The sequence below is a fragment of the Talpa europaea genome (genome assembly GCF_964194135.1).
Source record: "Talpa europaea genome assembly, chromosome: 8".
NCBI lineage: Eukaryota > Metazoa > Chordata > Mammalia > Eulipotyphla > Talpidae > Talpa > Talpa europaea.
In genome coordinates, this window is record NC_140075.1 from 122,002,020 (window position 1) to 122,062,967 (window position 60,948).

Sequence of the window (60,948 nt, forward strand, 5' to 3'; positions counted from 1 at the left end):
TGCGCCTCCGGCTGGCGCCCTGACCTGCTGGCGCTGCCTCCTGCGGCTGTGACGGGCACCCCAGCGGGGGGCCTGCACAGACCCTGGCAGGTCTGGGGGGCCCCAGCTGCCTGTCTGGAGAAGTGCACGGTAAGCCCAGAGATGGGCGGGGCAGCTGGGGCCCCACTCCCATCAGCACAGTCCCTCCTGGCACACATGCCAGGGTCCACCGTGGGGCCCGTTGGCAAAAGGCCCCCACAGGCCCCAGCCCCCCACCCTTTAGACCCTCCCTTGTCCCAGAGGGACCCCACACCGAGGCCAGGCCCCGGCCCTGAGCTGTGGGACGCCTGGGGCTGGGGAGGTGCCACCCCACGGGCCCCGCGCACAGCCTCTGAGCCCGAGCCCCTGGGGATCCTCCCCACCCTGGGAAGATGCATCCCCCCAAAAACTCCCAGGAAGGCGCTCTTGGGGGTCGGTCGGGTGTGGGGCAGGGAGGGTCAGGAAGGGCCTGAGCGCAGCCTCCCCGGGACCCCTGCCCGCACCCACCGGCTGCAGCCGCCGGGATGGCTGCGGCCCCGCAGGGAGCGGCCTGGGGGGGGGTGGCCCCCCGCAGTCAGGCGCTGGGAGGAACAGCGGGAGTCCTCGCTCGCCTGGACCAGCTCAGACAGCGTCCACGGTGGCCTGGGCCGGAGTGCCCTCTCGAGGGTCATTCTGTCCCCGTTACTGAGCTGGGGGACTCAGACTTCCTAGCAAACACCAGCGGCCGCAGTGGGGCAATGGCCGTGGGGTTCACTCTGGGCTGAGGCTGGTACCCCCCGACATGCCCCAGCCTCAGAGCAGCTCTCTGGGGCCTCCTCGGCTTCAGGACCCCGGGCGCCAGGAGGGGCGTCCAGCAGCGAGGGCCGGTTCCCAGGCGCAGCGGCCCGTCTGGATGCGGCAAGGCGGGGCCCTGAGGGGCGGGGGGCGCAGCCCGGCCCCGATGCCGAAGCCGCAGACACACCTGGCTGGAGCGCGGCCAGGCGGGGAGAAGCACAAGCGCCCCCCGAGACGGAGACGCTTTATTTCCACTTGGAGGAACAGACACACTGGCGGAGGCTGCCTCGCGGCGGGACAATCACAGGCGTGTCCACAGCCAAGTGCAGGGGAGGAGCAGAGCCGCGGGGCCCAGCCCACTGTCCTCGTGCCCCTTCCTGGGGGCTGGGGGGCTGGGGGGCCTGGCGCCAGCGACGGCCCCTGCAGGGGACACCCACATGCAGGCCAGGGGCCCCAGGACCCCGACCGGCTCCGAGAGCCGGAAGCGTGGCAGCCCGGGGCTCCAGACCCCGCGCCCGAATGGGGGGCCCCGCCGAGCTCCCAGGGACCGGGAGGGCCCCTGGTCGACACGCAGAAGCCAGGACCGGGCGAGGCCAGGTGTGCTGCAGGCCTGGGGTGCCCCCTGCCCCCCAGGATGCAGAGCACTGCCGGACGTGGGCCGGGCCCTGGGCAGAGCGGGCTGAGGGACCGGCTCGGCCAAGCAGCGCCCACAGCGCCCGCTCGCGGGGCGGAGGCGGCGAGTGCCCGCCCATCACGGGCAGCTCAGACTGCGGGCTCGCACTGCGGGCACACTCGCACACGCTCACACTCATGTGCATGCCCGCACACACCACACCCCCGCACACGCACCCAGTCAGGGCCCCCCCACAGTGCAGGTCTGGGGCTCGGGGGCCGCCGCCGTGCGGGCGCCCGCGGCCTGGGCCTTCCCATGAGCTCGCCGGCCCCGGCGCTGGCGCTGGCGCAGAGGACGCGGCCTCCAGGGACCTGCTCGGGCTGCAGCCGGGAGGCAGTGGCTACCACCCCGGGTGAGCTGACCGCGGGGCCGGGGCTGGTCAGCGGGGCCCAGGGGCTGGCGTGGCCAGGCCCAGCAGCACAGGCGCCCGCAGGGGCCAGGGGCACACACAGAGCTCTGTGCACCCTGGAGGCCGCCCACAGCCCCACACCGGCGGGAATCGGGGTGCCGGGGCGGGGTCCCCTCTCCGCACGGGGCTGGGGCAGCCGGGCAGACTGCCCGCCCTAGATGACTGCGCTCTTCTCCTCCTGGAAGGAGGCGCGGGGGCCCGGCCCGGCCAGCAGCAGCTCCTTCTCGTGCAGCAGGCTGTCCAGCAGGTCCTCGCGGCGGTAGCTGTGGCAGACGCGCAGGAAGGCCAGCGCGGTGAGGGCCAGCCAGGCCAGCCATGAGGCCCAGAGGCCGAACTGCAGGAGGGCGAGGCGGGGTCAGGGGCGCCGGACCCAGGCCACCCAGCCGGTCCCGCAGGAAGAGCGGGGTGCGGGGAGGGGGCCGAGGGTGGGGCTCAGCGCCGGGGTGTACCTGCCGGCCCTGGCCCCCACCCCGAGCACCCCGGCTTGGGTCGGGGTCCCTGGAGGAGCAGCCAGATGGCCGTTCGCCCCCAGGCTGGCCTCGGCCCCCACAAACTACCCCGATCTGCTGTTTCCAAACAGCTAGAAGAGAAACAGCCGGAGGGTCCGGCCTGAGTCCCACAGTCCCCGCCGGCCGCCCTCCTCCCGGAACTGGGGCCGGGCCGTGCCTCCCCCAGCCCGCCCAGCGCGCCCCCGCCTCCGGTCCCTCGCCGGTCCTTCCACCCTGCCCCCGCCGGGGTCCCGCCACCCGCAGTGCTGGCCGCCTGGGGTCCGCTTGGGCCTGGGAGGAGGCCCAGGGCCAGTCTGACGGGCAGAGGTGGAAGTGGAGGGGCTGCCCCTCACCCCCGCCAGGTCCCCACCTGCCTGCGCTCCAGGAAGCCACCCCGGAGGGCGGGGTTGCCTCAAACCCTCAGACGCGGCCCCGGCCCCCCTGGTCAGGCACTGACAGCGACGCCCTGCACTTGCCCAGGGGACCCGCTCAGCCAGGACCAACGTCCAGCCGCGCCTGCAGCACCGCCTTCTCGCCCTCCACACCCGCCTTCCGGGCACCTCACCCCTCCCAACCCCTCTGGGTCTCCAAGGTGCAGCTCTTGCCCCTCCTCCAGGCAGCACCCAGCTGCCCGCGCAGCGTCCACTCAGCCTCCCTCGCCTGCGGCACCTCCCTTCGCTGCCAGCCGGTGTCCCTCAGGGGCTGAGCAGCGAGCGGCCCTGCCCCACAGTGCCGCCTCCCTTCCCACCTGGGACCTGCCTAGCTGGCAACCCTGCGTACCCAGGTAGCCCCCCTCCTGGGCAGCCCCCCCACTTGGGCAGCCCCCCACCTGGGCAGCACCCACCTGGGCAGCACCCACCTGGGCAATGGCAAACTGGTCGTAGAAGGCAGAGTTGTCCACGTTCAGCTCCAAGTCGACACCCTGGAGCTCTTTGCAGCTGCAACAAGAGGGGCGGATGCAGCGGCCGTGTCACCAGGCCCAGGGTCGGGGCATCACCCAATGGCACAGGCGCTGCCCACAGTGAGAGGTGGGGCGCTCCACACCTCAGCTGGGGCGTGGGAGCCTGGCCCCTGCCCTCCTGGACACCCTGGCCCAGCCACCGCGGACGGACCTGCAGGCCGCGCCTGGCACACCTGACCCCACCCACACCCGCGCTCCACAGCTCCTCTGCCCGCCCCCCAGGCCCCCGGGGCCACACCCGCCCGCCACCCCGCGCCCCGGCCAAGCCCCGGGTGCCACTGCGCTGCGAGGCCCACCTGTGGGGCACCGAGCCCTTCTCCGTGATGGCGTCACACCACATGGCGAAGCCCACGCTCACGAGGGTGCTGGCGATGAAGACCAGGAAGAGCACGCAGGCGCTGGCCAGGAGGCTCAGGAAGGCGTAGAGGAAGGAGCTGCGGGGCGGGCGAGGGCCGCTGAGGCCACGGGACCCGGCATGGCCCTGGGCTGGACAGCAGGGGCCGCTCCCTGCCCGCAGTGGCCTCAGCCCCCTCCAGGCGCAGGCTGCCCTCCCCCCGCCCCCAGCCCAGCACAGGGACCTGTCGCCCCAGCTCAGGGGCCGTGGCGATGCTGGAGCCCAAGGTTGCTTGGTCCCGGCAGGTCCCCCTTCCCGGACACCACCCACACGGTCACCACCAAGGCCATTCCCCCACAGGGTCCCCAGCACAGCCGGCCAGACCTCTCAGGCCTGGGACGACCCTGCTGGGCCATCCCCATGGCGACCACGAGGCTGCGTGAGCACGTGGGGCCAGGGATTGGCTCCGCAGATGGCTGGTCCTTGCTGGGCCTCGGGTGGCCGCCCTGGGGTGCGCCTGAGGCCGCAGGTGGAGCCGGAGCTGGGAGGGCCAGACCCAGGGGGGGTGCCCCGCCAGGTGGGGGCAGCACTGACACAGGACTCGGGCGGCGGCACCAGAGCCCCGGGCCACACTGGCCGGGTGGGGCTGCGAGGACACCCACGCAGGGCCACCCCGGCACCTGCCCGCGCCCCCCCCCCCAGCTCCTGCTGGACTCTCTGAGGCCCGGCCCCTCCCGCCACGGTGCCCTGGCTGACCTCCCACCTCCTGACAGCCGTGGGGAGACTGGGGCTGCTGAGCAATGATGCCGGGGCGGGGGCAGGCAGGGGCAGGCCCAGGGAGAGGGCCTGGACCCGGGGTGGATGTGGGCTGTGCGGACCTGGGCAAAGGCTGCTGTGGCCCACACAGGGTGTGGACAGGGCCCGCCAGGGAGCCAAGGGCTGGAGTGGCCCCCAGGGGCTGCCCTCAGCCTCTGCATAGCATCACCCTCCTTGGATGGGGAGGGCCCCCAGTGCGCTCATGGGTGCCAGCTGTGCCCTGGCGTGGAGCGGGTGCTGCCTGCAGGAGGGAGGGCTGCGGGTGGCGGGAGATGACAGGGCACATTTGCAGGCCGGCGGAGGGGGTGGGGTCGCGGGCTCGGGAGGCAGGGCCGAGGGCACCGTGCCTGGAGGGGGTGCGCGCGGGCTGGAGTTCCAGGGCCGAGCCCCGGGAGGGCCTCGCACGGCTCCCTGGGGCGGACGGCTTGCCGGTGGGCACGACCCGAGGGCCCACTTACCCCTCGTGGCCGCGGCAGAGGAGGAAGAGCGAGCGCCAGGCGTGCGCGGCGGCCAGCAGCAGCGAGAGGAGGCTGGCGAGCAGGCTGAAGCGGCAGGCGGCCGGCGGGCCCCACTCCTGCACCGTGAAGCGCTCGCGCGCCTGCACCGAGAGGTTGGCGCTCAGCCACATGCCCTCGGTGAAGAGCAGGCAGCGGCCGCGGAAGTCGTGGCCGTTCTCGGACAGCGGCACGAGCGCCACGAAGCTGAAGAGGAAGGCCAGGAGGTGGCCGGCGCCCTGCGCCAGCAGCAGATTGTGGGGCGCCATGGCCGGCGGGCGCGGGGCCGGGCGCGGGGCCGGGGGGGCGGCCCGGCCGGGGCGCGGGGAGGCCGCGGGCAGCAGCCGGCGCGGGGAGGCCGCGCGCGCAGGCCGGGCCGGGGCGCGCGGGAGGCTGCGCAGTGGCGGCGCCGGCGGGTCCTGCGCGCCCCGCCCGGGACGCGCGCGCAGCGGCCGAGCGCGCAGCACGGCGGGCAGCACCGCGGCCAGCTCCGGCCAGCGGGGCGGGCGCCGAGGCCCACCCAGGCACGCGGGGGCGCGGGCCGCGGGGCGGACACCCGGCATGGAAGCCGGGCGGGAGGCGAACTACCGCTCCGTGCCGGCCCGGCCGGCCCGCGCGCCTGCCCCAGCCCTGACGGAGGTCAGGAGGCTGATGTGCGCGGGGCCGGCCGGGGCGCGGGGCGGGGCGGGGAGGGGCCGGGCCCGCGGGGCGGGGTCGTGAGCGCGGGCTCGGCGGCGCCTGGGAAGCTGCGGCACAAAGAGGCCCGGCTGATGTTTCCCAGCCAAACAAGGGCTGCCCCAGGCCCTCGTTACCCCACCCTGGCTGGGCCGGAGGCTGCTGACGCATCAATTAATAGAATTAATGCCTTTCCCAGGTCCCTGTAGGAGTCGGCCACGTAAGCAACGCCAATGAGGGGCTTACAGCTGCATCAGCCCTTTTGTCACAAGCATAAAAAATCTCATTTCATTGCAAAGCAACAGACGCTCACTTTTAAGCCAAGCACTACAGCACGTGTGAATGGAGAGCCTCCCCCACAGCCCCCCGGGGTGGCCACTCAAGACAACCCGGCGCCTGCTTTCCTAGACATGGCGCCCGTGGCCGCACCGGGTCTGGGGCTGAGCTCGCACCGGCTGTGGGCTCCACAGCTCACGGCAGCGATGGCTCCTCTCCGGCCAGGCTGCTGGCCTGAGAGCCGAGGGCCCACGGCACGTCCGTGGGCAGCTGGTGGCCTTTGCCATCCCGAGCGCACGGGCAGGTGGGCACAGCCGTTCCCTGCAAGAGCGGTTCTCGCGGATGGACGGCTGGGCCCTGGGGCAAGCATTGCCAGAAGTCGCCAAACTGGGCCTGACGACGGCCGAGCCACAGCCCCTTCTCCAAAGCCCAGAAACACACCTGCTCTCCATGGAAACACAGCCCGGGCACCGCCACCTCGAAGGCCCGTCACCGAGGTCTGTGCGCTTTGCAGCCATGGCCTCGGCTTCCGTGAGGGCACTTTACCGCGGTCTCTGCCGGCACACACGGAGCCTGGCCTTGTCACCCCCCACCCCGCAGAGGGCACTCAGGCCCCTCGACCGCCGAGCACCCAACTCCTCCGAGGGGTCACGGGCGGGGAGCCCACCTCCAGCTCCCCGGCAGCGGCTGCCCAGCTCACCCGCGGGCGCCGCCATGGGGGCTCAGCCAGGACGAAGGAGGCCACGACAGCCGAGGGGCGGGCTGCGAGGTGGCCAGATGCCCGCCGTGTAAGAGCTCAAGACTGGGGGGTTCCTGAGGATGAGTTCTGTTTAGCCTTCACCGGGCAGGTATTCCCACGATTGAAATAGCTCCAACCGGGCCTCCCCGGTGGCTCAAGGGGTTGAGTACAGCGCTGTGAAGCTGCCCGCAGCCTCTGCAGCAGGAGTTCGATCCCCGGCCGGCCAGAGAGCTATCCACAGGGCACAGCAGACCTCTCCTGTCTCCCCGCTGCTCCCCTCAGCAGTTATTTCAGGGGATCCACCTGTTCTGCTCCCCGCTCTGTCTCTGGGAGTCCTCTTACCTCCGCTCCTCTGGTCTGCACCCCAGCTCTTGTGTGCATAAATAAATGAATCTTAAAAAAAAACTCCAACCTACAAGAAAGTGGAAAACCCCCAAATTCATGTTCGAACGTCAGCACCGTACGAGAATGACGCACAGAGAGAGAAGAGATTTCATTTTAAAATGTGGATGGAAAAGTCAAAGAAAATACGGCGTGTCGAGGGCGGCCTGATGTCCCAAGGAACAAGAAAACGTGGACACGCGGGGCCGGCCTCGAGCACGAGAACGTCCGAGCTCAGGCCCGGCGGCAGCACCGCGAGCAGCAGTCAGGGGAGAAAACTCATTTTTTTGCCCTTTGCAGCTCCAGCCGCGACTTCCCATTGTCTGTTTTTCGATCTGTGAAGAACAAGAAGAAAATGTGCAAAGAGACACGCAAGACAAGCGCGGGGCCCGCGCCAGCCGGATCCTGAGCCCGAGCCTGAGCCCAGGCGGCGCTCCCGGGGCGGGCGGCTGCTTCTCCGAGCTCCCCCCTGATGAAGCCCCGCGCGTCCCAGGACACGGGCTGCCGCGTCCGCATGTCGGGGGCGTGAGAGGACGCGGCGGGGACGGGGGCGGGACACACGCCGGAGTCCGCGCTTGGCCCCACACGCCAGTGCCGGGTCAGGGCTCCGGGGGCAGCGGAGGGGCGGCTGAACCGACACAGCTGCAGCCGAGGCGCCAGCCGATCCCGGGGCCGGGAGCAGGGAGGTCCCTGCGGGGGGCCGGGCCCGGGAGCCCAGGCCGCCCCCAGCACGTGGGCCCCGCAGCTGCGCTGGGCCCTGGGGAGACGCAGGGCCGCGGGGGTCCAGCGCCCAGCTCGTCCTGGCCCCGGGCCAGCGGGCGCCTGGAGCAGGCGCGGTGCCCTGATGCACGCGTGGACTCCGCACACCCAGCTCCGAGACAACGGATGGCCGCGGCTGGGCAAGCGGGAGGCGCTCGGCTCACCCCTGCGATCAGGGATAAGACGGGCCGGACAGCTCCTCCGCGGCCAGGCCGGAGGGGCCAGAGCTGCCTTGCGGGGAGAGCTGGAGGCCGTGGGGGGCCGGGGAGGGGCGGGGGCGGGAGCGCAAGGGCCAGAGAGGGGCACGGCAGGATTCAGGGCACCCGCAGGCCGAGCCTCTATGGGTCTCAGGAGGACAAGGGAGACGCGGGAGCGTGGACAGAGCAGGTGGCCGTGGGCGCTGGCCACTGGGCACCGAGCTCACGGGCGAGTCCTCCCAGACAGGCTGATGCCCAGGCGGCCGCGGGGTGGGGTAGACGCGGGGGCCGTGGGCAGTGCTGGGCCCTGCTGTCCAGCCGCTCGCTCACGGCCTCTCCAGGGCGACGCCCTGTCCCGCGTCTCTTCGCGGCGAGTCCTCGGGCTCCTGCTTTCTAAGGCGACTACGGTTGAGCAGAGGAGGCGGCCGCAGGGCCCACTGTGGCCTCTGCCCACGCCCACCCGGGGTCTGCTGCCTGTCCCACCATCCACCGCCTGAGTGCCCGTCACCCCAGGTGAGCGCACGGCCCAGCGGGCAGGGAGAGGGTCTTCGGTGTCTCCAGGGTGAGCTGCGGGCTGGAGGACGGCGGGGCCCGGCTCTCCACACGGGAGGGGCTCCCCCGCCAAGGACGGTCCACGTAAGCCCTGGTGGTTCCAAGACCACTGAAGCGGGAAACGCGAAACCACGGGGACGGCGGGAGGGCCAGGAGGGCAGGTGCGGCGAAGGCGCAGGACGCAGGCCCCCCTCCGGCGCCCCACAGGCCAGGGAACCCGCTCATGCCGTGGGGCCGGGTCCAGCGCCCAGGCCAGCGGGGGGACCCAGCACACAGCCCCTCGGCCGACGGACCTTAGCCCCGGCTGAGCTCCGGATCCCGTGCTCCCTAGCGCCCCCCAGGCCCAGGACTGGCCTCCCGGGGGAGCACCCCCACCCCTCGGCGGCTGGGCCTGGGAGGTTCTGGATGGTGTCACACTAATGAGAAAATATATATATTTTTAAAGATTGATTTATTTATTTATGCATACAAGAGCTGGGGTATAGGCCAGAGGTGCGGGGGGGGGGGGGTGAGAGGATTCACCAGAGACAGAGTGGGGAGCAGAACAGGCAGATCCACTGAAAACACTGCTGAGGGGAGCAGCGGGGGGCAGGAGAGGTCTGCCGCGCCATGTGGGTAGCTCCCTGGCCGGCGGGTATCTTGTGCTGCAGAGGCTGCGGACAGCTTCATAGGTTGCGTCTTAACCCCTTGCGCCCCCAGGGAGGCCCTGATGAGAAAATATATTATTGAGCAAATGAATACAATAAAGACCCCAGCAGGACTTCCAGCCCAGGTGCAAGGAACCCGCCAACGCAGGCGTCACCGGCAAGTGCGCTTCCTTACAGCTCCTCCCTCTCAGGACCCATGGCCGCGGCCTCAGCACCCTTATCCACAAGGCCGGGCAGCCGGCCAAGCTGGTCCCTCTCCAAGGCCATCCCCAATGCCTGCGTCTTCCCGCCTTGCCTGGCCCCCTTGTCTGGGGACTGTGCCGCAGATGCTGGTGCCTGAAGCACCGCTCCTTCTTCCCGGGCCGGGGACAAGGCTAGAATTTATTTCCACGACACCAGTCACCACGGGCCGCGGCTTCAAGACCCGCACACGGGCATGTCCCGCCCCCAGAAGGCAGGCTGGGGCTGTCGGCAGCACCCCGCCCACCCCCCACCCCCACCCCCCCACCCCGCCCCTGGGCCTGCCAGTCTCCAGCCCCCACCGGGCCTCCCCGCTCCAGACTCACCCTGCGGGGCTTTTTATATGCAAATTAATAAGAAGCGCCTTCCTTTGAATTCCTGAATAATTGAACAGTCTCCCTCCCGCCCCTGTCCGCCCCCCCCCCCCCCCCGCAAATCCTGGAAGGGGGCACAGGTCAGCTGCCACCTGGAGAGCAGGGGTGGTAGGTCACAAGCCATGGGGTGGGGGGAGGGCCGCGAAATGCTGCCAGCCCTGGGGTGCCCCTGCCTGCAGCTGCCACATGGACCACCCGCCGGGAAAGGCCAGAGCAGCCCCCCAGACGCCCCTCCCACCTCACCTCAGGACGGAGCAGGAGGCAGGAGAGAAGGCCCAGCAGGGCTGCCCAGTGGGGGGAGCCCAGACCCGATGGAATGCCACCTTCCCCTTGTGCCCACCCCCACACCCGGCACCCTCCACCCCCACCCCTTCACACCACCCCTCCACCACCTACTTCCTCACACCTGACACCCCACCCCTACACGCCTACACCTACACCCCATACCTTACACCCCACCCCTCCACCCCCACCCTGATACCCCACACCTTCCACCTGCCTCCCTGCACCCGACACCCCCTCCACCTGCCCCCAGTGCTGCATCCCCTCGTCTCTGTCCATCTCCTTCCCTCCATCAGCTGCCCCCATGTCCTCTCTACGCTCGGCCTTTGTAGCGAGGACCAGGCCGCCCCAGACACCGGTTTCCCTGGACACCGGGGCTCCTGCCTGGGGTGCCAACTTGGGGACCATGCCTGGGGTGCTGACTGGGGCTCCAAGGCCATCCTGAGGAGTCCCTGGCTCACCAGCCACCCAGCCTCAGCCCGGACACTTGGGAGGGGAGGAGGCGGGGCCAGCAGGGTGGGACCCGGCCAGGGAAGGAGGCACTGGGCTGGGGTCCAACATCTACAAAAGAAGACGGAGGAGGGGAGCCCGGAGGAGGGGAGACCAGCTGCAGCCCCACTGTCCCCCCAGGGCCCAGCAGCGCCCACCCGCCCCTCTGAAGGCCGAACCCGAGGTGTCACCAACCCGCTCTCGGCCCAAGAGCCCCGGCTGGGCCCTGGGGTGTCAGGGCTGGCCAGCAGGGCCCTCTGGGGATGGGGGTGTGGCCAGCAGGCACCAGCGGGCACTCAGATGCCCAGGGGAGACCCTCCACTGCCAGCCCCTGGGGGGGCCCTTCCCCGCCTCCACCACCCCAGCTTCAAACAGGTTCTCGCAGGGGAAGCAATCTCCTCTTGAATGTTTAATTGCGAATTAATATTTATGAGGCCCTCGAAGGCCGGTCGGGGATTGATAAATATTAACGAGGAACGAGGCCCCCGGCCTGTCCTAACACCTCCGTGTGTGCAGCCGCCACGGTTCAGGGGTCCCCCTCCTGGGGCAGGTGGGCTGCTGGGGAGCTCTGCCCGCCGGCCACCCGCCCACCTCCCAGCCGTCCCCAGCCCCTGCGGGCACCTGCCCGAGGTGTCACCTCCCCCAGGGAGCCCTCCAGGCCTGTGCTGGCCCCAGTCGCGCGCCCCCGCCCGCGCAGGGTCCGCGCTCACACCCCAAGTGCACCGAGTGTCTGAGCGCGGTGGAGCTCGGGCGCCCTCGCGCGGCCAGCGAGGACATGACCTGTCCCTCCGTGCGGACAAGTCTAGGACAGTTTCTACGTTAAAGGCAAAATACGTTTTAGAATTAAAAAATAAAATAATATGGGCCTCCCCTGGTGGCGCAGCGGTTGAGCGCTGGGTTGCGAAGCTGCCCGTGGCCTCTGCAGCGCCGGTTCGATCCCCGGCTGCTCCCCGGCCACCGGAGGAGGGTCCCGCATGGCGCGCAGACCTCTCCTGCCGCCCGCTGCTCCCCTCAGCAGTGTCCTTCGGTCCTTCTGCCTGCTCTGCTCCCCGCTCTGGCTCTGGTGAATTCTCTCACCCTCCCGCGCTGCTGACTGTGCCCAGCACTTGTATAAGTAAGTAAATAAATAAATAAATAAAATAATAACAAAGAACATTTTCCTGATCTGAACAAAGTCTTGACTCTCCTTTGGCCACCTGGACGCGGGCAGCAAGAACCATGATTTTGAGGCGCGCCCCCAGCTGAGCGCTCTGAGCTTGGGGGGGAGGGGCAGGGGGACGGGGGGCCGCTGGGGGCAGCCCTGGGTGGCCAGACGAGCGCTGTCCAGTGCAACCCTGCGGGGAAGGGACCCCACGGCAAGGACCCTGAGAAGATGCTGGGTCCTCCCAGCCGTCACCCAGCAGGGGGTGCATCCAGCCCAGAGGGTAACCCCAGAATCCGGAGGCCCAAGGCCCCCAAACAGAAGGGGAGGCAGGGACTGCAGGGCCAGGCGGGGCCTTGGGATGGGGAGCTCGTGCGGAGCCTGCTGAGCTCCGTGGGACTGCACGGACACGCCCTGGGGACCCACGGATTGGGGGGTGCTCCGCAGAGCCTGGGCGGTGGGAAGGGGCCCGGAGGGGCTGGGAGGGGCCCCGGGCCACAGCGCGTCCTGACCCAGGAGCCGGTGGAAGAGGCTCGCTGGGGGACACCAGGCCCCACCGTCCTCGGATGCCAGCCCAGGGGGCCGCCCGGGATTGCCCCACCTGCTGGCCCCCGGGGCCTGGGGAGCCACCCTGCCCCGCCTGGCCTCAGCACAGCGTGGACACAGGGCGCTGGCACCAGGGCTCCCAACCCCAGGCTGAGGCCAGGGTTCGTCCTCACCATAGGCAGGACCCCAGGCCCCGGCCACGCCGACAAGGCACACCTGGAAGCAAAGCATTAAATGGAGGAGGGGGCATTCCCCTGAGATAACGGGGTGACTCACCACCCTCCCCGGGCACTCTGGCCCCCGAGACCTTGCACAGGCCGCGCCCCTGCGCAGACTCTGCCCCAGCGCTGGCACCGCTGAAGAGGGAGGGTCTGCAGGCAGCGGCCCCTCCCGGCTTCTCAGGAGAGAAGGCGCTGAGCTGCCCGCGCGCCCGGAATATGAGTCTCAGGTAAGTCGGGGTACTCCCGAGGCGGGCAGGGGGCGCTGTCCTTGGGTGCCCGCCTCTGTGGCTCTTCATGAGACCTGACCCTTCCCTCTGCCAGCCACAAGGGTGGGGGGAGTGGCCCTCTGCATCTGGGGGCACCGGCTCCTCGGACGGTGGTCTCAGAGAAAAAAGACCCCCCCCCGGGGGCTTTATGGTTTGCTGGTCTTCCAGGGTCTTTTTACCAGCATTAGAGGCTGGGATGGCAGGACTTTTCTCTACAGGCCTTAAGGAACTAAAGCCCACACAGTCTTGCAGGAAATTAAATTCAGAAATTAGCTGCTCAGCTTGGCAAAGACCCCGGCAGAACCCCCAACAGGCCAGGCTGGCACGCTGGGGCTCCACATCACAGTTATTGACCTTTTGCTCCAAAACATATGGAGAAAAGCTGCTTGAAGCCAGAGAAGCAGCACCTAAGTGACAGCGGCAGCAGAAGAACCCCCGGCCCCCCCCCCGCCGCCCCCCCCCCCCCCCCGCAATCCCAGATCAAAGCCCGGCTCAGCGTGGGGAAGGAACTGGGACTGGACAATGGGCCGCGGGAAACGGATGTGGGGCCAGACTCTGCACTCAGGAAAGAAGGAAAGCGCGTCCTTTTCAAATACCAAAACCCAAGCAAAACAGAGCAAGCGGGAGACCCCGCCGAGCCTCCAGTCCAGCAGCGCCCCCAGACCACGCGGTGAACACGGACCATCACAGACCTCGAGTCCCGGAAGCAACCCCCGCTTGCACAGCCCAGCGCCCCACCCTGACCCGCCTCCAGCGGCAGGAGCACCGCGAGACCCCCCGGGACCGAGGAGGTGGAGCCCCGAGGTGCCCCAGCGCCTGGCTTCATCCACACTGGGTGAGACGAGGCGCCCGGTCTCCGGAGGCTCGCAGGCGGACCGTCAATGCACGGTCTTAATAAAGTGGGGAACAGCCCTTCCGCGTGCTCCACCGCGGGCCAAGGAGCTTCTCGAGGACCGCGCAGAGCCGAAGTCACCCCGACAGCGGCTGGCAGTGGGGAACCCGACCTCGTTCCTCTCCCTCCACCCCCCACCCTCCGAGGGACACCTGAGGGACACACTTGTTGCTGTGACGTCTGGGTTCTCTTGGGGTGAAACCCACTTTACATGCAGAGCGGACTCCAGGCCTCCACAGCCCCGCTGCACCCCCAGCCCCGGGTGGGCCCTGCGGTCAGCCCGCGGGACGAAGCTGGCGCCCGGCCTGCCCCTCCCGTAGCGCCCCTCGCAGGCTCCGTTAGGAGGGTGTGCAACACGGCGCAGCGGGCAGCACCGTAGCGCGGACATGGGCACCTCAAGCAGCCACACCCGCAGGCCCCCGCGGCCCTCCCGCCACCCCTCAGGCTTCTAATTTCTAAACACATTCAGGAGACGCTTCCGTCACCTGCCTGCTCCCTTAGCTCTTCGGCAGACAGACCGCAGAGGGGCCGTGTCTGCGCGCAGCTGTTTGGAGGGAGAAAGTCCAGTGAACGTAATGAAGTCACCGCGAGGAGCCTCGACGGCGGCTGAGCGAGGGAAGCCCGCCCAGGCCACCGCAGGTGCCGCCCCCGCTGTGGAGCCCCCAGAACAGGGAACTCCGCGGACAGCAGCGCAGCGGGTGCCCGGAGCTGGGGCAGAACCGGCAGGGGAGGACAGGCGACCTCAGTGTCCCCAGACAAGCTCAAACAGGGCGGTCAGGGCAGCGGAGCGGCAGGCTGGATGGGGGGACGGAGCGGCCGCCCCCTGCCCAGGCCCCAAGAGGCCAAACGCCAAAACCAAGGGCTGCGGCGGCGGCGCAGCGCCGTGGGGGCCTGTGGACGAGCCAACACAGGGCGGGCTCGCGGGGGACAGGCCACCGCCTGGGGGTCCCCCCGAGGATCCCGGGGCCGCGGGCTCCAGGGACGGCCTCCCGGGTGTCTCCCAGCAGGAGGCTCGAGCCCGCGTGGCCCGCGGGGCCGCCTCCCCCGGGAGCCTTGGTGATGGGCACGCTGGCCGGCAGGCGTCTGGGCAGCCCCGGCCGGCAGGGACGCCCGCTGGCGCAGTCAGTGGAGCGCAGCGCTGTGGAGCTGTCCGCAGCCTCTGCAGCGCGGGTTTGATCCCCGGCCGGCCAGGGAGCTGCCCACAGGGCGCCGCAGACCTCTCCTGTCTCCCCGCTGCCCCCCTCAGCAGTGGGTTTCAGTCAGTCTGCCTGTTCTGCTCCCCGCTCTGTCTCTGGTGGATCCTCTCACCCCCTACACCTCTGGCCTGTACCGCAGTTCTTGTATAAATAAATCTTTTTTAAAAAGGGGGGGCTCTGCAACGTACCTGCCTCCACACTCGGCAGAGCCTCAGGGAGAGACCCGCGCTACGGCCACCCCCTCCCCCCACTGAGGGGCTGAGCCCGGGCACAAGGCCCGCGTGGCCCACCCTCACCAAGCCCCGGCGTCACAGCAGAGGGTGCTCCTGCCACCCCAGTGAGGACCTGCCCAGGGCCACCCCAACATCATCTCCGCCTGCCCTGGCTCCAGGTGGGGGAAAGAGGGGTGTCCTGCCCTTCTCCCCGGTGGGGTCTGGGAAGGTGGCTCTAAACAACGTGAGGGTCTGTCACCCGGACGCGGCCATCGGCGGGCAGCAGCAGCGCTGGGCTCTGCCTGCACCCCAGAGCCCCTTCGTGTACCTGCACTTCCCGGAGGTGGGGCGGACCAGTCAGCTGTGAGCCGTGAGCCGCCTGGGGCCAAATGGCCCCGTTGCTGTCGGACCCGCCGTGTCAGCGGTGAGAGCGGCAGGACGGGGGTGTCCGCTCACCCTGCTGCCCACAGGCGGTTGAGGCGGTTGCTCCTCAGCTGCTCTCAGAGCTGCCACTTGTAGGGGACCCATCAGGTGCGGCGGCGCTAAGTGGCCCCATCAGACTGTGGGTGACAGAGGCCATAAGCCAGGGCTGGAGGGAGCTAGGGAGGCCCCCGGAAGGAGACAATGACCGGAGCCCCCGAAGAGAGAAGAGGACAAGGGAGGCCCCGAGGACAGGAGACGCCGCCGCCGGCAGCCCCAGAGAAAGGAAAAGCAGCAGCCGGCAGCGGGCTCTTCGGCTCCCTGCTTGCAGGACACGCCCCAGGGTGCTGCTCCCGGGGCCGAGGCCTCCTGCCCTTGTGTGCGGGTGGTCCAGTGGCCGCCCGCTCACCGGCGCGTCCTTTGTTAGTCTGCAGCGCTTGCTTTGGCTGTCGGCCTTCTGGGGCTTTCCGGCGGTTCTCGGGGCCCGGCAGGTGGGCGGCCCAGTGCCTGACTCCAGCAAGGCCCAGCTCAGACACCCCTTGCAGGGAGCCAGGACCCCCAGGTCAGGCCAGGGCTCCCCTCCGCAGGGTGTGCGAGGGCCACCTCCCCGAGGGCAGCAGGCATGGCCCCCGTGACCTCACCCCGGCCGCCCAGCCCAGTCCAGCTCCTCCCAAACCCACTATGTCCCCTTGGGCCTGTTTCTCCCTGAGGAGTGGGGGTGAGGGTGGCCTCTGGGGGGGCAGACAACCCTGCTGGAGGTGTCCCGCGTCCCAGCCAGTCGGGGCTCAGGCTTCTCCTGTCTACCCCTCACCAGCACAGATGCTACCCCTGGCACTGCCCATCGGAGCAAAGGGCTGGCCTGGGGCCACAGCGGGGCCGCCGGGAGCGGGGGCCTCAACCCCAATGGACCCCTGAGCCACCCTCCAGCCCCTGAGCTGGGGGGTGAGGAAGCCCCAGCAAGCTCGGGCAGAGCTCCCGGGGTGACTGCCTGCTACACCCACTTTCACCAACTCGTCCAAAATCGTTCAGTGTTGCTCAACAAATTTCCCAAAATCAAAATTGCGAATGAAGCCAGAGGCCCCTGGAAATTCTGGGGGAAACTGCACTGTCCTTGTGGAAAGAAAGTACCAGAACAGGTTGTGCTTACCTGGGACTGACACTGAGCAGCTGGCACGGCAGGTGGGGGGCAGCGGGGAGCCCCCGTGACGTGAGGCTCCTGGAAGTTAAATCACATTCCCAAAACGTGAACTTTTATTTAAACGCTAACATTATTTTAGCTTTTTACTTGAATATGATTAAAACCAAAGTTATTCGATTTGCCTGAACCAGGAGACACCAGCGTGAGCACAGGGGCAGCAAAGGGGCCCTCACCCCGGCGAGTGCCGTGCGTGCGGGCAGCGCCCTCGGAGCCAGGCGCCGCGGGAGCCGGGTCCACCCGGGCAGTGGACGCTGCCCACTCAGGACCGTGTTTGTCAACAGACATTCAAGCTGTTGGAATTTAATAAGGTAAATAATAATCAAGTAATTAATAATAAAGTAAAATCCTTATTAAAATAATGTCTCAAAACCTCACTTTAAGTCTAAAATCGACCTTCTCTCGACTCCTAGAAATGACCTTCGGGGTGGCCATTTGCACGTGACAGGCTTTGTCTACAGGGCCCCCCCGGGGGGCAGGAGGCCAGGGCGGCCCTGGGCAGCCGCCTGCAGCAGCTCACCCCTGCCGTTTGAACGAGAAATTCAGAGCCCAGAGGAGGAGACAGGGCCGAACCGTGTGGGCGCAGAAGGGGCGGCCTTGGCCCGGGAGGGAGCTGGTGGCTGGTCCACAGCCTCAGGACCCGCAGCTTCCTGTGTGACAGCTGCCCAAGGGCCTTGATAAGCGGGGGCTCAGGAAAAGCTGTATTTTGGGGACCCCTCTGACCACAGCATGGAAGTTTACCAGAAAGGCTTGATTGCCCTAAACCAGCCCGGGCACCCCGATAGAGAGGTTTCCATCCCGACAGGCCCCATCGTCTGACCCCCCGCAGAACCAGATCCTGGAGGTGCCCCTGGTCTAAAGCACCCCCCAGGGCTGCGGCCAGACTCCAAGGGTCATCCTGGGGTGGGGGTGCCCTGGCATCGCCACACGGCCCTCATGGGATGGGGCAGCTCGAAGCGGAGCTGGGGGGGGGGGCGAGATGTGGCCCCAGGCCCTGGGCTCACGCCAAGGACAAGCAGCACCTCCGGGTCCGCTCAGAAGCTCGTGTGCCACCCCCACATGAACCCCACCTCACCACACAGATCCCCCAACCCGTGCTTTCCCTGTCCTGGCTCCCAAGCTCGCCTGCTGGGCCGATGCTGCTGGCCACAGCGCCCTGAGCCGCCTCACTGTCCTGTCCAAGCCCAAGGCCCCAGGCGGGCCGCGTGGTGCCCGCATTCCGTCTGAGCCTCCTCTGCCGGCCGGGCGCCGGAGCCGCGGGCTGTGTGCACCAGCATCATCCTCCCAGCAACCCTGCCCCCGACTCCAGTGGGGAAACTGAGGCACACAGTAAATCAACTCGCGGAGGCCACATAGCTGCGACGGCAGAGGTAGGACTTGACCTCAGTCCTCACCCGGCTCCTGCTCCCCACCTGAGGCCCAGGTGCCGGAAGGTTTGGATTTTCTGGCCCCGGGCACCCCGGGGAAGCCTGGGAGCGTTTCTCAGAACCTTCTGTCCATGCAGAGAACAAAAGGCAACAAATTGCGGAAGGAGCTGCCCGGGACACACCGCCCCCCCCCTCCCCCCCGTAGGACGCCGACTCTGCGCAGCAACGAGCAAGCTTCTGCCGAAGTGACTCCAGCAGGGGCGGACTCCAGGAGACACAGCCACCCAGGGACGGGCGGGGGGCTCACTGCGGGCGCCATCCAGGAGCCTGGGGCTCCGGTTGGCCTGGTAAAATCTAGACTGTGCCCTCCCAGCCCGCCACACCCTCCATCCACAGCTCTAATTCTCTTTCAGGATTTTTGTTTTTTTTTTTTTAAGATTTATTTATACAAGCACTGGGTACTGTCAGAAGCGCGGGAGGGTGAGAGAATTCACCAGAGCCAGAGCGGGGAGCAGAGCAGGCAGAAGGACCGAAGGACACTGCTGAGGGGAGCAGCGGGCTCTGCAGGAGAGGTCTGCGCGCCATGTGGGACCCTCGCCCGGCGGCCGGGGATCAAACTGGCGCTGCAGAGGCTGCGGGCAACTTTGCAGCCCAGAGCTCAACTGCTGCGCCACCGGGGAGGCCAGAATTTGCTTTTATCTTTGCTGTTTGCAACAAAAATGTGCTGGGTGGCCTGACTTCTTCCCTCTGCACCCCAGAGCCCCAAGTTCTTCCAACGTGGGCTCTGGAAGATGCCCCTCCTCTGCCTGCCCTGCCCAGCATGTCCCCTCAACTGCTCCTGCACCCCAACCTGTCCTACTTCCTGCACCCCAGCACTTTCTCTTCCCCTTCCCCCTCCCCCCCCCCCACACACACCGGTGCTTCTGCTGTGCTGTTGATTTCAGCAAACATGTCCCATCCGGACAGGCCCGCTGCTTCCTTCTCGCTGCCCGCCCACAGCTTCCTGCACCCACCCCCCCCACCCCCTCACCCCCCCACCCTCGGCCAGTGACAACCTGCGGGCTGACAGGGCAGGGGGCGGGGAGGAAACCACCCCCCTGTGTACCCCTTTCGCTGCCCCTGTAATCACACTGCCCTTGGAGCTGGCGCCCTTAGAGCCCCGCCCCCAGCCCAGGTGTGCCACTCACGCAGGCCCCCCATCCTCCAGGTATTCACCATCAGGCCCCCCAGCGCCTCTGTGTCAACACGGTCAAGGCCGCAGGTGACATAGTCAGAGGCCAGTGGCGCAAAAACCTGATTAATCCACTGCCCTTACCCCTCCCTGGCACACCCCATTCCAGATGCTGATCGCTGGGGATTCCCGCTGGGGTCTTGTCTGGCTTTTATGGTTCCCGAAATCATCCTTGCAGAGGCCTGAGAGACAGGCCCAAGGGCCCCCCAAAACTCAGCTTCCTCTCATCTGCTGTCCGAAACGTCACCGCAAAGTGACATCGCAGCCGCAGTGGGCAGCGACGGGCCCCAGGGACCCCGCCCGGCTGGTGAGGGTCACACGCCGCGGCAGAAATGCAGGGGAGGGGAGAGGGGCCTGGGGCCCGGCACCCACACGCGCACCGCGCACAGGCAGCGTGCGCACGCACCCCGCACCGGGCAGGTGTGTGGTGCACACCTGGGCACTGCGCACACGCGAGCTCGCACCGCACTCACACCCGCACACGTGCTGGCGTGCTCCGGGGCCTCCCGACCGTCTCCCCTTCCTTTGTTCCCCCTCAGATTCATGGAGTAGGGGGAGCCCCGGGTGGGGGCCCGGGGCGGGAGGCCAAGTGCCATCCCTGCTCAGGAGGCCGGGGTCCGCTGGCCCAGAAGTAAACGAGGGGAAGAGCCGCAAGCAGGCGGCGCCATTGCTCCCTCTGACCAGAGAAGCAACCCCCAGCCTCCAGCCCGTCGGGGTGCACTCCAGCCCCGTCCCTCCGGCCCCGCCCGGGACCCGCCCAGGACCCGCCCCTCCCCGCGGGCCCCGCCTCTCCCAAGGCCCCGCCCCTTCCCACAGGCCCCCGCCCCTTCCACAGACCCCGCCTCTCCAAAGGCCCCGCCCCCACAAGCCCCGCCCCTTCCACGGGCCCCGCCTCCCCCATTGGCTCCGCCCCAGGCCTGGCCCCGCCCTCCCCGGCCGCCGCCGGCCTCGGGGGCGGGGAGCCTCGGGCTGCGCGTGGACCTGAGCGGCTGACCGGGGCGCGGCCCGGCCTCGGGTCCCGTGGGGACGCGAGGGGGGCGGGGGGCGAGCGGCGGTGCTGGCGTGGAGCGCGGGGGTGACCCAGCCCCCGAGGGCGGGGGCCGTGGCGGGGGGAGCCGCCGCCCGCGGGGACGCAGCGCGGGGGGCTCCGCCTCGGCGGGGGCGCGGGCCCGGGGCCTGCAGAGCTGCCGGCAGCGGGCGGGCGGCGCCGCTCGAGGCCGGTCCCGGCCAGGGGCCCCGAGGGGACGGGCAGCCGGGCGCCCCCGGAGTCGGGCCAGTGCGGCCCCTCCGGCCGACGGGGCCCCGCGGCGCCCGCAAGGCAGGCCCGGCCTGGGGGGGGCCGGGGCGCCCCGCCCGCCCGGCCTGGCCCGCGGCTCCCCCTCCACAGCGCGGTCGCGCCGAGGTCGCTGGCCGGGGCAGCCGCCCGCGTCCCCCCGGAGGCGGCGGAGCCCCCGCGGCTGGCCAGGCCCTTCTCGAGCAAGTGGCGGGGCTCCCTGCCGCAGCCCCGCCCGGGCGCCCAGCCTGCGCGGCCCCTGGGGTGGAGCCCCCCGAGGTCCTGAGCGGCTCCCGGGCCCAGCTGGGAAACGGACGCCGCCCACCGACGCCGCCGGAGAGGGGGCGGAACCTGCCCCCCCTTCAGAAGCCAGGCTGGCCAGGCGGCCTGGGGTGGGGGCTGAGGGGAGGGCGCCGGCTCTGCACTGGGGGACACCGGGGACTCGCCCCTCGGCGGGAGACTGCTGCACCCCACCCTGCAGTGACCCTCAGGGCTAATGGCTGTTGCCATGGTCCCTGAGGTCCGGCGTGGGCAAGGAACCAGCGCGCAGGGGGAGAACAGCAAACTCCCTGAGATGCAGAGAAGCCGAATGCCTGTCAAGAAATAATGACCACCAGAAGCTGCCACAAAGATGGTTAAAAGAAATGCTGACCACCTGGAACCTTATCTCGCTTTCTCAAGGCCCACAAACTTTATTCTGCTACAACTGTCTCTCTAAAATCTTTCCTTTTTCTGGTCATTGATTGCTAATTAAAAAGCATACGTAATTTAATAATTAGGCTACTGCAAAGGAAACATTACTAAACACTGTGTTATAATAGAATTGTTGGTTTAATAATCTTTCTATTATGTGCTTAACTTTAGTACCTTTGATATTAACTGCATTATAAAATAAATTCACCCATGACAATTAATTATGAGTAAAAATGATAGTTAGTGCAACTAGAAAATAATTATATAAAACAGTAGAAAGAATTTATAGCCTGTCCAATTAGGAATGAGGCTAGGTCCAGATGTAACTTCGGACATAAATCACTGCCCTGTCAATTAAGCTAAGTCTATGAGCAAACTGATCTCTTTGATGTTCACAGTTCCTATGCTTTTAGAAAAACATATATATACTGACCACTAGCTTAATAAAGACGCACTCAGATTTTCACTCTCTTGAAGTGTGTCTGTGTGTCATTTATTCATCGAATCCCTGACCACCCTGCGCAATCTCTCAACCCTGAGACGGCCTCATCGTCCATCGCTGTGCTGGTCCGCGGCAGGAGACCAGGGCTCCCGGCTCACAGCCAAGCCCTGAAGTGAGCGGCCCCAAAGCAGGCAAACGGGAGCCGGGCTGCACCTCACGACCCCCCCGCCTGCCCTCATGTGTCCTCCTGGCCTGGGGGCCGGTCGGCGCCCGGCCCAGTGTCCCCAGGGCTCGCGCTGGCCGGACCCACCTGCCCCATCTCACCGACGCCTGTGCCGAGAGCAGCCACGGCCACTGGACAGGACGCAGGACGCTGTCCAGCCTTGGAGAGCGGCCAGACCAGATGGGGTCCCAGGGGGGCCCTGCAGGGCCGTTGCACCGCTCAGCGCGGTGGAGCAGCCAGGCCCAGAGTTGGGGGTGGTCACAGCAGCGGGAAGCGAGGGGAAGTGGCGCAGGCCGTGCTCCCCAGGCTGTCCACAGGTCCGGCCATGGGGGAAGTTTCTGACAAGTCAGGAAGCGCCACAGCTGGCTCCGGCTGCTTCCTTCCATTTGTCTGAGGCAGTTCTTGCCACGGGGGAATTCTCTGCAGGCTTCAGCACCACACCGGAGTGCCGGCTCCAGGGCCCGGCTCGGGAGCGCAGCCTCAGGGGTCTGAGAAATGTGCCTTCCAGCTCGACTGACGGGGAAACGGTTTCCCACATTCTCCACGTCCTCCAGCGTGTGGTTCAGTGACCACGAGTAGCGCCGAGTTCCCTGACAAACCCCACTTGATAGACCTGAGGGGACGGAGCCCGGCACACGTCCCCACTAGGGAAGGCCTGAGGCGCCCCGAGGCGAAATGGTCCGAGAGAAGCTCCCCCCATGCTGTTCCCGTGGCCCCGGGACCCCGGGTTCTGTAGAGGAACTAGGAGGCCGCCCTCGACCTCCCGGTGCCCGCGGAGCCTGGTGTCGCCCCCGGGCGAGACTGCGAACATCACCTCTTCCTACTCTCTGAATAACCTGCATCACCTCGGGAAATGGGTGGCCAAGTTGATGCACCCACGTGACCAAGCTCATCAGAGACTGGGAAAATTAAAAAAAAGGACTGTGCACTATTAATGATCTTTAATAATTTCTGAAACAATGTAAAAGTAAAATCAATCATGATCGCATGATGTAATGATCAAATAACAGTTTCTGATGTATAAATAAAGCTCCGCTGAGACCCTCAGTGGGAGATGTCCGCACCCTGATCAAGTGTCGGTGTCTCCTCACTCCCTCATCTGCCTCATCTCCCCGCCCCTCATCCCTCCACTTCGCGGTCGAGGCCCTCTCGTCCTTGCGGACTCCCGGCCTCAGCCTCGGGTCGGAGCTGGACTCCAGCAGGGAAGCTCTGAGGGGGGTGCGCCTCCGAGAGCAGCCCCCGCACTGCAACGCCCCGCTCGCCCGGGCGGAGCTGCTCAGCCCTCAGAGAACCCCTGTCCTGAGCCCGGGAGCGCCCCCGCGGGAGCACCCAGCCGGGGCCTGCGGAGGCGCGGGCGCCCAGGCAGCCTGAAGACCGGCCTGTGTCCGCAAAGCCCAGAACTCTGCAGCCAGCACGCGCACCCCGAGGCCTCAGAAAGCAGGGGGCTCGTCTGCCAGGGGCAGGCGCGGGGCCGGGCGGGAGAGGGCCCCTCTGGGCAGGAGCAGAGGCCCCCAGAGGCGGGCGGAAACGGGGGGACGAAGGACAAGGAAAGCATAAAATGGGGGGCATGAATGAGCACAGCCTGAGCGGCCTCCCTGTGAGAGCCGCGCGGTTGGAAGCCTGCGAGTGTCGGCGGCTCGGCCACAGCCGGGGGGGGGGGGGGGGGGGGGGGGGGGGGGGGGGGCTTCAGCGGGCTCCCCACGCGCTCGCCCGGCGGCCCCTCTCCCGTGGCTTGCAGACTTCCTTGTGAAGCTTTCTGCCCACGGTGTTGCCCTAATAAGCCTTTTTCGAAATAATACAACTGTTGTTCTGTGCTCCTGGCCTCGCTCGGCCGCGCTGAGGGGTCTCTGAGGCCCGGCGGGCACAGAGTCCAAGTGCAGGAGGCGATATCGCCAAGTCATGGTTGTCAAGGGCCCCCCGGGCCCCTTTCGGGAGCCCACGTGGTGGCGAGGCCGAGAGACACAGCAGCCGGCACCGCCCTCTACAGCCACAGGCAGGGCCGCCCGAAGGAGCCGGGCCTGCCCTCAGGGACCGTGGCCAGCGGGAGGCGGAGAGCCGCCCCTGCGCTCCGAGGCACCCCAGCGTGAGCGCAGGGACAGCGCCGTGTCCAGAGACTCGCACGTCAGACACGGGGCCCTTGGCCTGTGGCCTCATGCTGGAGCCGCGGACCCCAGAGTGGGAGCCCTGAGCCCTCAGCGCGAGGGGAAGAGAGCCCCTCGGGAAGGGTGCGGGCGGGGCTGATGGCTGCAGCCCAGACACAGACCAGCCGCCAGCCCCGCGCTCCAGACGAGCAGCGAGTAAGTCTCGCGTCGAGCCCACAACACGTCAGACAACTTCCATCCAACGGTGCGTAGGACACACTCGCATGGGCTGTTGACCTGAAGTTCAGATTAGCGGGGTGCCCTGTGCTGTTCACTGAAGCTGACACCCCTACCTGAGCGTGGTGCTCGGTCACTGCTACCTGGTCTAACCAGGGTCACGGTCATGCCGGCCGATGCTCGGCACCGGGGAGGCTCTCCACGACGCTGGCTAAATCAGGGCATGTGGATGGAGGGAGGCAGGGATGGGGGTGGCGGGGTGGGGGGTGGATGGATGCTGGTATCTGTAACGTCTTTAACGCTGGGTAGCAGCCTTCCGTCCCCCACGACAGGGCCAGCCTGGGAGCAAAGCAGATGTCTGCCAACAGGAAGGCCCCCAGCTCTGACCCGTCTCCAGGACTGCCTCGCTCAGCTTCCGTATCTATAAAATGGGGTGCTCTGTTGCCCCCAGATGAGAGGAAACCCAGTGTGCTGAGGCCTGGCCTATGGTCCCCTCACCTCCCCCACGGCCAAGGCCAAGTGTGCCTGAGTCTGCCGGGCACCCTTCGGAGGCTCAGCCCTGGTGTCCAGGAGGCACACCTGCCCGCTAGGTGTGGGAGCCGTGGGGGGCTCTGCAGCCAGGCCCAGCACCAGGGGTATGGGGGCCCTCCCCAGCTAGCCCACCCCGATGACTACCTGCTGATCAGCTCCCTCTTGTGGGGAACCGCCCCCTTAAACCAAGGCCATGAGGTGGTCTCCCCTCAACCTCACAGCCCGACCCCCAGCGGGCACAGGACCTGCTGTCCAGAGGCATCCGCAGGATGCTCCCGGCCTGCCTGGCAGCTGCAGCACCCTCTCCCTCCAAGGCCTGCAGGTGCTGTGGAGGGCGTGGCGCCAGCAGGGAGGGCAGCCCTGGCCAAGCAGAGCTGACCAGGCAGCTGGGGCTGTCGGTCAGTGCCTCTCCTGGCCGCCCAGGGTCTGACCCATGACCAAGCCCTCGGTGACATGTGTGTCCAGGGAGGGCTGACAGCAGAAGGGGAGGGGCTGGACCCCGAAGCTTCAGGACCCCCAGTGCCCCACAGAGACACATCCCTGGGGCCCAGGGATGAGGGAACCCGCCTGGGCTTCGGCACCACGGCCACACGGCAGGGTCCTGAGTGCCCCCTAGCCGGAGCCCCTGCTGGGGCCTGCTTGGCTAGACGGGGCGTCAGGCCTGTGGGCCCCCAGGGCTGGGGCGACAGGTGCTCTGGGAAGGACCCCCAGCCTCAGCCAGCACAGGGACAGGCGGAAAGACTGGGCCGAGGAGGCCCCGCAGCCTGCCCTTCCGCCCTCTCCCGCTGCTCCCGCCTCTCCCTCTTCCTCAGGAGCCAGATGGCTGTGGATCTGCTTCCCCCACCTTCCGGAGCATGACTCAGCCCGGCTGCCTGCGCCCCACACGCCAGCCTGCAGCCCACCCCCTGCCCAGGGCCTGGCTCCAGTGCCCCGGGCCCCGTGCACAGGCGCCCCGGCCCACCCTCACCAGACCTGGGCCCTCCGCCCTGGGCGCCGATCACACCCGCACAGGGAGCACGGCCGGGACTATGCCTGCTCCTGCACCCTCCCATTCTCCCCTCCAGCAGCCCTGGGGGCCAGGGGGGCCACTCCCGCTCCACTGGTCAGCTGCTGCGGGCCAGGGTGCCCCCCAGGGCCAGGCAGAGTGCAGGTTCAGAGCGGGGTGCGGCCAGGCTGGCTGGCTACGCTGCTAGGGCGGCACCCCCGGGGCACAGTGCCCACTGCTGCAGAGAGGAGTGGGCATCGGGCCCTGGCCCCCCCAACCCCTGCCCCCAGTGCACCCACCCCCACGTGCCCCACCCCCACCGCCCCACCCCCACGTGCCGCCCCTGAGCCTGGGGCTCCGGGAGGCGGTGGTGACTCAGGCCTGAGTCAGGAGCTTTGGGAGGAGACGGGCCACCTCTCCACAAGCAGCCGGCGGGGGGCAGCCGGAAGGGTCAGCAGGGACCCTGGCCAGACCTGGCCCCTGACCCCTGACTGCTGTGGGAGCAGCCCCGTCCCGGGCCCACGCCCCCAGCCACAGCCTGCCCCTGGGGACCACGGACCCAAGTCCCCCGCCCCGGAGCAAACCTCCCAGGCCAGGGCCGTGCTGGGCACCCAACTCACAGGCGGACTCCACGGGGGTGACCCGGAGCGGGCGCCAGACCAGCCCGCAGGCCCGGAGCACGGGCAGGGAGGGGCAACTCGCTGCACCCCTGGGCAGGCTGGAGTTTGGTTCCTGATGTCCACTGCACGTGCAAAGAATGAGTGGAGCCGTCTGCATCGCAGGGCAAGCCCGGGCAGCGCAGCGAGCGCCAGAGCAAGGCCAGACTCGAGGCACCAGCGGCCTAGCCCCGGGCCAGCAGTTCTAAGGCAGGCCCAGGTGACGGGGCCCCGGGCGGGCAGGCTGCCGGACCACGGCTGACCACGCTGCTGGCTACGTGCAGTGGGAAGAGGGCAGAGTCCCCCTGGAGGGGTCGGTGGGGAAGGCGTGGGACAGCAGGGGCCTGGCCGGCATGGGCAGCCAGTGCGTGAAGAATGACCATATTTGGGTTTTAGCTTTTTTTTTTTTTTTAAAGATTTATTTATTTATTTATACGAGCACTGGGTACAGTCAGAAGCGCGGGAGGGTGAGAGGATTCACCAGAGTCAGAGGGGGGCGCAGAGCAGGCAGAAGGACCGAAGGACACTGCTGAGGGGAGCAGCGGGCGGCAGGAGAGGTCTGCGCGCCATGCGGGACCCTTGCCGGTGGCGCAGCCCAGCGCTCAACCGCTGCGCACCGGGGAGGCCCGGGTTTTAGCTATTTTTGACCCTTAAACCTCCCCACCGCTCCACAGGAGACTGTGGTGCTGCAACTCTGAGTGGGCCAGGCCCCGCGGCCCGCCCAGCGCCAAGGGCCAGGCGGCAAGGAGAGGGGTGAAGGAGAGGGCCGCCTGGGTGTGGTGGTTCTGGGAGAAGCCGGCCAACCCTCTGCGGCCACGGGGACTCCACCGCTGCCCAGCCCTGCCCTGCCCAGCCCAGCCCCTGTGGGGAGACGCCTGGGGCCACATCAGGTGCTCCCGAGCCCCAGGGGCTGTCCCCAGAAGCTCCAGACCTGAGCCCCCCAGTTCAGCTCTGCAGAGTCAGTGGCAGCACCTGGGGCACGGCCTGGGGGTGCAGGGCCAGGGCTGGGGCCAGAAGACCTGGGCAGCAGCCAGGCAGTGGCAGGAACACAGGGCCGGACCCTGGCCGCAGAGGTGGGGAGTCAGCCTCTCCCTGCATCCCCCGACCCCCCACACTGCTGCTTCCTCAGAGCCCACTTTGGTGGTGAGGCCCTCGGGCTACTGGGAGCCCAGCAGCTGGGGAACCTGCTCGGCCGAGCAGCAGGAGGGCCGGGCCAGACCCCTGGACCTGGAAAGTGGAAACTGCCTTCGATGGCCTCTCTGGAGGATGTGCGCGTCCAGGGGGAGCAAACGTGCCACTCGACCCCCCAGGGAGGCGTGACCGCACTGCCGCCAGGCCTGGAGACTGCAGCCGGGGCTTGCTGGGGGCCAGGCTGGCCTTGGGCTCTGCAGAGGGAGGCCCCGGCTGCAGACCCACCCCCACCCCGCGGCCCCCCTCCCTCAGAGACGGGCTGGGCCACCTGTGGCCAGGCCAGGCGCTGACGACGGGGGGGCTCTGGGGTGTCCTCTGCCTTGGAGCTGAGGCCTCCCAAACCACATCTGTGCCGCCGGAGCAGGAGGCAGGCAGGGAGAGGGGGTGCTGGGTGTGGGCAGCCTCTCAGCAGTGCCCCCAGCCCAGCTGGAGGTGGGGGGCAGAGTGGCCACCCAAGGGCGCAGAGGTTGGGGGGGTGCAGGGCGGGGCCCAGCTCCGGCCAGGAGGAGCCGCTCCTGAGGGCGAGGGAGGCAGAAGGGAGCTGAGGGTGGCCGGTGTGGGTGACGGCTAGACGCTGGGAGACGGGCAGTGGGTGGGGGGCATGGGGGTGTGGGTGGCAAGCGGGTGCGTGGGGAGCAGGCAGGGGCAGAGTGTGGGGAGCGGGTGGGCCTGCCTCCCCTGACTTCACGCTCCGGCAGCCTCCGAGGCCGTCTGAGGACACCCCAGCAGGATGCAAAAGAAAAACGTTTCTGAAGGAAAGAGGTTAAGGGCTTCTGGGTGCTGAGCCGAGAGGACTGCGGCGGAGAGGCCAGGCGGGGGTCCCTGCTGGGTCCCGGCTCCCAGCAGACGGCACAGAGCGGGGGCACCCCCTGACCGCCCCACCGCCCGCCGAGGGCTCCGGCTGTGGCCCCAGTGGCCACTGCGGGGTGGGGGAGGGGGTGTGCTCGCCGGCCCCCAGGGCTGGGGCAGGCCTGTGTCACCCCCAGCTCTGGGGACAGACCCGGCCCCGCAGGGCACCTGCCAGACGGGCCGTGACCGCAAAGAGCAGTTCTGGAGGCCGGGAGCCAAGGACCCTGGCTGGGGGCCGAGGGGCTCTCTGAGGTGGGGGGTCCTCTCACCTTCAGGGACAGGAAACCAGCTCAAGGGGGCCGGACACTCGGGGGTGGGACCCCGGGGCGCGCAGGGACGGCGGTCCCGCCACCTGGAGCGATGGGGCCAGGATGGGGCTCTGCGTGCCTCAGAAAATCAGCGGTTGTGCTGGGACGAGGCCCGGAGCGGAGGCCCCGCTGCCGGGGGTGGTGGATCAGAGCCTCTGCCTGAGGGCAAGCTACTCCGAGCCCAGCCGCCAGCCCCACGCTCCCCAGCCCCAAGCCCCCCAGACCCCGACTGCCAGCCCCAAGCCCTCTGGGCCCCCAGACACTAGCCCTGAGCCTCCCAGGTACCCCAGGCCCCCAGCGCTGAGACCCCAGACCTCCAGCTGCCGGCCTCAAGTCCCCCAGCCCCCCAGCCCCTCCAGCCACCAGCATGGAGCCCCCACAGACAAGGACACTCTGCCCAGGCTTCAGCCCCCCTCACAGCTGGCAGCCGGGGGGTGACTGACCCAACCCTTGGGGTGCAGCACAGATGTGCCTCCTCTGAGTGTCAGCCTCCCTCCTGCCGCCCGAGGGTGCCCCAGACAGCCTGGCCAGGCGGCGGAGACACAAGCCCGGCCTGAAGGCTCAGGGCGGCAGGTCCCGGGCCTCGGGGCCGGAGGCCGACGTCCTTCCAGCCAGGGGAGGGCGGAGACAATGCCCCACCTTCCCCTGCTTCCCAGCACCCCCAGATCAACCAGCACAGGCGCTGACACGCGCCCCGCGGTCCTGAGGCAGCAGTGGCCAGAGGCCTTCCTGCCCCACTGTGAGGAGCAGCCCCGAGACCCCCGAAAGCAGGGCGGGGGGGCAGGAAGGCCCCAGGAGGAAGCCCCCCCGGGCGCAGGGCGGACAACAGGGGCAGGGCGGCTGCGGGGCGTCCAGGCGGCCACACCCGGAGCCTCTCTCCGCTGCGGTGCCGCGACCCTAAGGCCAGCCTAAGGCCAGCAACGGAAAGACGCGCTGCCCGGGCGCAGGTGCTGGCCCTGGGCAGGAGCCGGGCAGGGCTGGGGGCCCCGAGGGTCTCGGTCCAGCACCTCGGCCCTGCCCAGGCCCGGAGCCCGGGCGCCGCCCGCTGCTCTCCAGGGACGTGTCCAGACAAGGCCGCCGGGCGGGGCGCCACGCCCGTCCTCATCCTTCCCCGGGCGGCCTCAGGGGCTCGGGGCTCCCTCCGCAGGCCCCGCCGTGGACCCCGGCGGGGTCTCCCCCGCCAGACCCGCGCTGCCGGCCTCCACCGCCCCGGGGTGGGCAACGGGGGCATCGGGGCGCCCCGGGCCGCGGCCTGCACCGCCCAGCAGGATCCAGGCCGCCCAGGGGCCACCCGGACCCCACTTCTGGGGCGCTCAGGGCCGAGGGGTCAGGGCCGAGGGGTCAGGGCCGAGGGGTCAGGGCCGAGGGGCTGCTCGAGGGGCTGCTCGAGGGGCGGCCGACCCGCCGGGGGCGGAGCGGCGCCAGGAAGGGCGGCGGCCCCGGGAAGGGCCGGGCCCGCCTGCCGGGGAGGGCGGGGAGGGCGGGGAGGGCGGGGAGGGCCAGCGCGCGGGACCTCGAGGCGAGGCCGGGGTCCGAGGATCCGCGCAGCGCCCCGCCCCGCGCAGGGTCCCGGAGCCGCGGATCCCGACGGCGCCGGCTCCTCCCTCCCGCCTCCCACGTGGCCCGCGGCGCCGCCCCGTCCCCGCGCAGACCCGGCGCCGAGCCCGCCGCCCGCCGCCCGCCCGAGCCCCGCCGCCCGCCGCCCGAGCCCCGCCGCCCGCCCGCCCGAGCCCCGCCCGCCCGAGCCCCGCCGCCGCCCGAGCCCGCCGCGGTGAGTCCCGCCCGCGCCCGCGCCCGCCGGGGACACTGGGCTGGGGCGCCCCGGGGCGCCGGCCCCTGCGCCCCACCCGCCCGCCGCCCGGACGCCCCGCCCGCGCCCTCCGCGAGCCGCCGCGGGAAGATGAGCTGCAACTCGGGGGCGCCCGGCCGGCGAGGCTGGGGCCGCGGCCGCCCCCGCGGGCGGAGGGCGGGTCCCCGGCCTTGGGGAGCAGCCCCCGCGCTGCGCCGCTGCCCGGGGACGAGGCGTTCCTGCGCTCCCCAAGACCCATCTCGGGAGCCCCCTGCCGTGAGGGACCCCGGGGTGGCCTCACCTCAGGAGGCCCAGGGCCCGCAGTGACTGCCCTGCCCGGGCCGCGGCCCCGTCACCCGCCCCGTCGGCTGCGCGGCCGCACCCTGCTCCGCCCCGGCCGGACACACCAGGCGGCAGAGCCACAGCACCTGACCCGGCGGCCAGGACCGGGAGCAGGCCAGGGGTCAGGACCGGCAGCAGGGCCAGGGGTCAGGACCGGCAGCAGGGCCAGGGGTCAGGACCGGCAGCAGGGCCAGGGGTCAGGACCGGCAGCAGGGCCAGGGGTCAGGACCGGCAGCAGGGCCAGGGGTCAGGACCGGCAGCAGGGCCAGGGGTCAGGACCGGGAACAGGCCATGGGTCAGGACCGGGAACAGGGCCAGGGGTCAGCGCCCTGGAGGAGGGACGGTCCCTCCCCCCTACCCCACCCCCTGGGCCTCTGGGCACCCATGGACCGGACCCTGGATTCTCTGCACCTGGTTTCCCCACATGCACAGAGGGGCGCAGGGTGCCCTCCGAAGCCTCAGGGCGGCGGACACCTGCACGGGGCCAGCCCCAGCCCCAGCCCCCGCCCGCGCTGGGTGGTGCCTCGGGCCCTGCGGCCACCGCCCTGCCCCCTGACCTAGTGCCTGCCCTGGGGGGGACGGCCTTGGGGCCAGGCGGGGCTGGCCTCCCGCTCCCTCCTCCCCGCAGGCTGCGTGTCAGCTGCACAGCGAAGGGTTAACCCAGGTGAGCCCCCACTTCGTGGAGGTGCTGACGGCTGTCTAGCTAATTGCACACACTTCACATTCGGGACCAGGAAGCTCCGCTCCTGCCTTAAATAGACTCCGTGGGCTCCCCAAGTACGACTGCTCCCAGGTTGGGAGGGCTGGGAGCCGCCCGGCCAGCGGCACCCCACACGGGCCGGCCTCCTTCAGGAGCTCGGCCTGGCCTTCGAGGACACCCAGAGAGGACCCAAGGCCAAGGGGCCAGCATGAGGGCGGCCCACCTGCGCCTGCCCACCTCTGTCCACGGTGGGGTCGAATAGTTGCCGGTGGGCATTGTGGATCGGAGAGGCCCCTGGCCCACAACAGTGGACACAGGGGTGAGTTGGGGACACAGACCAGGAGGGCTGGGGGTCAAGTCCAGGCAGGAAGTGGTCCCTGGGGCTGTCCCCAGGGGTCACGGCAGGGCCCAGCCTGGGGGACACCACCTGCTAGGGAGACCCCATTTCAGCCCTGGCGCAGGCCTGTGGGGTGTGAGCGTGGGTGCAGCCCTGTTCTCTTGGGCACCGCTGCCCAGGCCACGGTGAGGGGGGTTGCCCGGCTTGGGCTCAGATAGCCACTCCTGAGCCTCGAGGGCCCACTGCAGCTGCCCAGCACTATGCCAGGGTGACCGCCGCGCCAGGCAGCCGGCCAGGGAGGGCCTGACCCTGCCAGGGAGGGGGGCAACTGCTGCCCCCTGCAGCAGCCCCGCTGGTGCCGAGAAACAGGAAGTGGGGTGGGGGGTGTTCGGGTCCCTTCTGCTGGGAACTGGCCGCTTCCTGGCCTCTCCCATGCCCTGAGCGTCATCTGGGCTCCCTTGGACGCACCAGCCGCCCTGCGACAGCCCGGGGCTGCCCTCCTTTAAGGCTGGGGGTGGCCGACACAGGCCCCTCCCAGAGCTGCCTGGGACAGAGTGCCCAGGGCCCAGGCCTGGCCTCTCTGAGCTGTCCCCCAGCCCCTCCCCTGCAGCCTTCCCAGCTGCTCCTGGGCCTGGCGGGGCTGCTCACTGCCGCCCCTGTCCCTCCTTGCTGCACCCTTCTGCATCCCAGGGCCCCAGTGGGCCGGAGGATGGGAGCTGGACAGGAGGATCGGCCCTCAGGGAAGGCGGGGCGCCGTGGGAGGCTGGGACATGGGGGCCACAGTGCAGCCAGGTGGGAGGCCAGCAGGGGCACATGTGGGGAGGAGGCGGGTTCTCTGAGTTTTGCAGATGGCGCCGCTGAGACGGACGTCAAGGCCTGGCACATGGGGGGACAGCCGGGCCTAGTCCCAGCTGCACCCACGGCCTACGGCCCCTCTGCGCCGCCTCTGCTGCTCTGCCCCTACCTGCCCCGCCCACGCGCAGCCCCCCACAGTCCTCCACCGGCGGGGCGGCGGCTCTCATCCCTTACCTCGGCCTGGCCTCCAGGTGCGCGTGGACAAGGACTGGCTGCCGCCTGGACCCTGGCCGGCCGGGTGTGGGGCCTCAGCTCCCCACCTGGGCCAGGGACGTGGCCTCAGCGAGCAGCCTGCCTCCCCCACCATCCCTGCCCCCATGTCCCTGCCTGCCCCGGCGCAGCCCGGCACTACCCACTGCCGCCTGCGCTGCTGGAGGCCACGTCTGCTCTTCACCCACCACCCGCGGGGGGTGGGCACTGCCTGCCCCGCCCAGACGCAGTGGCTACTCCTGGGAGCCCTGGGGTGGGGCCCAGAGGTCGCGGGGAGGAGGCGAGAGCTGCCCATGCGGTCTTGGCGGCCAGTGGCGGCCAGGGCTCCAGGTCCCCAGGGAGCAGCCAGACTCCTGAGCAAGGTGGGCGGCCTGTCTGGTGGCGGAGCTGGCTCGCCCACCCACTGGGCTCCGGGGCCAGGGGGCTGGGGACACTGCGGGAGGCAGAGGCACATGCCACCCCAGTTCCGGCAACCAGCCAAGGGGGTGGGGGCGGGGCATGGGGTCCTGGCAGCGGGGGCCGGGCAGGGGGTGGGGGAGGGCTGCACCTCAGCAGCCCTGGTGTTCGCAAGAATGTGCTTGTCCTGGTTTGAGGACAGGGCCAGGCCCGGGAGGGCCCGTGCATGACCCCAGGGGCACAGCTGGTCAGCCCCCGCGCCTGGCTGGCCTGGCAGCAGCCCCTGGCAGTGCTGGGCTGTGCCAGCTTCACCCCCCACGCCTGTCAATTGGCTGCTCTGTTCTGCTCCTGGCCAGCTGCCTCCGGCTGGACGAAGGACAGGGCCGGGCAGGACCCTCAGGCCAGGCCATGGGCTTCCCTCATGGGGCCCAGCTCCTGGAGCCCTAGACCAGCGCACAGCCCTGGGGTCGCGTCTCGGGCCAGCCCCTTTCTCTCCCTGTCCCGCAGCGGTGTCGTGCAGCAGGGCGCAGGTCTGGGGGCCGGGCAGGCGGGGGGCATTCTGGTGGCGAGCGGGGCCCCGGCAGGCGAGAGCCGTGATGGCCTGTGCAGAGGGGGCCGCTGTCAGCCTGGGGCCCGCGGTCCTGCCAGGGAGGCGGCCCCTACCCCACCCGCCACGGCCCAGCTCCAGGCAGCACCCTGGGAGCTCCGGGGGTGGCCAGTCCTCGGGGCTCCCCATCGACCGTGCTCTGTGGGGCCAGGGAGACCGAGGCCGGGAGATGAACTGAGGAGAAATGAGAGCCCAGCCTGTGAATCCTCAGGTGGCAGCGAAAGCTGCTTCCTGCTCGGCGCTGCCGCCCTTCCTGCTGCCCTTCCGGCCCCCGCAGAGCCCGCTGAGCCTCTGGGGGAGGGCAGACCCCATTCCCAGAACCCAGCGCGTGGCGAGGGGCTTCCCCCCAGTGAGGGCACTTCCTGTTGCCCTGAGTCCCCACCTCCCCATCCTCTCTGAATTCCCTGGGGGGGGGATGCGCGGCCTGGGCAACCTCACGCCACCTGCCTGCCACCTGCCTGTGGATCCTGCGCATGTGGTGGGCCTGGCCTGGCCCCATCTCCACCCTGGGGCTCCGCCCGTGCGAGGCCGGGCTGCCACCCTGCCCTTCCCACCCGCAACCTGGGGTCCCCGCCCTCGGCGCCCCTGTGGTCTCCCGCTCTCTGGTACTTTCTCTTCCCCAATTGTAAAAATGGCCGTTTTCACCCCAGATGCATCTGGCGCGGCCCACAAGGCGTGGCTCATGTACTTAGAACCCCCGGGACAAGGAGCACCCCTCGCGCTCTGCTTTGACGCTGCTGTGACTGAGGTGGGTCCCTCCGACCCGGGCTGGGCACCCTCACACATCAGGGCATCCAGCCGGAGCTGTGGGCGGCTGTGGCTAGCATGCTGCCTGGACTGGGGAGGCCAGGGGACACTGGACAGGCGGGTGATGGGCTGACACGCAGCTCTCCCCCTTCCCCAAGGCCCCCTGTGCACAGCCTGGGACGGGCCTACGGCAGGTGACCGCACAGGTCAGTCAACCACCTATGAGGCCAGCGACCTGGGGGGGGAGGTGACACATGCTGGAGCTCGGGGTGACGGTGATGGGGTCCACACTGGGGCGGTGTCAGTTCCAGGGGCTCCCCTACCACACAGGGCCAGGCTGCCCTGAGCTTCGGGGAGCTGCCAGGAACACGATCCAAGGGTTGCCAGGCAGTGGAAAAATTTGGGTTCCTGCAGGAGCTAAAAATACCGTGTGGCAGCCCCTGCCTCCCAGTTCCGGGATCCCGCTCCTGCCGCGCTACCCGCCCACCCTGTGGAAGACAAGCTCCCTCCTCGCACCCGCCCCCAGCCCGGCTCCAGCCCAGCAGCTCCCAGCCCCTGTGCTGACACTGGCAGGGCCACCCCGAGGCTGCCTCCCACCCCAGGCAGCTGCCCCCATCCGCGCCCTGCTTGCTGCGCCTGCCCGGTAGCCTCGCCCCGGGGCTTCCCCTAGAGCCCCCAGTCCCTGGGCCTCTTCAAGCCACTGCAGAAATTGGTCCAGGAACAGAAGCGGCAGCCACCCCCACAGGGCCCTGCCCTCCCCCGTCTGGGCTCACCCACCCACGACACCACTGGACATCCACGCCCAGGACAGCTGGGCGGCCAGTGCCCTGCGGGGGGCCTCGCCATCGGGGCGCAGTTCCCCATCCGCACCAGGGCCTGGCCTCTGAGGTCTGGGGACAGGGAAGGGGTCGGCTTTGACCTGCCCCACACGCCCACTCGGCTTGGCCAGGCGGGGCAGCGCCTCAGTGAGTCAGCCCGGCAGCCGGGGACGTGGGGGCCGCGGACGTGGGGCCCGGAGAGGCTGGTGTCGCCAGGCGCGGGCAGGAGGGAGGGAGGCAGGCGAGGGGCCGGGGGGCCGCTGGCCGACTGCTCAGGCCCTGGGCGGCGCTGGCGTGGGCTGGGTGGGTGATCGGAGCCTGACCCCGCCGGGGACGGCTGGCAGAGCGCCCGGGGAGACCCGCCTCGGGAGCCCGGCGGAGCGAGAGGCATGGCGCTGCCGGGGGCCCTCGGCGTTGGTGTGCAGAAGTGAGCACCAGGACCCTTGGGAGACCCCACCCGTGCCAGACACTGGGGTGACAGGCCCCCCCTGCCCACTGTGGCAGCGCGGGGGCGGGGAGGGCGGGGGGAAGGGACGCCGAGGCTCCCCCACCCCTGGGCAGCGGGAGGGCCCGGCCCCGCGCGGCGCGGCTTCTGCCGGTGGGCGGCGGCTGCAAAACAGCCCCGAGCGCAGGCCGCGGCCATCCGGAGCCCGAGCCGGGCGCATTCCTGGGAGCGGCCGCGCCCCCGCCAGGGCCACGCCCCGCGGGGCGCCGAGCACATTCCAGGCCGAGGCCCCGCCCCGCCGAGGCCCCGCCCCGCCGAGGCCCCGCCCCGCCGAGGCCCCGCCCCGCCGAGGCCCCGCCCCGCCGAGGCCCCGCCCCGCGGCAGCGCGAGCACATTCCAGGCGGCAGGGCCCGACCCTGGCCCCTGGCCCCTGGCCTGGCAGCTGGACCCACAGGCTGGCAGGGCTAAGGGGGCCTGCGACGGGAGGGCTGCGGGGCCGTGGACAGCACTACCGCAGCCAGCAGCGCCCCTGAGCCGTCGCACGGTGCCCACGGGGGACAGGTTCCCGCGGAGACACCCAGCTGCTGGAGAGCAGAGGGGGAGGCCTCCCCCCCCAGGAGGGCCCCCCACTCCACCTTGGGCCCAGGATGAGGCTCCCCGCGGCGCCCACGCCAGCCGGGATTGTCAGGAAGGCGTCCTGGCAGCCCCAATCCCTGCAGTGTGATGGCGCCCTGCTCAGGCGGGCACAGTGTGCAGCCACTGCCACAGGGACCGGCCACGGGGACCGGGGACCGGCCAGCTGCCCCCAGCTCGGGCTTGCAAGCCGGCTGCAGGGAGGGTGGGGGCTGGGGGCTCACGGCCTGTGCCCCTGTGGCCACACACCTGCCCTGGCCCAGGGGCCCCAGACTGACTCTGGGGAGCTACTCGTGTTGGGGGCTCTAGGTGGCCGCCAGCACAGTGGCTGAGAGCTGGCACCCTCGGTTCTGGCCCGGCTGCTCGGGCGGCTTGTTGCAGGTGGGGCTTCTGTTCAGAGACCCCCAGGGCGGGGCCAGCCCAACTCCCAGGAGGCCCCCGGCGGGCACTGCGTGCAGGCAGCCACAGGTGCACACCTGCCTGCTCGCCTTCAGATGGCCCAGCTCATCGGGAGGCAGCTGGGACGTTTCCAGGAAGACGGCTGGGGCCAGCCCGGCGCACCTGGCAACTCCCAGCCCACCTGTGGGTAGCTCAGCCACCGGGCCCAGCTGAACCGGCTCTCCTGGCCAGATGCCCCCTGGGACCCGGGCCAGAGCCAGCCCAGCCCTGTGTCCTCTTGCTGCCCCACACAGCACCCGTGGGCAGGGCTGGCTGTGCAGCTCAGCTCCAGGCGGACGGGGGACCACCGTTGGCCAGGCATGCAGGCAGGGCCTCACCCTGCTCTGGTCACCCCTCTCACTGCCCATGGCCCTGGGGACTGGGGGTCACATGGAGGGCCAGGCAGAGCCTGGAGGCTGTCTATGCGCCCGGGAGCCCTGGGGTTCCTGGCTCGAGAGGACACTTGGAGGCCAGAGCCTGGCCTGGGAAAGTCCACTCCGCCCAGGAGACAGGGACGAGGGCCAGTGGGCGGGTCAGGGAGGGTTAGCCCAAGGCCTTTGCCTGGCAGCATCCAGGGCGGTGGTGGTGTGCAGGGTGAGGGGGGCTGCACCAGGACGAGGGCCTCCCCCATGGGTCCACAGTGCCCTTCTCAGCTGCTGAGACCCCGCCCTCCTCGCAGGCAGAGAACACCTCCACCCCCAGGGGCTGCTCCCCTGGCCTGGTCTCGCTGGGACTGGAGCCAGCCCCTCCTGGCCACACTCCTGGGGGACACATGGCTCCTGCCCGTGGTGCCCTGTGGCCCTGTGCGCTGGTGTGCTGGGACCAGGCAGGGGCCCAGGGACTCTGGGCCAGTGGTGTTCCTGCCAGTGTGGCCCCCTCAGGCCCGCCCCTCAGTTTCTGTGGCGACCGGGTAGGATGGATGTCAGCAGAGACCGGGTGCTTTCCCACCAGGGGGGCTGCCTACTGTCGGGGCCACCAGTGGAGTGGCAGGAGCTGGGCCCCACCCAGGGCAGCCACTGACATTCCCTGTGCCCACAGCTCAGCTTGACAAGATGTCGGTGAAGGAGGGCGCGCAGCGCAAGTGGGCGGCGCTGAAGGAGAAGCTGGGGCCGCAGGAGGGGGACCCCGCGGAGGCCAACCTGGAGAGCGCCGAGCCCGAGCTGTGCGTGCGGCTGCTGCAGGTGCCCTCTGTGGTCAACTACTCGGGGCTACGCAAGCGTCTGGAGAGCAGCGACGGCAGCTGGATGGTGCAGTTCCTGGAGCAGAGTGGCCTGGACCTGCTGCTCGAGGCCCTGGCACGCTTGTCGGGCCGCGGGGTGGCGCGCATCGCAGACGCGCTGCTGCAGCTCACGTGTGTCGGCTGCGTGCGCGCTGTCATGAACTCCCGCCCCGGCATGGGCTACATCCTGGGCAACCAGGCCTACGTGCGCCAGCTCTCCCTGGGTGAGCCCCTGGGGGCCTGGGGAGGGCCCGGCTGCCCACTCGCCCGCTGCGATCTGGGGGGAGACTTGGGGCCGCGAGCCCCCACCCGCTGGGCCACACTGCCCCCTGCAGTCCCCCCCTCCGCCCCCATCCCCATCCCCACGGCCCTGCTTGCGCTCTGACTGGCTCGGAGCCCTCACCTTTGCGGGACATCGACCCTGGCCTTGGCGACTTTGCCGCCACCTGCCCGGCCCCGGCCCCTCGCTCCTCCCGCTCAGCTGCTGCCTGCAGTCTTGCTCAACTTTTAAGTTCCAGCTCAGTGTCACCTCCCCCAGGAAGTCTCCCCAGACTGCATCCAGTTAGTCCTCAACCTTGGGAGAGACCCCAGGGGGCCTTCAGGGACGGTGGTCACTGTGTCCCTTGACTGCCAGGCTGTGCTCTGTGACACCGACTGTGTCCCATTGATGCTTGGGGCTCTAGTGGCCCTGAAGGGTGGGGGTGAACGAGTGGGTGGAGTCCTTTGGACACCCCCAAAACGTTCACAGCTGAGGGCATGAGGGGTGGGCAGGGGTCCCAGGGCGCCGAGGCTTAGCTGTGGCACAGCTAAGCTTGAGGGAGCGCGTCCTGCAGGGCTCAGGCAGGCGGGTCGGTGCCTGCGGGCAGCGGGCCAGCGCAGAGCAGAGCACCCCTGGCCTCTGCCAGCACCCGCTGCTGCCCAGCTGAAATGCGGGCGTTGAGACAGGAGGGTCTCGGATTCGGCAGAGAGGAGGAGCCCCTGCCCGTGGTGTAACCCCAACACACCCCCACACCCCCTAGCACTGGACACATCCAACGTGATGGTCAAGAAGCAGGTGTTTGAGCTGCTGGCTGCCCTGTGCATCTATTCCCCAGAGGGCCATGCTCTGGCCCTGGACGCACTGGACCATTACAAGGTGAGGGGCGCAGGGGAGTGGGATACGGGGGTGGGCGGGGTGGTGAGGGGGCAGGGCAGCTGGCGGGGCACCCCCTGAGCCCTGGTTCCCCCCAGACGGTGTGCAGCCAGCAGTACCGCTTCAGCGTCATCATGGCCGAGCTGGCCGACAGCGACAACGTGCCCTATGTGGTCACCCTGCTCAGTGTGGTCAATGCCCTCATCCTGGGCACCGAGGACCTGCGGGCCCGCACCCAGCTGCGCAGCGAGTTCATAGGTGCCCGGCCCGCCTGCCCCCACCCCATGCCCACTTGGGGCCCACAGCAGGGGCCAGCACCCTGCACTCCTGCTCCCTCCGGGATGGGGCCTTCAGTACCCTGGGCACGAGCCCTGGAGGATGGGCCCCCTGTGTGCCCAGCACCTGAGCCGCAGAGCCCCCTCCACCCCTGGGCTGGGTGTCTGGCAGGAAGCCCAGGAGAGAGCAGGGGAAGGTGACCAGGGCAACAGTGTGGCCAGCCTGCTGACCCTCTGTCCCTCCCAGGGCTGCAGCTGCTGGACATTCTGACACGCCTGCGGTGAGTTCCGGCTGGTGCCCCCAGCCCTCGCCTTCCCCAGTCCCCATGGCGCCTCCGAGGGTGGGGTGCCTTGCAGAGAGCCCCCAGAATCAGAGCCACCCAGCACTCCTGGACCCGCCACTCTCGGGGTCACCCCTGGGGCCATGGCAGCTGCCCTGGGAACCGGTCCGAGGCGAGGAGCCAGTTGAGTCCAGACTCAGACACCGACCCTGCAGCCTGAGCTCGACAGCTGCGGCCCCCCCTTAGATGAAACTCACTGTGCACCTCTGGGGTTCACACTCGGTCATGTCCGGGGCTCGGCAGGCCCACTTCCGGGGGGAGAAGCTGCGGGGAAGTCAGTTTGGGGGTCCCTGGGGCAGGTCTGTGGGGCTGAGGGGCCCGTCCCGGCTGCTGGGGCATGGTTCCGGGCCAGGCCAAGGTGACTGGCAGGTGCTGGGCCCAGGGAGGCCCGAAGCCCCCCCTGCTCTCCAGGTGCCCTGCAGGAGGCCTGGGGGTGCCTTCCACCTGCCCCGGCCACCTCTCCGGGGCGGGGACCCTAAGGCCTAGTGCTGGCAGCCCTGGGCAGTGGGGGCACCACTGGGGGTCTGCTCAGCCACCCGCCACCCCAGGGAGCTGGAGGACGCCGACCTGCTGATCCAGCTGGAGGCCTTCGCGGAGGCCAGGGCGGAGGATGAGGAGGAGCTACTGCGCGTGTGCGGCGGCGTGGACATGAGCAGCCACCAGGAGGTCTTCGCCTCCCTGTTCCACAAGGTGGGTGGCGGCTGAGGTGCAGGGCCAGGCAGGGCGGCCAGGCCCGGGGCCACGCTCGGGAGGCGGGGGGTGGGGGGTTGGCATGGGGGCCAGGGCGCTCAGTCCTACGGCCCACGTTCCTGTAGGAATCTCCCATCCTGTGAGCCCAGCGGCAGTGTCTGGGGTCAGCGTCCCCGGTGCGTCCAGAAGCAACTGGAGACGTGCTGGGCCGTCCAAGGGGTCGGCAGAGGCACGGCTGGTCTCGTGGGCAGAGACGCGGGCCACAGAGACCCGCCCACTGGGCACGCAGCCGCCCCGTGACCTGGCGTGGCGGGACCCGCCCACGCAGGCGCAACACCAGGCCCCGGCGTGGGGAAGGGGGGTGGACACCCCTGCAGACTGAGGCACGATGATGAGCACCCCGGGAGGGTGGCCGCTGACCGGCCCATGTCCCCAGGTGAGCTGCTCGCCGGCGTCCGCCCAGCTGCTGTCCGTGCTGCAGGGCCTCCTGCTGCTGGAGCCCGGCCTGCGCTCCGGCCAGCTGCTCTGGGCAGCCCTGGAGAGCCTGGTGAACCGGGCCGTGCTCCTGGCCAGCGACGGTGAGCCTGCTGCCCGCCTCCAGCCCCCTGCTGCCCACCCCCTCCCCGCTGACCGCCCTTCCCCGCACCGTCCGCAGCGGAGGAATGCACCCTGGAGGAGATGACGGAGCGGCTCCTGTCCATCAAGGGGCGGCTGCGCCCCAGCTCCCTGGACAAAGCCCACAAGAGTGTCCAAGCTGACCTGGGGCAGAGTCAAAGGGGCAGCTCCCCCAAAAGCTCCAGCACCCCGAAGGCAGATGTGGAGGGCCAGCAGCCCGCAGCCGTCCCCTCCAGCCAGCAGGGGGTCAGCAGCCAGAGCCCCGGGACAAGGATGACTCCTCCGCCAGCAACCTCACCCGCCCCTGCACCCCCTCCCCCTCCTCCCCCACCACCCCCACTGCCCGGCCAGGGGGCCTCAGTCCCCCCAGCACCCCCTCCCCCTCCCCCACTGCCCGGCCAGGGGGCCTCAGTCCCCCCAGCACCCCCTCCCCCTCCCCCACTGCCCGGCCAGGGGGCCTCAGTCCCCCCAGCACCCCCTCCCCCTCCCCCACTGCCCGGCCAGGGGGCCTCAGTCCCCCCAGCTCCCCCTCCCCCTCCCCCACCACCCCCACTGCCCGGCCAGGGGGCCTCAGTCCCCCCAGCACCCCCTCCCCCTCCCCCACTGCCCGGCTTAGGTGCGACCTTATCCCCGCCCCCCCCACCCCCCCTGCCCGGCGTGGGCTGGGGCGCCCCCGAGGGCGCGGCGGACGTCATCCTGGCGCAGGTGGACCACAGCCTGGGCTCGGCCCCGCCGCCCGGCCCCCGGCGGGTGCACCCGCCCACGCTGCGCATGAAGAAGCTCAACTGGCAGAAGCTGCCGTCCAGCGTGGCCCGCGGTGAGGACCCGATCCTGCCCCCAGGGTGGTCCGGGGCCAGCCCAGCCCCTGCGCCCCTCGCGCGCCCCACGCGCTCCCCCGCACCCCCACTTGCGCCCTCGCGCGCCCCCCCGCACCCCGACTTGCGCCCTCGCGCGCGCCCCCACACCCCGACTTGCGCCCTCGCGCGCGCCCCCGCACCCCGACTTGCGCCCTCGCGCGCGCCCCCGCACCCCGACTTGCGCCCTCGCGCGCCCCCCCCGCACCCCGACTTGCGCCCTCGCGCGCGCCCCCGCACCCCGACTTGCGCCCTCGCGCGCCCCCGCACCCCGCGCGCGGACCTTACCCAGCCCGCCCGCCCCCCAGAGCACCGCTCGCTGTGGGCCGCGCCGAGCGCCCGCGCCGCCGCCCTGGAGCCCGACCTCGCCAGCCTCGAGCGCCTCTTCTCCTTCCCCGCCGCCAAGCCCCAGGAGCCCGCGGCCGCGCCCGCGCGGAGGGAGCCCAAGGAGGTAGGGCCCGCCCGGGGCGGGGGTCCGGGGCCGCCCCCGGTGCCAGCTGTGGGCCGTGCTTTCCAGATCACCTTCCTGGACCCCAAGAAGAGCCTGCACCTCAACATCTTCCTGAAGCAGTTCAAGTGGTGAGTGCCGAGCCCGCCCCCGCCCTCTCCCGCCGCCCTGGGGTCCCGGCTGGGGTCCAGGCTTCTGGGGGAACTGAGACCCACAGAGTGACCGGGAGCCCCCAAGGCCCCGGCCAGGAGCTGGCTCTGCCTCCCCGCAGGGTGTCCCCCTCTGTAGCCGCTCCTTGGAGGGGAGGCAGAGGCCCGAGGAGCCTGGGAGGGCGCTGCCCTGGGCCCTGGGCGGGCAGCCTGCTGGTGCCCGCAGCCTCGGGGTGGGAGAGAAGGCCCTGCTGAGCCTGGGCAGGGCTGGTGGGGCCCGCTGGCAGGGTGGCGGGGCCAGGCGGGACTTAGGCTGCCCGTCCCTCTGCCCACAAAGCTCCAACCAGGAGATCGCAGCCATGATCCGGGCGGGGGACACCGCCAGGTTCGACGTGGAGGTGCTCAAGCAGCTCCTCAAGCTCCTTCCTGAGAAGCACGAGGTAAGCGGACCCTCTGGGTTCAGCCGGCCAGAGGGGTGCCGGCCCCACAGGGCTCCGAGGTGAGTGGGTGCCACGGTGACCAGGCGTGCCGGGTGCAGCGTCCAGGCAGGAACCCCACGGCGGCCTCCCCCCTCAGGTTGAGCACCTGCGCTCATTCACAGAGGAGCAGGCCAGGCTGGCCAGTGCGGACCAGTTCTACACACTCCTGCTGGGCATCCCCTGGTGAGCTTGCTCTCGGGCTGGCGGGGGGGGGGGGGTGCTGACGGGGGCCGGTGGGGCTGCGGAGGGCCTCCCGGGGAACCACCAGCTGTGGGGCCTCCCGAGGGGCCCTTGTGGGGCTGGGGTCCTGCCAGCCAGCAAGGGGGTGGGAGTGGCCAGACCTCAGGGTGAGTACCTGCACCCCAGTCCAGGTCCCCCCCTGTTCCTAAAGGGAGGAGAGTGCCCCTGGGAAGTCAGGGCACCCCTGTGAAGTGCCCCTCCCCATAAAGCTGCCCTGGGACCCAGGGACCCCTCCCCCGCAAGCACCACCCCTGCTCTGCCCCCAGCTACCAGCTGCGCATCGAGTGCATGCTGCTGTGCGAGGGCACGGCCGTCGTGCTGGACATGGTGCGGCCCAAGGCCCAGCTGGTGCTCACCGCCTGCGAGAGTGAGTGGACGGGGGGGGGGCAGGAGGGTGGGCGTGTCCGCCCCTGAGTGAGGGGCGAGCGGGCGAGCAGGCCCCAAGCACAGCGCATGCCTGCGGGAAACACACACTGGACACAGGCGGGACGGTCAGCAGAGAGCCGGGGCCAGGCAGGCTCTGGAGGCCCCTCAGCGCCCTGGCCGCAGCGGGGGTGGCCAACTGCCCTGCTGTCGGGGCGCCTGCGTGGGGCGCCCCACCACCTGGCCCTGCGCTGAGCCGGGAAGAGCCGAGAGTGGAGGCCAGAGCCCACACGGGCTGCCGCGCCCTCACCCACCCCTGCCCACAGGCCTGCTCACCAGCCGCCAGCTGCCCGTCTTCTGCCAGCTGATCCTGAAAATCGGGAACTTTCTCAACTACGTAAGTTGCTCTGCCCCGCCCCCCGGCTGGGGCCTCACTCCTGCCCCCTCCCCGCCCCCCCCCCAGGCCGACTCACTCCCCGCACCCCCAGGGCAGCCACACCGGGGACGCAGACGGCTTCAAGATGAGCACACTGCTCAAGCTGACGGAGACCAGGTCCCAGCAGGGCCGCGTGACGCTGCTGCACCACGTGCTGGAGGTGGGGAGCGAGGAGGGGAGGGGTGGGGGGGCTGAGGCCAGGGGCCATGGGGTGGGGCCTGGGGCCACCCAGGGGTCGAGAGGGGAGGGGCCAATCTGGGGTACAGCCAGGCACTCTGGGGACAGATCTGCATCCCACCCGCGCAGTCCCTCCGGGGCGCCCTGGCGTGCCATCACCCTCCCCCCCCCATCGTGGGGCCTCCCTGGAAAAGCAAAATGTCACAAAATTGTAACCAGGCCCCAGGGGAGGGTTGGAGGGCTGAGGCAGCCCAGACCCAGCTGTTCCCAGGGACGTGGGGAGAGCTGAAGGGCAGGGATGGCGGTGGGGCCGGCTGGCACGCCGGGGCCAGATGTGGCCGCAGGGCTCACTGGCCCGTCTTTCCAGGAGGCGGAAAAGCACCACCCGGACCTCCTGCAGCTACCCCAGGAGTTGGAGGGGCCCTCACAGGCAGCCGGGTGAGTGTTCCCCCCAGCACGGGCTCTCGCTGGGCCCGGTGGAAGGTCAGGCAAAGACAGGCTGAACCACAGGGCCACTGTCCCAACACCAGCGGCCAGCGCGGGCTGTGTGGGCACGTGCCCCTCCCACTCTGTCCACCCCAAAGCTCCACGTGCACAGGCAAGGGCCATCCCGGGGCACAAGCGAGTCCCCACCAGGTGGACGCACCTGTCACCTGACCCCGCCGGCCCTCCTGTGCCTTCAGGATCAACCTGGAGCTCATGCGCTCCGAGTCCAGCGCCAACTTGGCGAGGCTGGAGGACATGGCCCGAAGGCTGCCCGCCGCCGCCCCCGAGGTGCAGGAGCAGTACGCCCAGCGCCTGCAGGCAAGCACCGCATCCAGGCGGGGAGGGGAGCTGCGGCCACCCAGGCGAGCGGCTGAGGCTGCCCTGCCTGCTCCCCGCCGCTGACCAGCCCTGTGCCCCAGGCCAGCATCCAGGCCTCCCAGGCGCTGGACGAGGTGTTCCAGGCCATCGGGCAGAAGCGGCAGGAGCTGGCCGCCTACCTGTGCGAGGACCCCCAGCAGCTGAGCCTGGAGGAGACCTTCAGCACCATGAAGAGCTTCCGTGACCTCTTCGTCTGCGCCCTGAAGGTGGCTGGGACCCCCGCGGCGGGTGGGGTCCCCGCCAGGCCATCCGCCGGCACCGCAGTCACGGCTGCGTGTCCCCCGCAGGAGAACAAGGACCGGAAGGAGCAGGCCGCGAAGGCCGCGCGCAGGAAGCAGCAGCTGGCGGAGGAGGAGGCGCGGCGGCCGCGGGAAGAGGCCGGGAAGCCAGGTGAGGCCAGCCCCAGGCGGGGGGCGGCGGGCGGGCGAGGCGCCCCTGCCACCAGCCGGGCAAGGTGCCCCCGCCACCGGCTGGGCCTGAGGTCCGCGGCTTGGCTCCTCAGGCAGGCCGGGCGGCGGGAGGCAGGAGGAGGTGTGTGTCATCGACGCCCTGCTGGCGGACATCAGGAAGGGCTTCCAGCTGCGGAAGACAGCCCGTGGCCGGGGCGACACGGAAGCAGGCGGCAGGGCGGCCCCCCCAGGCCCCCCGAGGGATGAGGAGCCAGGTGAGGGCCCGCCCCTACCGCCCCTTCCCAGAGGCCCCGCCTCGCGGAGCTCTCTCATGTCGCCCGGGACCGCGGAGCTCCAGCCTGTGTCCAGCCGCCAGGAGGGAGAGGTGGCCCCGGGGACCCCCACGGGAGGCTGCCGGGCAGGCCTGGGGCCCGCGCTGGGCAAAGGTGGAGGCCGGAGGCCCCTTCCAGACGACACTCCTCTCCCCACAGCCAGCGCCAGTGCACCTGCAGGCGGCCCCGCAGGGGGCACCAGCTGCCCTGCTGCCCCCGAGCCCCATCTGGACACTGCGGCCAGGGAGCCTCCCGCCTGGGACCTCGTGGACGCCGTCCCCCCTGGCGCACAGCCGCCCGGGCAGCCGTCGGAGGAGGGCCATCCTGCGCCTCTGGAGAGGCAGGCCTCCTGGTACACGGACGCCAGTGACGTCCTGGCCCCGGAGGACCCCCCGAGTCCCCAGCCCTCTGCAGGGACCTGGTTGGGGGTGCTGGGTGACACACAGGTCCTGGAGCCTCTCCCGTTCTCCTGCGGCCCCCTCCCCGAGGCCAGCCGACACCCTGAGAACCCCACAGCCCTGGGAAGCGTCTGCCGGGCCCGGGTGGACAGCACCGGCCAGGGGCTGGAGGACACGGCTACTCCCAGCCACGACGCCGGACTCCCCAACGGGGACGAGGAGGACACAGCCCCGGATTCCACGCTGGACACGTCCCTGGACAGATCCTACTCTGAGGACACGGTGACCGACTCCTCGGGGTCCGGCAGCCTCCCCAGGCCCCGTGGGCGGGCCTCGAAGGGCGCTGGCAAGCGAAGGAAGAAGCGTCCATCCCGGAGCCAAGAAGGTAACTGGCCAGCCAGGCCGGGTGGACGGGCCGAGCTCTGCCCCACGCGTGAGCCTCTCCCTGAGGGCCAGCAGGCCCTGGTCTGCCCTGAGCGGGGTGACCCTGCAGGCCGGGGACGCACCTCTGTACTGGGGCGCCCGATACCGCGCCACTGCTGCCCGCTGTGCCCCTGAGGGGCCGCCCTTGAGGGGTTTCTTTTATTTGAAAGCAGAGCTTGCCCCCGACCCCGACGGTAACCAAACAAAAAGGTTCTGTGAGATCCAGTGAGGTAGGTGCCGCCCGCTTCGCTCTAACGGTGGCGCTGCCGTCCGCCCACTAACGCGCGTCCCTCAGCGCCCCCCGCACCCGGTGGCGGCCGCCATCCCCGCAGCCCTCCCGCCGGAGCCTGCTTTGCTGGGTGTGCGCCTCCGCGCTGCCTGGGAGTTGCTGCCGGCCTTGAGGGGTGGGTGGGCGAGGCCCAGGCTGGGGGCAGGCGATGTGGACCTGGGCCTGCGGGATGCCGGAGGTGCCCGCCTCGAGCCTGGCTAGCTCAGGACCCCACGCTCTGTGTGCAAGGACCAGCAGCCTCTGGCCCCGGCGTGCCCACCCCAGTCCACGAGGCCGAGGGGCTTTTCTAGGGCGGGACCAGGGTCAGAGTGGGCCAGCCGGAGCCCCAGGTGGGCCTCCGCCACGGAGGCAGGTTCTGAGTCTGCGTGAGCCTGAGATGCCACCAGGCCCAGGCACCAGCTGCTGGGACCACTCTGTGGACAGGAGGGTGGGGTCTGCGCGGGCACAGGTCAGCAGCCGCTGGCGAAGGAAGACGCGCCCAGTGCCAGGGAGCCCTGGGAGCTGGGACACGCCCCGGCGTGCCTCCCAGGCAGCCCCTGCCAGCCTGCTAGCAGCGAGGGGCCTGGCGAGCAGGCAGTGTGGGCAGGAGCCGGTGCCTGTGCCGCAGCTCATCCTGCCGTCAGGGCGGCCTCACCCTTGGTGCCACTCAGCGGCCCTGAGTGCAGCTCTGTGGGGGCCTCCACCTTCGGGTCACAGCACGGCGTGTCCTTAGGGGCCGGCCCCGGCCGGCCCTCGCCTGGGAGTCGGGGACAGTGAGCCAGCGTCTGTGCAGTGTCCCCCAAAACGGGTGCAGCTGCCCCTCCGCCTTCATAGTTGGGGTTTTGGAAGCAAGACTCTGCCCGGGACCCCACGCGCAGCCTCTGTCTTGTCTGCTGACAGTATCACCTTGGGTGCACCCCGCTGCTCCCCTGACTCAGCTGGGGGTCAGTGTTGTGGTCGGCCACATGGCTAAGGGGCGATGCAGACAGTCCAGCTCTGTGAGCGCCTCCGGCCCTGCGGCGAGTGGGTCCTGGGCCCCGGGCCCCAGCTAGGGGAGGGTGGGCGGGCGCCTCAGCATGCGGGTCCTGCAGGGCAGCGGAAGGCACAGGGGACAGTGGGCCCCAGCCAGGCAGAGCCCGCCACACAGCCTGCACCAGCAGGCCAGGCCATCCCACGCCTGCCTCCCGGCCTGGGCTCCACTCCTGGGGTGTGGGGGCACAGTGCCGCCCACTGGGCTGCAGTCACCCTAATGGGTCCTTTCCTCTCCTCCCACAGGCCTCAGGCCCAAGCCCAGAGCCAAGTGAGGGAGCCCGGCCTGGGCACACGGGGCCACGGGACTGCCGCTGCGCAGGGCTCCCGTGCCGGGCTGGCACCGGCCTCAGAAACCAGAACTCCGTGCCTTACCTGGCCAGGACCTGGGCAGCGCTGGGCCCTCTGGTCCCCCAACGTGTGGTGGACGGGACCCCAACAGGCACTGGCCAGGCCACCTGGCGCCCCAGACCCTGCACCCCAGCCCTCCTGTCTGCTTTGTCCCAGCCGCACTTGCACGCCCGCTACCGCCGCTGGGGCATCCTGTGCGGGGCTGCTCACGTGGCTCTGCAGGTGACCCAGGGGCCAGGTTCTGCTGGGGACAGGCCCCCACAAGCCCCAGCAGCTCTGAGAGCCCCGGGACCCAGCAGGGGTGCACACGGCCCTCCCCACACCTGCCCACCCCACGCCCCGCTGTCTGCCTGCTGGGCTGGAGCTGGCCAGCGTCGAGCCCAGAGGCGACTGGGGTGTCTGCTGCGCTCTGGCCGCCTCGCCTGGGCACCAGGCCACCAACTCAGCAGGCAGCGGGGCCCCTGCAGCCAGCCCCTCCAGCATGTGCAGCCTGGGGCAGGGGTGCTGCCCGCTGCCCGCCCGCACCGGGGCCTGGCCCCTCGCCCCGCCTGCCGCCGGCCGCTCCTACCTCCATCCGGGCCCTGCTGTCCCCCAGCCGAGGCCCCCGGGGCGGAGAGGAATCTCACCTACTCTCATGCCACCCTCCCCGGCACCCACCCAGGCCCTGCCCTTGGCTCCGCCTAAGGGGCTGCACACAATAAAGAGCCCATCGACAGGCGCTGCCCCCCACAGGCGTGATGATGCAGCAGCGGGCGGCAGTGGACAGAGTGACTCGTGCCGGGAGGGGCGGGTGGAGGAGGCGGGCGGGTCTGAGCCTCCGGCTGGCGGAGCACAAACAGCTGGCAGGAAGCGGCCGCAGGGGCAGCTTTGGGCCACGCTGCACCTCGTGTGTCAGACTCTGGAAGTTCCCGGCGCCCGGTGCCCGCTCTCCCCACGCCTGCCTGCGTCCAGACAGCCCGGCCCGGGCCTGCCCCACAGACACTCTCGTCCTGTGGACACTTCCTCGAGGTGGGGCCAGGACCCTCCTCCGCTCGCTAGTCGGCCGCCCGGCCTCTTCCAGATGCTGGGGGTGGGGGGCTGGTGTGTGTGTCTGTGAGTGTGCGCGAATGTGTCGTCTGGCCCTGACTCGCTGCAGGACCTCTGGGTGGTCACTGGCCATCCCCGGGGCTCTGTGGGCAGCAGCAGGGGGCCTCCCAGGCTGCTCTTTCTGGGGACGCAGGCCTGGTGGGGGGCTCGGCCCCTAGCGCTGAGCTCAGGGTAACTTTAACGAAACCGCTGCCCACGCCCAGTGGCTGCGCCTTCTTCCCGGCGCCCGGCTGGGGACCCTGCAGATGTCCAGGGAACAGCACCCCAGGGCCAGCCACCCAGGATCACACGCTGCAGGTGGGGGGCGGGGGGCTCTAATTCAGGGCAGGCCTGTGACTGGCAGCCCCAGCTGTGGCCGCTCGGGGCTGTTTACGGAGGAGCTGGGCGCCCGGGCCCGCTGGCTATTTATAGGGGCAGTGCCTGGCCAGCACCAGTCCTGCGCGCCGTGAAAGCCCACCGTGTCCAGGGCCGCTCTCCCACCTGCTGGCCCAGAGTCCGGGTCACCCCAGAAGGGCTCAGAGCCAGTGTCCCCCTGTCCTCACCACCCCAGAGGGACAGAAGGACGCACCCCCTCCTCACTGTGAGTCCCACAAGGTCCTCCCCGTGGCTCCTGGTGGGCCAGCCAGACCCCACGTCCCCCACCCCCACAGACCCCTGCAGCCCCTGCCCTGTCTCCACCGCCAGCTGCAGGCCCCAAGCCCCCCAACCCCAGCCCCTCCCTGAACCCCCAGTCCCTCTGGCCCAGCCCAGCCCACCCATCCTCAGCCTACCTCAGGCCACCTCCTGGGGCCACACGGGACAGGCGTCCGCACTCCCTACTGCCGCCCACCCCAGGTGGGCCTCAGGGGAAGGGAGAGGAACTGTGGGTGTCCTGTGTGGAAGAGGGAGGGGTCGCTGGTTCCCCCCGGACGGGGTCGGGGCCCTGGGGAAGGGGACCTCGGCTGGGTCCTCGGCCCTGAGTGCCCTCGGTGGGAGGCAGCCAGGACCCCACGGCCGGGAGTGTCTGGCCTGGAAGTCCCGAGGGTTCTCCGAGCACCCCCAGAGGCCAGCAGGCTGCTCCCAGCGCCCCCACAGGGAGCCCTCCAGCGGGCGTGGCTGGGGCGCCGGCACCCAGAGCCTCGGAGGAAGCAGGCATCGCGGCCAGTCCCAGGGGGCCAGCGCGCGCCCCGACGCCCAGCCCCGCGGCCCGGGGTGCGGGCCCGGCGCGGCTCCCTGGCCCCCGGCCGCGCCCCGCAGCGCTCGCCCCTCCGCCCGGCTCAGGGCCCCAGCTCCGAGGCAGGAGGGCAGCGGGTTCGGGGGGCTGCCCTGCCCGGGGGCGGGGTGGGGGGCGCGGCGGGGGAATGGGGGGCGCGCCGTCCTCCCGCCGCCCCCAGCGGGCGCGCACCTCGAAGGGTTCCCTGCAGGGCAGGCGGCACCCCCAGGGCGCGCCCCGTGTGGTCTCGCGCGCCCCGCCCGCCCGCGAGGGGCCCCGCAGGTTCCGAGCCCGGCCTGGGCCGGCGGGGCGCGGCGGGCGGGACACCGGCGAGGTCACGGGGCGTCGGGCCGCCCCGCCCCGCCCTCCCCCCCCCCCCCGCGCCTCCTTTTAATGGCGCGGGCGCGCGCGGCCGGGAGCCGGCATGTCGGGGACCCGCGCCTCCAACGACCGGCCCCCCGGCGCGGGCGGCGTCAAGCGCGGGCGGCTGCAGCAGGAGGCGGCGGCGAGCGGCTCGCGGGTGACCGTGGTGCTGGGCGCGCAGTGGGGGGACGAGGGCAAAGGCAAGGTGGTGGACCTGCTGGCCGCGGACGCCGACATCGTCAGCCGCTGCCAGGTGCGGGCGGCCCCGGGACCCTCGCCCCCTCCCCGCCGCGGGACCCGCCCCGCCCGCCCGCCCGGGCGCCCGCGGCCCCGGCCCCCCGCCCGACCCCCGGCCCGGCCCCCCCACCGCGCACCCCCCAGGGCCCGCCCCCCCTCCAGGCGGGGTCAGAGCTATAAATACAAGTGCTGAGCCGGGGACACCGGATCCCCGGGGGTGGGGCGTGTCACGAGGGCGGGGGTGGGGGTGAGGTCCAGCTCCCCCTCCTCCTCCTGAGGGACCCCCTGGGCCCGGCTGGCACCGCCAGGCGGGGGGCCGTGCAGGGGAGGGGCTGAGTGTTGGGGAGCAAGGCCCGGGCAGGGCCAGGGCAGCACCGTGGACGGGCACCCAGAGGAAAGCAGGCGGCGTCGGAGGGCCTGGCGCCCCAGGGGGAGGGAGGAGCTGCGGACTCTGGCCAGAGTGACAGGGTGACCCAGTGGCTGGTGGTGCCACAGAGGAGGCAGACGCGAGCTGTCCCCTGGGGACCCAGGGCGGGCCTCTGGCCGCTCTGGCGCCATCTGTCCGGCGGGGCCTGCTGCCTGTGGCTGATGGCCGCGTGGGGTGCAGAGCGTGGGCTGTGGCCGGCCGGGCACGCTGCCCAGAATGGGGAAGGGCTCCTGTGCCCAGGGCCTGCTCCCCGACCTGTGCAGGAGCCGGGCTGGGGGCGCAGCAGAGGCGTCAAGTGGCGCCTGGCTCTTCTGAGGGCAGGGGCTCCTGGAAAGTGCTTGGGGAACCCCCACTCCCCGCCAGGCCAGCAGCCCAGTCCCCTGCAAGAGTCCCGGGGCCAGGGCCTTGCCCCTGCGGCCAGGTGCGTGGGCAGTGGCGCATGCCTCTCCCTCCAGCATCTGGGCTACCCTCCCATCTGCTCCAGGGGTGCCCGTGAGCTGCAGCTCCACCCGCCCCACCCCACCCCATCTGTGGCCCCCTCCTGCCCTGAGGGAGCCGGGATTTCACATCAGCTCTGCTGGCCTGTCTTACCCTACAGAGAGGGTTCTGGAACAGGGCCTCCCTGCTCTGCCACGGGCTGGGCCAGGCCCTGCCCACTCCATCCCTCACACGAGCCACGTGAGCACCGAGGGCAGAGCAGGCTGGAACCCCAGACCTCAGGGCCGCCCCAGCCCGAATTTCCCCACAGGCCAGGAGCCCCAGCTCACCACAAGCATGGGTGTAACAGTGGGGGGCCCACAGGGCTCCGGCACGCTGAGGAGTTGTGCTGACCCTGGGCCACCAGCAGGCCTTACCTGGTGGCCCCTGGCTCCCCGGTCTCACCTCAGCCTGCCCTGGGGCAGTCAGGGCCAGGTCGCCCACCCCTGGCCATCTCCCCCACTATGCACGCTGCTGCTGCTGGGCTGTGGACAGCGGGCACCCCAGGGTCCCCGAAGGCCTTCATTGCTGTGCAGACCCCCAAACCCGCAGCCTGGCCAGCTCAGGGACCGTCCCCCACTGTCTAGTGGGTGGGTGGCCACTCCAGGAGACGCGGATCTGCGGTCCTCTCACGGCCTTGGTGTTCAAGGCTGCCCCACCCCCGCCTCTTCAGCACCTGCCCCTCCACATCCTGCTGCCCACAGGCCGCTCTAGCCCCTTCCCGTCTCCCTGGGACAGCCCACCCAGCACCCTCCCAGCACCAGCCCTGCCCTGGCTCCCGATTGTCCTGGCTCCACCTCCCCCGCAGCCCCTGCCCTTCCACGCCACGCCCGCAGCCACACCACCAGCCTGCTGGGCCCGCTGGCGGCAGTGCTGCTGGACAGGGCTGTGGCCGAACCCCGGGACATGAACCCCTGCGGGCACCTGCAGACCCCCCGTGACCTCAGGGCCCACCCAGCACTTTGCAGGGTGCCTGGCGCTCGGGGCCTGCAGCAGATGCTTTCCAGCAGGCGCTGGGCCGTGGGTGGAGAGCCCCACTGCTCCCCTGAACAGGTGACCCTCTGAGGCCAGGAAGCCCCGGCCTTCATGGACGGGGCACGCTGCCCCCAGCCGCACAGTGTGGGGACCAGTGGGGAGAGGGCCTGGGGCATGGCCTGGAGGCGGCCGGGGAGGCGGGCCAGCCACGACAGCCCCCCGTGGGGGTCAGGCCTCTCAGAGCTGGCAGCCCACTGCCCCCAAGGCGGGAGGACAGCAGGATCTGCGGAGGACCCTGGAGGCTCCGCCAGGCAGATGGGGACTCCGGCTCTGCCCACCCCCACATCAGCTCTCCTCCCTCCCCAGCCCCTGGGCACAGCCAGGGGGAGCCCAGGGGGGCGGCCTGTGACCACAGCGCCCCACGTGGCAGGAGGTGGGCTTGCAGCCCGGCCAGGGGCTCCACCAACCAGCGGCCTGGCTTTCCTCTGGGGCAGCGGACTAGCCCTCTGCCTCCCTGGGGCCAGGCACAGGAGGGGAGGCGGGAGGGTGGCTCCCCAGGGGTCTCACGGCCTGAGCGGCGCCTGGCAGCCCCCTCCCCAGGTGGATGCCGGGGCCAGGCTCCGGGACACTCAGCGGGTCTCTGCCCCCAGGGGGGCAACAATGCAGGCCACACGGTGGTGGTGGACGGCAAGGAGTACGACTTCCACCTGCTGCCCAGCGGCATCGTGCACACCAAGGCGGTGTCCTTCATCGGTGAGCGCGTCCTGCCCAGGGGGTAGGCGGTCCCAGGGCGGGGGGGGGGAGGAGAGGGGGCGCACGCTGGGGCCACCCACCCCCGGGGAGCAGAGTCTGTCCCGCCTGTCCTGCTGAAGCCGGGGTGCCTGACCGAGCCCATCCTCCACCGCCCTGAGCCTCAGCACCCGGGAGCGCCCGGCAGAGGGAGGAGGCGCGGGCCGGGCGGACAGGTGTGCATGCGTGAGCTGTGCATACGTGCGTGCCCGCAGCGTGCAGTAAGTACAAGTGTGCGTGCACAGTAAGAGAGCGCCCCTGCCGGCGTGCGTGTGTGCCCACGTGCGGATGGCGTGAGGCTCGCGAGTGAGCGTGCGTGCAGGCAGTGTGTGCGTGGCACAGTGGAGGGGTGCGCAGCGCCCGCCCGCAGCAGCGGCTCTCTCGCCTGCCCGCCTTGGCCGGCGGCCCCAGGGCCCTCCGTGTCGCCAGAGCTGCCCACCTCCCTCCGTCGCAGTCTCCTGCCCGTTGCTCTCGCGCAGCCCGGCTGCCCTGCCCGCAGCTCTGCCTTGGCCGTCCCTGGGCCCTGCCTCCCTTCTCCAGGGCCCGGTGAGGCCACCGTGTGGTACCCCCGCCACGCGTGCCCCTCCCTGCGGCGCCGTCACCCCGGCCTGGGCTCGGGCAGGGCCCCAGGTGTCTGGCAAACCGGGCCAAGACGGCACTGCGGCAGGCCAGCCGCAGCAGGTCAGCGGGGAGCGGGCCCAGTGGGGACGTGCCCCAACCCCGCGGCCCCTGCAGCCCCCACCACGCAGCGGCGCAGGACACCGTGGCACCAGGGTGTGGCATTTGGGGACCTCCTGTCCCCAGCCTGAGTCACTGCCCCCGCGTCTGCTCCCTCGGCCGAGCGGACCCCACCCCCTGGCTCTCGGCACTGGCCTGTCCAGCCCCGGGGGCGGTTCTGGGGACCCGCCTGGCTTCCCGAGGAAGCAAAGTGTGGCAGCGCCCCCAGCTCGCCCATCTGCACGCCACTCGTGGGGGGCTTCCACGGCTTCACCAGGCGCCGCGTCCCTGCGAGGACGTGCGGGACCGTGCCCTCGGGGCTGGCAGTCAGGACACTCCACCGGAAAGCCCCCAGCCCAGGGCCCATCTGCCCTCGGCTGAGAGGTGGCGGCGACTTTCGCTTTGACCAAACGTGATAAACACCCACCAGGTGAAATTCGCCACTTTCTCAGGGCGCAGATGGGGGCGCTGAGCGCCCTCCCCACCCCCGCCGCGGCCTCACGCCCCCCGCGCTGTATCCGCGGGCATCTGCCCGGCCCCACCCCTGCGCGCCCCCCCACTTCCCTCGCTGTGACCTGGCTCCCCAGGCCCGTGTCCGGCGTGCGTCCTCGGGTTCACCACGCCGTGGGGATGTCGGGTGTCCCTCCCTTCCCAGCCGGGTGGTCACACGCGGGTGGACGCCCCGCGATGCCGCCCTGCCTGCGGGGTGGATGCGGCCCGGCCAGGAAAGACTCAGCCAGTCGCATGTTGCAGGCAACGGGGTGGTCGTGCACTTGCCGGGCCTGTTTGAGGAGGCGGAGAAGAACGAGAAGAAAGGTGGGTGCCCGCCCCGCGCTGCTGGCGGCTTCCCCACAGCACCCCCGCCAGCGGCTGCCCCAGGCCCCAAGCCCGCTGCACCACTCACATCTGGGGCCTTCTTGACGCCGGGAAGGTGGCCCCGAGGTGCTGTGCAGAACGTCTGGGGGGCCGGGAGCTGCAGTTGGCTGAAGCTCCAGCCAGCAGCGGGGACCAGGAGGTGGCTCCTGGGGCACCCCATGGGGTGGGAGGTGGCTCCTGGGGCACCCCGCAGGCGGCCCTGGAAGCAGACAGGCCATGACCCAGCTCGTGGGCCAGCGCATCCGACCCAGTGGCCCAGAGACAGGCCGAGGCAGGGTCCCGGGAGGGCCTGCGGAGGGGCGGGGGGCTTTGCAGCAGGCTGACTGGAGGGGTATGGGGTGAGCGGGAGCCCAGCCCTGGGACGTGGGCATGGCGGGGGGACAGAGGGGCTCCCGGAGATGGGGCGCCGCGAGGCCTGGGTGGCCGCCTCCCCCAGGTGACCGCGTGCTGTGCAGGTCTGAAGGACTGGGAGAAGAGGCTGGTCATCTCCGACCGCGCGCACCTCGGTGAGTGTCCGCTCGGGGCTGGGCTCCGCCCCATACCCCAGGCACAGGGGACCCCTGCGGCGGCCCCTGTCAAAGAGCCCCAGGCGGGCGCGAGGTCGGGCTCGCTGTCCCTGGGGCAGGCGGGAGCCGGACAGGGCACTTGAGGGGGCCGCGTTCCAGGTAGCCCCCCCCAGACTGGCTGGCCTCGCGGGGGGGCCACGCAGCAGGCAGCCTGTGACGCTGTGCCCCCTCCCCCAGTGTTCGACTTCCACCAGGCAGTGGACGGGCTCCAGGAAGTGCAGCGGCAGGCCCAGGAGGGGAAGAAGTGAGTCCTCCCGGCGGCCTCCAGTCCCCTCCGCCAGCTCCACCGGCCGCCCCAGACCCAAGGCCCGAGCGTCTGCCCGCCCGCCCTCCCACCCTGCAGCGGGGGCCCGGCTCCCTGCCAGCTCCAGGCCGGCCTTGACCGCAGCCCACCTCTTGGCCTGCCCTCCAAGGGCGGATCGCGCCTCGCCCTAGAGCCACACGCGCGGGTGACATGCGTGTCCATGCACACGTGAAGGGCACACAGGGACGCTGTGCACACGCGCCCAGCACTCCTGGACGCAGCCACACCGAGCACACTCACACACACTCATGCACACGCGCGGCACTGTGGAGGGACTGGCAGGGCGGCGGGAACGCAGGCGGGGGCTGCGCCCAGTCCTGCCAAGGCCACAGCCAGGGTCTCCAGAGCCCCGTCCCCGGTGCCCGGGGAGCGGGAAACCAGGGCACGGAGGGCGCTGGCAGGCCGGGAGCACCCGGGCCCTGGTCCAGGTGGAAACTGAGGGGGGCGGCTGGGGCCCAGTTCCAGGCTCCTGCCCAGGCCTAGCAGACTGCCGGTCAGGGGCAGCGGGTGGCTGAGGCCCGCCCACCCGTGCCCACTCCCCCACCCCCCAGCATCGGCACCACCAGGAAGGGCATCGGGCCGGCCTACTCCTCCAAAGCCGCCCGCACCGGCCTGCGCATCTGTGACCTGCTGTCGGACTTTGAGGAGTTCTCCGCCAGGTACTGAGCTGTCACGGCCAGGGGGGGTCTGCACTGGAGGGGCCTGGGGCCCTGTGGGCTTGAGGGGTCGTTGTCACCCCGCAGATTCAAGAACCTGGCCCGCCAGCACCAGTCCATGTTCCCCGCTCTGGAAGTCGACGTGGAGGGCCAGCTGAAAAGGCTCAAGGTAAAGCTGGGGGGCAGGGGCATGGGGCGGGGCGGCCGGGCAGACAACATGTGGACTATGGACAGTCACCAGCATCCTAGTTACAGGGCACTGTAGGGAGCGTTGACCTTCTGGGGAGCCAGGGCCTCCTGTGTGGGCGCTGGGCTGGCTGTGGTCGGGGCAGCCCTCTCTGGAGGCTGGGGGACCTGCCTGGCACGGCGCTCGTGGCCTCTGGGGGAATCGCCAGGGTGTGCTGGAGGCGGGGGGCGTTGTGTCCACCGGGGCAGGGCGGCCTGAGGACAACACCCAGCCCTTCTGGAGGTTCCTGGGGCTGGGAACCCCGGCTCCTTCCAGCTCTGGTCTCTGGCCTTCGGGCGAGGTCAGGGGTGCCACCAGGGAGGCCAGGCGTGGGCGCAGGCCCCACATGGAACAGACGCTTGGTCCTGGGCTAGCAGGCGGCTTGGGGCCAGCGCTCCCCAAGTGTGTCCTCCCAGCGGACCAGCACCATGTGACCTAACTGTCCAGTCCCGGCTGGCAGTCCCAGCAGGGCCTGGCGTGCAGACAGGCCTCCTCCAGCCCCAGGAGCCACGTATCCCTCCGCGCTCATTCTGAGGGCCCGGCCACTCTGTTGGCCCTGCAGAGCCCAGGCAGGGGCATCCTGAAGTGCAGGGCCAGGCCCCACCCCTGAAGGGACCGCTCCGCCCCCTCCCCCATGGCGGGCTGTGAGGGCTGCTCCGGTGGGACAGGCCCCCTGGGCGGGATGTGCTGGGGTGCGGCCGCTGCAGAGACCCCCTAACCTATGCCCCCGCAGGGCTTGGCCGAGCGCATCCGCCCCCTGGTCCGAGACGGCGTGCATTTCATGTACGAGGCGCTGCACGGGCCCCCCAAGAAGATCCTGGTGGAGGGCGCCAACGCCGCCCTGCTGGACATCGACTTCGGTAGACCCAGCACTTCGCGCTCCTGTCCACCCGCAGGCCAGGCTGCTGCTGACCGGGCTGTGCTGCCTCAGCCCACTAGGATGAGCTTTGGGGGGCGAGAGCAGAGGGGGCCCTGGGGGCCGTGTGGGGTCACACCAGCGGGAGGCAGCCTGGTGGGGGCGGGGAGGCCCCACTCCACGTGGGGGAGCAACCCGCGCCCTCCCGCATCCCCAGCCCACCCTGGGGTGGTCTCCGGAGGACATAGTGGCGTCCTACAGGGGCTGTCAAGCCACCCGGCCCCCTCCCAGAGGGCCCTGGCCGGGGCAACGAGCCTGGGCGGCCCCCCGCCACTCCTGCACCTGCCTTGCAGGGACTTACCCATTTGTCACCTCGTCCAACTGCACCGTGGGGGGCGTGTGCACGGGCCTGGGCATCCCCCCCCAGAACATAGGGGAGGTCTACGGCGTGGTCAAGGCCTACACCACCCGTGTGGGCATCGGTGCCTTCCCCACTGAACAGATCAACGTGAGCGCGAGTGGGGTGGGGGGGGCGCGGAGGGGTGGGGCCGGAGGGGCGGGGCAGGTGGGGCTGAGGTGCTCGGCCTGGGCCTCACGGCCCTGCCCTCCCGCAGGAGATCGGAGACCTGCTGCAGAACCGCGGCCACGAGTGGGGGGTGACCACAGGCAGGAAAAGGCGCTGTGGCTGGCTGGACCTGGTCACCGTGAGATACGCCCACATGATCAACGGCTTCACTGCGTAAGGAACCTGCAGGAGCCCTGGCGCAGGGCACGCGCCCTGTGGGCTGACAAGGAGGCCTGTCCCCGAAGGGGCAGTGCCTGTGAGCGTGTAGGGGATGGACGAGGGAAGCAGAACTACTCTCGGGAGCCTCCAGAGTTGGGGGACTGGAGAGTGACCTAAGGGGCCTGACCTCCCAGGGGTGGGAGACAGGAAGAGGGACGCCAGAGCTGACCCCAGGGCCCAGAGAGAGCAGGGCCAGGACGCCATGCCAGCCTCACAGGGTCAATGCCTCACGGCAGGCAGGTGGATGTGCCAGCTGGGGGCGCCAGCCCTGGCACAGGGGAGCACTGAGACCCCAAGCTCAGCCTCGGTGGGGGGCAAAGGAGGGCTGGCCCCCAGGGGCAGGTCGGGCGGACTTGGCCTGGCTGGCAGAAGCAGCTCCGGGACCGCCCAGTCTGGTCTCTGCCCCCCCACCCCGGGGATGGGCGGAACCACACATGTCCTGGCGGTCAGCGTGTCCCGGCGGCTTTGGGACAGGCTCGCCTTGACGAAGCTGGACATCTTGGACGCCCTGGACGAGCTGAAGGTCGGCATCGCGTATAAGCTGAATGGGAAGCGGATCCCCCACTTCCCAGGTATACCTAGAAGGCGACAGTGAGACTGGCCAGGGGCCAGCTTGACCACGACAGGTGGTTTCTTGGAGACAGGCTGGCTCTCGCTGCCCCAGGCCCTGCGGGGGGCGGCTGGGTCAGTGGGCAGTCGGCCTGCAACCAACCTGTGCTTCTGGGGCTTCCCCTGCTCCCCCCTCCTCCCTCCCAGCGGGGGGCGAGTGCCCAAGCCCCTGGCACACAATTGCACACCCATCAGTGCCTTGACGGCCAGGTCCTCGGCAGCACGTGTCCTCTCGGCCAGCGTGCCTGGGTGGTGCTGACCCTGGTCTTTGAGGGGGCACAACAGAAGTGGGGTGGTGCCCCTGGGGGCCCGGGCCCTGTGCAGTGGGCTGCCTGGCCCAGCATCCTCCGTGGGGATGGCAGTGTCCCCAGCTTTAGGGTTCCTAGGCATCGCCCGCAGGCTCCCCTCCCCTATGGGGCCACCGTGGGCATTATGAGGGAGTGAATGCAGGTCCGAGCCGGTGTGCGCCCAGTCTGGATGGAGTATAGCAGTGTCTGAGGCCCTCACCTCAAGAAAACAAGAGGCTGCACCCGCCAGGCCCTCCCGGTGCACGCGCATCACCTGCGCCTCTCCGCAGCTAACCAGGAGATCCTGCAGAAGGTGGAGGTGGAGTACGAGACCCTGCCGGGGTGGAAGGCCGACACCACGGGCGCGCGGAAGTGGGAGGACCTGCCCCCGCAGGCCCAGGGCTACATCCGCTTTGTGGAGAACCACCTCGGCGTGGCAGGTGCGGCGGGCAGCAGGGGCAGCGGGCAGCAGGGGCAGGGGCCCTGGACCCGCGCCCACCCAGGCTGAATAGCCCTTCTCCTTTGCAGTCAAGTGGGTCGGGGTCGGCAAGTCCCGGGAGTCGATGATCCAGCTGTTCTAGGCACAGACGGCACCCGTCGCACGGGCTCAGCTGTGCCCCTGGAAGCGCTGTGTGTGCTGCGGTCCTATAGCCCCGCAGGGGCCATGATCGCGGGGCATCCCACACCCCCTAGCCCGCCCTTGTCCGGAAGTGGGCGTGGCGCTGGCATGCAGTGGGGGCTGGTGAGCTGGAGGGCAATAAAGGGGTCCCAGTGGGCAGCACTGCCTCCCCCTGGCTGGCTTGTCCTGGCGTCTCAACACCAGAGGTGCAGGGAGTGGGGTGGCGACCACGGCCAGGGGCGGCCCCCATGCGTGGGTGTCGGGCTCGGCGGGAGGGGTCTCGGGCAGGCAGCACATGTCCAGGACAGAACACACCGGAATCCTGGCCCCAGAACCCTGCCCGCCTAGGCCACAGGCCCTCCACCGTCCCCCCAAGTTC

The 60,948-nt window shown here is 70.4% G+C and overlaps 3 protein-coding genes across 3 annotated transcripts; 2 read left to right on the forward strand and 1 right to left on the reverse strand.

Annotated features, from left to right (window-relative positions):
- Positions 1-1,058: 1,058 nt before the first annotated feature.
- Positions 1,059-5,236, reverse strand: TMEM179 (transmembrane protein 179; the record flags this gene model as incomplete). Its single annotated transcript, XM_084239601.1, has 4 exons — positions 1,059-2,208; positions 3,222-3,300; positions 3,620-3,757; positions 4,932-5,236. 4 exons carry the CDS (start codon positions 5,234-5,236, stop codon positions 2,029-2,031), a joined length of 702 nt encoding a protein of 233 aa, XP_084095727.1. The 3' UTR covers positions 1,059-2,028.
- A 32,867-nt stretch (positions 5,237-38,103) lies between these two features.
- INF2 (inverted formin 2) lies at positions 38,104-49,232 on the forward strand (the record flags this gene model as incomplete). The annotated part of the gene is made up of 22 exons (XM_084240074.1): positions 38,104-38,494; positions 39,290-39,405; positions 39,501-39,660; positions 39,925-39,958; positions 40,567-40,708; positions 41,145-41,286; positions 41,364-42,140; positions 42,486-42,628; positions 42,695-42,756; positions 43,112-43,214; positions 43,351-43,436; positions 43,760-43,860; positions 44,183-44,253; positions 44,345-44,452; positions 44,837-44,907; positions 45,153-45,273; positions 45,375-45,539; positions 45,621-45,723; positions 45,836-45,997; positions 46,214-46,837; positions 47,049-47,105; positions 48,419-49,232. The coding sequence occupies 21 exons, from the start codon at positions 38,104-38,106 to the stop codon at positions 47,102-47,104; spliced, it is 3,738 nt and encodes a 1,245-aa protein (XP_084096200.1). The 3' UTR covers position 47,105; positions 48,419-49,232.
- A 1,993-nt stretch (positions 49,233-51,225) lies between these two features.
- On the forward strand, positions 51,226-60,711 carry ADSS1 (adenylosuccinate synthase 1; the record flags this gene model as incomplete). Its single annotated transcript, XM_084240803.1, has 13 exons — positions 51,226-51,417; positions 53,931-54,033; positions 55,540-55,602; positions 56,118-56,168; positions 56,406-56,472; positions 57,084-57,191; positions 57,276-57,357; positions 58,148-58,274; positions 58,624-58,778; positions 58,885-59,009; positions 59,529-59,626; positions 60,241-60,390; positions 60,479-60,711. The coding sequence occupies 13 exons, from the start codon at positions 51,226-51,228 to the stop codon at positions 60,529-60,531; spliced, it is 1,374 nt and encodes a 457-aa protein (XP_084096929.1). The 3' UTR covers positions 60,532-60,711.
- Between the last annotated feature and the right edge of the window lie 237 nt (positions 60,712-60,948).